The following is a 52,542-nucleotide window of genomic DNA, read 5'->3' on the forward strand; positions in this document are numbered from 1 at the left end:
ACAGAGATTCCGGTGGTCCGGACTCAAAAGAGATGTAGCTAAATATGTCATTACCTGCCTGACATGTCAAAGCAGAACACCAGAGACCAGGAGGAGTTCTACAGCCTCTTCCTATACCAGAGTGGAAGTGGGAAGACATATCCATGGACTTCATAACAGGTCTCCCAAGAACCACAAATGGATATGATGCGATATGGGTGATAGTTGACAGATTGACCAAGTCTGCTCATTTTCTAGCCATCAGGGTGTCTCACTCTATAGAGCAGTTGGCACAGCTGTATGTTAAAGAGGTGATCAGACTTCACGGGGTTCCTAAATCTATTGTTTCTGATAGAAATGGGTGCTTCACCTCTCACTTTTGGGAGTATGTTCAGAATGCAATAGGCACCAAAATCAAGTTCAGCACAGCTTTCCATCCACAGACTGATGGACAGACAGAGCGAGTAAACCAGATTCTAGAAGATATGCTCAGAGCTTGTGCACTAGATTTCAAGGGAAGTTGGTGCAAGTACCTGTGCTTAGCTGAATTTGCCTACAACAACAGCTATCAGGCCACCATCAAGATGGCTCCTTACGAGGCGTTGTATGGCAGGAAATGCACCAGGATCACCTGCATTCTCTTGCAAGAGTAGAATAGAAGTGGGAAGACATATACATGGACTTTATAACAGGTCTTCCAAGAACCACGAATGAATATGATGCGACATGGGTAATAGTAGACAGAAGAGTTATGCTGACACACGCCGTAGGCCACTGGAATTTCAAGTAGGAGATTCAGTTTTTCTCAAAGTTGCTCCTATGAAGGGAGTGATGAGATTTGGCAAGAAGGGCAAATTAAGTCCTCGCTATGTAGGACCTTACCTGATTACAGACAGGATTGGGAAGGTAGCTTACAAGCTGGATTTACCACAAGACATGTCAGCAATACACAATGTGTTTCATGTCTCCATGTTAAAGAAGTGTCTCCATGACCCTAGCCAAGTGATTGAGCCTCAGTCAGTGCAGATCTAAGAAGATCTTAGTTTTGAGAGTAGACCTACACAGATAGTGGACAGAGCAGTCAAGAGACTAAGAAGCAAAGAAGTACCACTAGTGAAGGTCGTCTGGCAGAACCAGAAGCACGAGGAAGTCACTTGGGAGCGGGAGGATAGTATGAGACAGAAGTATCCAGAGCTATTCTAAGTTCGAGGACGAACTTTTTATAAGGTATGGGGGATTGTAACGATCTAATTTTCCTATTTCAAGTTCTAAAAGTCCATAAAAATATTTGGAAATACCTTTAAAATATTCTAAAGATTTTTAGAAATTTTTAGAGTATTTTTACGTAATTTTTGGAGTTCGTTTAGTATTTTTACCAAGAGAAAGAAGTTAAAAAAAAAAAGAAAAGAAATATGTTGAAGCTAGGTTTTGAACCCACAACCTCGACCCGAGCCGAACCTCAGCCGAAACCAGCCCAACCAGCTGAGCTACACGATTTTTGTTAACTTTATATGAAGCGAAATATATATATGCAGTAGCTGGAACGTTTGAAATAAATTGAAGAAAAAGGGGCGCGACTGAGAATCGAAGCACAGACCTCTGGCTTCGAGCAAAGCCCAACGGACCAACTGGGCTAGCGATCGTTGCTAATTAAATAGTCAGCGGCAAATATATAAGCTATAGTTGGAACCAAAAATAACTCAAGTTATAAGGAGAGGACTTAAGTTATTTCCCGTGACCTAATTCCTTCTCATCTCTTCTCCTCTCACGCACGCGCGGCGCGGCGAGGCGATTTTCTGCTCTCGGCGGAAGAAAGGGCGACGGAGCTAGGTTTCCTCCCTCCGGCGCCGGCTAAGGGTTTTTCCGGCCGGTCTTCACCGTGCGTGATCACCTCGACGAGGAGAACTCGAAGACGCGAAGAAGAGGCCGAGATCATGAGTTTCTCCGAAGCCCTAGAAGTTGTCTCTTACGGTTGTAAGTGCAAGAACAAGAGGTGAGTTGCTTCTCACCTGCAGTAGGAGTTGTTCCGAGCTTTGATTTGTTTTCCTTGCTTTCGGATTTGTTTGAAGTTTCCTTGTGTTTACTGCCGTGTACTTCAAAGAGGGGAAACTAATGGTATGAATTAGGCATGTTTGTTCTTTTTGATATAGGGCAACTGATCTGGAACAAGGGAAGAGCTGTGGTTTTGGGTTGCTTGTAGTGGTTGCTGCCATGACCATTAAATCCGAATTTGTTAGGTTGATTATGGTATCATCTTATTGTTGAGTAATTTGGATTTGGGTTTGTGCCATGCAATGGGTGTGGATAACTCTAATTTGGGAGTTCTGTTGGATTTTTAATGGCTTGGTTTCCTTGCTTTAATTTTGTACAGCATTAGGATGAATAGAAAGGTAAAAGAAGTAAGTGTTTCTTGTTTTCTGTTGCTGTTGCTGGACATCAGATCTGTTTAGAAGGGAATCACGATTCCTACTGGGTTTCAGGAATTTGGAAGGATAGTAAGGTTGTTAAGAGTTTAATAGGAGTCTTTCTTTTAATCGCTAGAGAAATTATAGGTTTCACTTGCTATTGGTATTGCTGGATTTAATTTAGTTGCCTTTCCTATTACCAAGTGCAGAACCAGCAGTTTTCCTGGCCAAAACAGGGCACGAACAGCTATATATATAAAGTGTAGTTTGTGACATGATTAGTAAGATTAGATGTGCTTTCTTTTCCTTTGTTTTACAGCATGTATAGGAAGCTCAAAGTTGCATTCTTTTGCTCTATTTTACAGCATGTTTAGAAAGTCCAAGTTAGCTTTCTTTTGCTCTATTTTACAGCATGTTTAGAAAGTCCAAGTTGCTTTCTTTTGCTCTATTTTATAGCATGATTAGTAAGTTCAAAGTTGCTTTCTTTTGCTCTATTTTATAGCATGATTAGTAAGCTCAAAGTTGTTTTCATTTGCTATTTTAATAAGCATGAACAGCGATGTATTCCAGTGGAAAAATAAGAATCCTATTAAATACTTTTAGAAGTATTAACAAGTAAAAGAAAGAAAAAGAAAAGAAAGAGAAAGGCCAAGGCCTTAAGTAAATTCCAAAGTCCAGACTTTAGGGATTTTTGCACACAAGGTGTCTATTAAAATGTCAAGGCATTTAAAGAAGAAGTAATTAAGATTATAAGTATTTTACTTTTTAATGGCATGTACTGGACACAAGGTCCAAGGGATGGGCTCCAAGTTGCCCCTAGACACAAGGCCTAGAAGTACCTTAGTAGTTTCGGGATTAGCTACCTCGACTCTTATTAAGGATGCGCGCAAATTGGTAAAATACCAAAGTGGTACAATGCCGGGCCCAAGAGAAGTTGATTATTATTTTGAAGTATAAAAGTAAAAGTTTTTGGAAACAAATGAAACAAACATCAAATATGTTTAGAATTAGAAAGTTTAGCTTCTTGTTATTTGAAGCATGCAGTATCAGTTTTCATTTGCTTCCTTATGAGTTTATTTGAGCATGACTATATGTCTTATCATTTAGTTGATTTCTTGCTATTAGATTATTTAGCATGATTAGCTTTATTTGCTTTTCAGCATGCAGTTATAGTTTTATTCTTGTATAGCATGAGTAGCTTTACATGTTAGCTTTTCAGTTAATATGATTTCTATGCTATTTATGAGCATGATTACATGTTTAGTATTTCAGTTAATCTGATTTATTTACTAGTAGATGAGCATGAGTAGCTTTCTTCTAAGCATTCAGTTTTAGCATGTTTTTCGTTATATACATGCATATCGAGTTTTTGTGAGTAGGCAAGCACTTACTAAGCTTTTAGCTTATAGATACTACTTTCCTCCTACTGCAGATAAAGGAAAAGCTAAAGTATGAAAGGAAGGCGACAAGGTGGTGGTGATGAAGGTGTGTGATGGCTGGACTATGCAGAGATCATGAGTTTTCTAAGGAAACTGTCAAGACTCCTTCTTTGGAGTTTTCTTTCAGTTATTAAATTGATAGAGATTGTTTTAGTAGTTTCCCTTTGTCTATGTTAAGTTTATTCCGCATTGTAGTTGAGTTATTTCATATTGTTGGAGTTCTTTTGTTTACTATTGCTAGGATAGTTTATTTTTAGTTATATATAAACTGCGTGGTGATGTTATTGCTTTGTATATGTATGTACTTATGATTATTGTCATCGGTACAGGGGAGACTCTGCCGAAATTTTTCGATAGGGATTCCTCGTAGTTAAGTAGCGTACCGGTTAAGTAGAGTTAGTAGTTAAGTAACGGTCATCCTTAGAGTGTAGTAGCAGTAAGAAGGGTGGTCGTTACAACTTTCTTCTTCCTTGCAAGTTTCGGCCATCAAAACTTCTCCTAGGATGAAGAGGTTCGGCCACCACCACCATGCTCCAAGGGATGCTAGAAACAAAGCTTTCTTTCTCTCCTTCTTCTTCTTCTTCTCTAAACTTGATCCGGCCACCATATGAATCTCCACAAGAAGGATGAGGTTCGGCCATCAAAGAGAAGAGAGGAGGAGAGGATGGCCGGCCACACCAAGGAAGAAAAAGAGGGAGAAAATAGAATAGAGTTCTTGTCATGAAGACACCTCTACCCCCTCTTTTATAATCCTTGGTCTTGACAAATAAGAAAATTTTAATAAAAACTTCCTTAATTCCTTTGCCATGAAAAATAAATTTAATTGATATAAAATCAATTTCTCTTTTATTAATCAGCATGGCCGGCCACAATAATCTAAGCAAAAGAAATTTAATTCAATCAAGAATTAAAACCTTCCTAATTTGTTTCCGGAAATTTTAAAAATTTCTCCAATAATTTTATCCCTTCATGATTGGTTTATAAAAAGGAAATTTAATAAATTAAAATATTTCTTTTAAACATGTGGATAAAAAGAAAGTTATCTCTAAAAATTAAAATCTCTTTTAATCTACAAATAAGGAAAGATATCAAATCTTTTCTTAATCTCTTGTAGAAACTTATAAAAGAGAATATTTAATTTTTAAACTACATGGTTAAAAAAAAATTTCTTAAAATTTAAAATCCACCTTTTAATCAACAAATAAGGAAAGATTTCAAATTTTAAACTCTCTTTTAAACATGTAGATGATTTACAAATAAGGAAAGTTTTTACCAAAAATTAAAACCATCCTTTTAATCTACAAATAAGGAAAGAGATTAATCTCTTCTCTTAATCTTTTGTAGAAAGCTATAAAAGGAAATTTTAAATTTTAAACTCTCTTCATGATATCCACATAAGAAATAATTTTAATAAAAATCCTTTTTAATATTTTAGTGGCCGGCCACCAACTTGGCTCATCCACTTGGTCTTGGCCGGCCCTAGCTTGGGTTCCAAGTTAGCTTGGCCGGCCCCATTGGATGGGTAAGAAGGTGGGTATGTGGTGGGTATAAATCTCTATATACAAGAGGCTACGATAGGGACCGAGAGGAGGAATTGGTTTTGGTCTCCCGATAAAATTAAGCATCCCGTGTTCGCCCCGAACACACAACTTAATTTTATCAATAATAATTCATTCCACTAGAGAACTATTATTGAACTACCGCACCAATCCTAAATTACATTTTGGGCTCCTTCTTATTATGAGTGTGTCAGTCTCCCTGTGTTTAAGATGTCGAATGCCCACTAATTAAGTGAGTTACTGACAACTCATTTAATTAATATCTTAGTCCAAGAGTAGTACCACTCAACCTTATCGTCATGTCGGACAAAGTCCACCTGCAGGGTTTAACATGACAATCCTTATGAGCTCCTCTTGGGGACATTCTCAACCTAGATTACTAGGACACAGTTTCCTTCTATAATCAACAACACACACTATAAGTGATAACATTTCCCAACTTATCGGGCTTATTGATTTATCGAACTAAATCTCACCCATTGATAAATTAAAGAAATAAATATCAAATATATGTGCATGTTATTATATTAGGATTAAGAGCACACACTTCCATAATAACTGAGGTCTTTGTTCCTTTATAAAGTCAGTATAAAAGAAACGACCTCTTATGGTCCTACTCAATACACTCAAAGTGTACTAGTGTAATTATATAGTTAAGATAAACTAATACCTAATTACACTATGATCTTTCAATGGTTTGTTCCTTTCCATCTTGGTCGTGAGCTACTGTTTATAATTTATAAGGTACTTAATAGCATGATCTTCTGTGTGTGACACCACACACCATGTTATCTATAATATAAATTAATTGAACAACTACATTTATCATAAATGTAGACATTTGACCAATGTGATTCTTATTTCTAGATAAATGTTTATACCAAAAGCTAGGCTTTTAGTATACATCCTAACAATAAAAATATCCTCTTTTATTAACTTAACGAATAGGGTTGGGTCAATTTGACCTTGATTGAACCCTTTGGATATTAGGTAAGAAGTTAGCCTTTCATACCATGCCCTAGGTGCTTGCTTAAGTCCATATAAAACTTTCTTTAATTTAAATACATAGTTAGGATGTTCTAGACTTTCAAACTCAGGTGGTTGTCCTACATAGACTTCTTCTTTTATTAATCCATTTAGGAAAGCAAATTTAATATCCATTTGATACAATCTAAACCTTTTATGGGCTGCATAACTCAGTAACATTCTAATGGACTCTAATCTAGCTACTGGGGCATAAGTTTCATCATAGTCAAGTCCTTCTACTTGACTAAACCCTTTCGCAACTAGCTTAGCTTTATTTCTAGTAATTTCCCCAGTTTCACATAGTTTATTTCTACATATCCATTTTGTTTCTATTACTTTTTAAATTTTGGGTGGTGGTACTAAATCCTAAACTTCATTTCGCTCAAATTGAGCTAGTTCTTCCTGCATAGCTATGACCTAGTCTGGGTCAAGTAAGGATTTGGCTACGGTTTTAGGTTCAATTTTTGAAATTAAAGAAATTTGACTTAGGTTTCTAAAAGATGAGCTAGTCTGAACCCTTAGGTCTGGATCACCAATTATCTAGTCAATTGGATGATTTGGGTTGACTCTTATGGTTCTAAGATATTGATTTTCTTGAGTTCTTTCTTCCTCTTCATGATTTAAGTCTTGATTGGTTTCTTCTTGATTACTATTACTTTGAGTGAACTCAATTGGCTGAAGTTGGGTTTGATCTAAGTTTGGTTTGGATTCCTCAAATTTTACATTGGTGGTTTCTTTAATTCTTAATGTAACCTTATTATATATTCTGTATCCCTTACTGTTGAGTGAGTATCCCACAAAAAATGTCATTTTCTACTATAGAAATAAATTTTCCTAAATGTTCCTTAGTGTTCAAGATGAAGGCTGGGCACCCAAATACTTTATATTGGGTTGTTTATTATAATAAACTTCGAAAAATATTTTATTATGTACTTTATTTAGGGTTATTCTATTTTACACGTAGCAGGCTGTACTAACAGCTTCTGCCCAAAAATATTTGGGAAGATTATATTCATTTAACATAGTTTTAGAGGCTTTAAGTAAAGTTCTATTTTTTCTTTCTACAATCCCATTTTGTTGAGGAGTTTTAGGGCACGAAAATTCGTGATGATAGTCATTTTCAAGACAAAATTTATTAAAATTATGATTTTTAAATTCTCCTCCATTATCACTTCTAATTCACTTAATTTTAAGATCTTTTTCGTTTTCAACTTGTTTACAAAAGTTTATAAAAGTTTCAAAGGTTTCATCCTTATTTTTTAAGAATTTTACCCAAGTGAACCTAGAGTAGTCATCTATTATTACTAGACAATATAAACTATCGTTTATTGATTTGACCCCATAGGAGACAAATAGGTCTAGATGTAAAGGTTCTAGTATTGAATTAGTTTGAGATTGATTAATTGGTTTGTGGGTGGATTTTGTTTGTTTGTCTTGTTGACAAGCATTATATATGGTTGAGTCTAAGTTAGGTAATTTTGGTAAGCCTCTAACTAATCCATTTAATTTGCTTATATTTCTGAAATTTGTGTATGACATTCTTCTATGCCATAACCAAGTTTCTTCTTTTTGTGTTAAATAACACTTAATTGAAGAAGTGTTTAAGTTAATTGCATAGATGTTGTCTTTTCTAAACCCTTTTTGACTGATTGTAGGATTATCTAGGTGTTTGATTAAGCATTCTGTAGATAAGAACCTAACCTTATACCTAGTGTCACACAATTGACTGATACTTAGGAGGTTATACTTGAAATTTTCAACAAGTAAGACATTTGTAATAATGAAGTCAAATTTTAGCTCAATGTTACATATACCAATTACCTTGAGTTTGCCATTGTTTCCAAATACAACTGTTCCTATGCTTTTGTAAGTAAGTTGGGTGAATTTGGTGTGATCTCCAATCATATGTTTGGAGCAACCACTGTCCAAAATTCACTTGATTTCCTACAATAGGTAGGAACTCGAATTAGTCTACGTTCAGGCTGACAAAATTTTAAATTATTATTATTATTAACCCCCTTTTTTTTTTTTTTGTTAGTGTTAAAAATAAACTTTTAAGTTAGTTTAAAATAAATCTTTAAAGTTTTTAAAACAAAAATTTTTAAAGTTTTTAAAAGAATTTTTAAAAGTTTTTAAAAAGTTCTTAAAGTTTTTAAAAGTTTTTAAAAGAAATTTTAAAAGAATTTTTAAAATAATTTTTAAAGTTTTAAAAAGAGTTTTTAAAATAATTTTTAAAGTTTTTAACGAAATTTTTAAAAGTTTTAAAATAATTTTTAAAGTTTTTAAAAGAATTTTAAAAGTTTTTAAAATAATTTTTAAAAGTTTTTAAAAGAATTTTTAAAATAATTTTTAAAATAATTTTTAAAGTATTTAAAAGAATTTTTAAAAGTTTTTAAAATAATTTTTAAAAGTTTTTAAAAGAATTTTTAAAATAATTTTTAAAGTATTTAAAATAATTTTTAAAGTTTTAAAAATAATTTTTAAAAGTTTTTTAAAGAATTTTTAAAGTAATTTTTAAAGTATTTAAAAAAAATTTTAAAGTTTTTAAAGAAATTTTTAAAATAATTTTTAAAGTTTTTAAAGGAATTTATAAAAGATTTTTTAAAATAATTTTTTAAAGTTTTTAAAATAATTTTTAAAGTTTTTATAAGAATTTTTAAAAAAATTTCAAATTTTTTTTTAAAGTTTTAAAAAGAATTTTTAATTTAATTTAATTTAAATTTAAATTTAAATTTAAATTTTTATTTATTTTAATTTAATTTAATTTTGATTTTATTTAATTTAATTTTAGTTTAATTTAATTTAATTTAATTTAATTTAAATTTTAATTTAATCTTTAGTCATCTCACCCAATCTAATTTTCAATTAGGGAATCTTATAATTTTGTGAGATGAATTAGATTCAGTTTTAGGGATTGGTTTAACTTTGTGTCATATTCAGATTTAGTTTTGGGCTCAACAAATAGGCATTCTTTGGATAAACTTCTGGGTTATGGTGAGTCACTTGGACATCATTAGAGTAACCATGCCTTCGAGATTTTCCAAATAGTCCTATCACTGAACTTAATACAAAACCTTGGTCTAACTGGTTAGAATCCATAAAGGGTAGCTTCGGTCAGTTCGACTTGGCCAAAATACATCAAGCCGAAGTCATATCTTCCTAGACATGCATAGACTAAGCTTCCCTAACGTACTATCTGTTGGGGTTGCAAGGTTGCAAACATAGTCCCACATTGAAAACACATGAGAAAGATCATGGGTTTATAAGAGAAAAGATATCTCCATTGGCATGAGGCCTTTTGGGTAGAGCCCAAGAGCAAAATCATTAGGGCTTAGGCCTAAAGTGAACAATATCATACCATTGTGGAGATCTCTAAATTCTTTTCGATCCTACAATTGGTATAAGAGCTCGGACTGCCAGAAGGTTTAACCGCCGACTGTGCACAGGAGCTATGGTTTGATTGAGCCATGTGGGTACAATATTGACCTCGAACAAAGAAAGTGTGGGCTCCTATGTTCGGATTAAGAGGACCAAACACCAGGCAGGAAGTCCTAGTTGCGACTAGGCAAGGAAGTCCTAGTAGGTCGGGTGGATCGAGTGGCAGGAAGACTTGGTGGGTCGAGGATCGGACGTGGGAAGCATGTGGTCCTTTGTTTGAGGGGGGGGGGGGGATTGTTGGGCTTGCAAGGTTGCAAACATAGTCCCATATTGAAAACACATGGGAAAGATCATGAGTTTATAAGAGAAAAGATATCTCCATTGGCATGAGGCCTTTTGGGTAGAGCCCAAGAGCAAAATCATTAGGGCTTAGGCCCAAAGTGAACAATATCATACCATTGTGAAGATATCTAAATTCTTTTCGATTCTACACTATCATCCAACACTTCACCAGCACCATCCGTCAAGTTAAACTTGGTCCCTTTCTAATTAGTCCTAATTTCCCTGCCGGGTAGTTTAGTTTGGGTTATCCCGTCGGGTAGGTTAGTTCTGGAGGTGTCAGCTATTCTGGAGCCTCCCCCTGAATTATTGGCCTTTATTTAATTTTTTATTCTTGGTTTATGTCTGTTCTTTTTGTAGTTATAATTTACTTGATGATATTCTAAGTTATGGTGTGGCTTAAAATATTTAGATTTTGGATTTGTTGGTCTATGTGTTGTATTTTATTTTTTGATTTGATTTATTTGATTTTATATAATGTACTTTTTCTTTTGGTATGTAGTATTGGTTAAGTTCTACTTGTGTGGTTAAGCACGCTTTTGGAACCCAAACTTTACTTGACTTTTTGTGTTGAGTTATTAACGATTTAAATATTTTATTCGAACTTGACTTGTAGCCAAGTACGGTTTGTTGTAAATTGTTTTTTGATTATTTAATATTAGATCTAAATTCTTAGATCTAGTTGTAAATTTTTCTAACATTTCTTTTAATTTGTTAATTTATATTTTTAGTGATAAATTTTTCTCCTCAAGTGTTGGGTCTTGAGTTGGATTTGAATTTTTGATTTGTTCCTCGAGATTTTGATTCTTTTCAAGGAGCAATTTGTTTCCTTTTTCTAATTTAATTAATTTACTATTCAAACATGCAATAATTTTAAAAATTTTCTATTTAAATTAAAATTTACCTCGTCGGGACCTTCGGAAACGAGTATGTACTCGTGGCTCGATTCAGGTTCGGACCCGTCTTCCAACTCTTCGTCCGATTCTTCTTCGAGGGCCATCAGCGCGAGGTGGCTCTGGTACTTCTGATCTTCGGCCTCCGATTCGTCCGAGGAGGAGTCATCCCAAGTCATTTTGAGAGCCTTCTTCTTGGATGCCTTTGTCTTGTCGCTCTTCAGTTTCGGGCACTCATTCTTATAGTGGCCCTTTTTGTTGCATCCGAAATAGGTCATGTTCCTCGGTTTATTTGGAGAGTTGATCTTTTGCAGGTCCTTATTGCTGAAGCTCTTCTTTCTCCTGGTGAACATTTTCCTTACCAGGTTCACCAGGTCTTCTTCATCTTTAGTCTCCTGATCAGACTCTTCTTCGGGTTCAGGCTTGTTTTTAGATCTCTCCTTGGAGGAACCTGCAAATAAAGCTACACCTTTCTCGGTCCCGACGTTAGTTTGCACATGCAATTATAATTCACAAAAAAACTCGTCTAATTTTAATTTTGATAAATTTTTAGAGATTTTGTAGGCATCCACGAAAGATGCCCACAAATTATTACGTGGAAAAGCGTTCAAGGCATACCTTATTAAGTCCCGGTTCTCCATTTGATGTCCTATTGCATGGAGTCCGTTGAGGATGTCCTTGATCCTCGCATGAAGCTGACTCGCCATTTCTCCTTCCTACATTTTAATGTTAAATAACTTATTTAATAACAAATCGTGTTTCGTTACCTTGGCGTTGCTCGTTCCTTCGTGCAGTTCGATCAATTTGTCCCATAGTTCTTTCGTATTCTGGTGTGGTCCGACCCGGTTCAATTCTTCTTTCGTCAACCCGCATTGTAGAGTGTTGAGAGCTTTGTAGTCCGTTGATGCTTTTTTTTTCATGTTCGGAGTCCACTGTTCCGGGTCCAGTGGAATTCTGGAGTTGTCAATTGGTGCTCTGTAGCCTTTTGTGACGCTGAACCATTGGTCGAAGTCCGTCTTCAGGTAGACCTCCATCCGCTTCTTCCAGTACGAAAAGTCATCCCCATTGAACAGGGGAGGACGTACTGTGCTGAAACCTTCAATTTAAGACATCCTGCACACAAAAAAATAGACAAAAGAAGGTCCCAAGACTAGGTCTTGGATTAGTAGTGCGGGATAAGATAGAAATAATTTAAGAACTGAATTGGTGTTGCACCAATTCAGATTGATTGCGACGAAAGAAAAAGTTTCCAAAACGATAATAGTACCAGTTTGAAAATTTTCGAAAATCTAAAAATCGAAAAAAAAAGAAAAAAAAAACACAATTAGTTTCACCCCCTGTCTGATTGGTGGTTGCACCAAATCAGAACGGTACATTCTCTGATACTACTTGTTGGATCATAAGTGTTCGATAGAGGGGGGGTGAATATCGATTAAAAAAAATTATCCAGAATACGCAGCGAAAAGAGTAAAGCAAGAAGAAATGACACAAGTAATTTTTTTCTTGGTTCGGAGTCTGTGTCGACTCCTACTCCAAGACTCGTACGCAAGGGTACTTTCGATGGACAATTCACTAGCAATTCGAAATAAGTGTATACAACTTAAAGTACATGAAAAGCTAAGAAAAAGAACAATACTGACAAGAAAAAAGAAGAATGAAAAGAGCAGAGTGTTTGTCAGACTATCTTTGCAGCGTCGCAGAAGCACCAGAGATCGAATCGTGAGTTGTTGTTGGAGCTTTGGCCTTGACCCTCCTTATATAGGGGGTTCAGGGCGCCTAGAAGCTCCAGGGTGCCCTGAACATGACGTAACCGAGCCAACCAGGGCACTTCACGTGGCGAGGTGATGCTGAGGATAAATTTTTGACTCCGGGCGCCCGAACCCTCTTTTTCCAGCAGATTTCTTCCTGCAGGAAAATGTTACTCCGGAGGCAAATATAAGATATATATCCTGCAACACAGAGTATTAGCACAGTTTAAAATTAAACAGAATGTTAATTAGATTCCGTCTCTCCGAGACCGGAATCTAGTCAAGATCTCGACTTAGAGCTCCGAAATGGTTCTAAGTCAGATCGGCGCTTAAGTTCCCTTCCCGGGAACGCGTCCTCACAGTCACTCCCCTCCATTGACTTACCTTCACTTACCTGCCAGACGTCCGGTTAGCCCTTCGATCGTCTGGGCTTCGTGTCAACTATCCGGTCAGCCCGTCGACCTAGCTGGACTTCGTGCGCTAAAACGTCCGGTCAGCCCGTTGACCCGTTTGGACTTCATGCCAGCTATCCAGTCGGCCCGCCGACCTAGCTGGACTTCGTGCCAGACATCAGATCAGCCCGTCGACCGATCTGGGCTTCTCCTGCACATTCGGTCAGAGTATTAGAAAACAACGAAACTAACTTAACATATTTTGTCATTCATCAAAACTTGAGTTAGACGGTTAGTGCTAACCGCACCAACAGTTCCGAGGCAGGGGGTCTTGTAAGATCTCTTATGAGTGTTAGGACCAAAAGTAGCTAGAGGGGGGGGGTGAATAGCTCGTCGCGTTCGCTCGGTGCGCTTTGTTGCTTGGCGTTGCTTGTTTCTTCTTGGATGTGCAGCGGAAAATACAGAAACAAATACAACCACGCTAACACTAGGATTTTACTTGGTATCCACCTCCAAAGGAGGTGACTAATCCAAGGATCCACACCACGCACACACCCTCCACTAAATAAACTCTCCTTTATGGTAACTACCAAAGGCGGAGAAGCCCTACAAGACTCAATACAAGAAGAGAGGGAAAGAGTACAAGAAATAGAAGCTTACAAGCTTACAATGAGTGCAAACCCTAACCCTAGTTTCTTCCTCTTGCAATGGATCCGCCTCTTGACTTGGAAAACCTCCAAGATCCTTCAAGAACTGGCGATCACGTGCTTGTAGAGAGCTGTGGAGAAGCTGGCGAAGAGCTGAAGTGAATCGGAGAAGTGATACCGAAGGAATCGAGCGCCTGCGGCCTTTATCGACGCCAACGGTCGGATCCCGATCGATTCAAATGTTCTGAATCGATCGGGGAGGCTTTGGATCGATCCACGGATCGATCCAGAGCGCCTCTGTGCTCTGGAAATAGCGTCTGGATCGATCCACGGATCGATCCAGCGCTTGTTGCGCGAATCGGCATCGATTCGATGGGACGATCTGGATCGATCCACTGATCGATCCAAGCCTGGATCGATCCACCGATCGATCCAGAGCCTGGATCGATCCACGGATCGATCCAGCACTTGGTTTTGCCCAAAACCAAGTCCCAAACCTCCCTAACCAACATCCGGTCAACCTTGACCTGTTGGTACATCATCACTCCCTTGACCTGCCAGGACTCCCCACCAAGTGTCCGGTCAATCCCTTTGACCCACTTGGACTTTTACTCGTCGTGCCAAGTATCCGGTCACTCCCTTTGACCTACTTGGACTTCCACCAGATGTCCGATCATCCTTGATCCATCTGGATTTCCCCTGCCTGGCTTCACTCACTGGGACTTTCACCTAGCTTCACTCACTAGGGTTTTCCATTCGCCTAGCTTCACTCACTAGGACTTTCACCTGGCTTCACTCACCAGGATTTCCTTCTGCCTAGCTTCACTCACTAGGACTTTCACCTGGCTTCACTCACCAGGATTTCCTTCTGCCTAGCTTCACTCACTAGGACTTTCACCTGGCTTCACTCACCAGGATTTCCTTCTGCCTAGCTTCACTCACTAGGACTTTCACCTGGCTTCACTCACCAGGATTTCCTTCTGCCTAACTTGCCAGTTAGGACTTCCCAGTCAAGTATCCAGTCAACCTTGACCTACTTGACTCTTCTTCAAACAATATCTTATTGTCAAACATCTAAACCCTAACCAAGACTCAGCTTGGTTAACCAGGTCACCCTTGACCTGAGGGATATTGCACCAACAATCTCCCCCTTTTTGATGTTTGACAATACCACACTAACACTTACAATACCACATGTAAGTTAGGCTAATCCCATAGCCTCATTCTTCATGCCACTAGGTAATGAAAGCATAAGTTAAGCTCTTCATTCTCCCCCTAAGAGGGCAAACTCCCTCTAGGTAATGAAAGCCTAACTTACTCCCTTTCACAAGCCCTTTCATTCTCCCCCTATTGGCACACATCAATCCCTTATTGATAAACCACATCGACCCATATTTGGACACATCAACCTATGCTCCAATTTTGGGCACACTTCAACAACTCCATTTGTTGAAGACTCTCCCCCTGAAGAGTTACTCATCGTTCTTCACAACATCACTCGTTGTGATCAACACGATACTGAAGGTCCCATACCCTTCATTATCCTTACCCCTACATTCTCCCCCAATGTAGGTAAATGCCCATCCTTGAGCATTATCCTTTGAAACCTCTGAACAAATGAGGATATCCACTCCCCATTTTCAACCCATGCTCAACCTTGAGCATATTCTTAACAGAAGGTTAACCACCTTCCAAGGTTCATGAAAAATAGTTTTTCATGTCTTTAAAGAGTACCTCCCCCTAAAGACATGGTGGTAACTTCTGTCATTGCACCAACAATGACTTGGAATCCCTAAAACTTTAGGAAACCCAAATTTAGAAGTTTTTGAGGTTCAAATATTCAAAATTTGAAACAAACCTCAACCTAAACTTCAATGAAGTCTTCCTTTACCATTCCATCCTTGTTTTCAACACGAAAACACCCTTTTTATGTATACAAATGTATTTTAAGGGTTTGGAATGGTTACCTAGACTAAAATAGGTTCAAAGTGCTGAAATCAGGCTTTCCCAGCCAAAATCAGCAACTTGGATCGATTGGAGTTGGGTTCCAATCGATTGAACCTTTCTGAATCGATCCACTGATCGATTCAGACTACCTGGATCGATCGGCTGATCGATCCAAAGAGCTTCTGCTCGCGGGAATTGCCGTTTGAATCGATCCATGGATCGATTCAGGAACTCCAATCGATCCATGGATCGATCGGAGCTCTGATAGTTGCTGAAATTCCATTTCAGTCAACTTCAGAAACCCCTAGAAAATTCTACAAAAATCCAAAAATTATGAATTTTCGTGTAGACATTGTTTAGGGCATATATTATCAAGGAAAAATAGTTTTCTATGAAAATACATCATATTTTCAAAGATTGACATAAACTTGAAAACTTGCAAAAACTTTAGTGTTTTCTTCAAGTTTGTGTCTAACTATTCAATGGTGATTACTATCAAAAGATAGCCTTCACCAAGGTTTTCCAAAAACATTTTAAAAACATTTTCAAAACCAATATCCCATCATGTTCCTTGGGCATAATGCACATGACTTGTACATTAGCTTTCCCAATGATGGGAAAACACATAACTATGTGTTTTGATGAACCTAAAACTCAAAAGAATACACTAAATCAGCATTTTGAGTTTTGTTCATCTTCCTAACATCTCACTTGTATCTAATGTGCACTAAAACACATACATGTCATCTTATAGTCCTTGTGAGATGTAAGATTTTGGTTTTGCCCTATTCTAGGGATCATGCATATCTATCTAGGCATTTCAAAGATATTAGACATCCACCTAGGATGTCACTTGTTAATAAGTGTTGTTAAATGCCATTTATCCTTAACTACAAGAAAATAAACTAATGCATGATAATGCTATGGCATACATCAAAAGGAGATAATTTTCAAAAGAAAATATCCTATAACTACATGATGTATGAATGTCATGACATGGTATTTTTGGATTTTTCATAATAAAACATGAATGCAAAAATAGACATGATGTCATGGCATATGATGGGCAAACAATCATGGCAAGATTTAGCATAAATAAAATACACCTAGATTAACTATCTAAGTATCCTTAAAACCTTAGCTAAACTTACAACTTAAACCTAGATTGCCCTTAAGTGCGTCAAGAAAACGCCAAAACCTAAATTGGCATTTCTAATTCCCTTGATTAATTTATGCCAATTGAAATTAAGCATATCCTCAAATGTTGGCATATTTCATTTTTCCACAAGAGTAGCACTTTAACATAAGGCTTGGATTGCCTTAAATTTTCTAAGAACATACCAAAATCCCAACTTGGTAGTTCTTATGAGTTTCCTAATATGTGTCATTTAAGATTAAAATCAATTTTTCACCACTAGGCACATTTTACTCTTTCAAGGAGTAAATAATAATTCCATTCCATTTTCAAAGGTTAACAATAACCTTGAAAATGCTCCTTGAGTGTCAATTTCTTCAAAGTTGGGTTAACTACCCTTCTTCTTAGAGTTGACACTCTCTAACCCATCTATGGGGTAGAGAAGATGCTCCTAGGAACCCAAAACTTATTGGTGCTCCTTGGATGCTCTAGGTATTCACTAGGGATAACTTCCCTAGATACCTTCCTAGTGACCTTGTTTGGCTTCTTAGAAGCCTTGGTCACTTTTTCTAGGTCAACCCTAGGGATAGCCTCCCTTGTGACCTTGTTAGTGACTTTCTTAGACTTCTTAGAAGTCTTAGTCACTTTGGTTGCAAAAATACTCTTAGGGATGACTTCCCTAGTATTCTTGACTTGACCACTAAACCTAGGGTTTGTTCCATAACTATATGGAACCCTATGATAACTAGGCACATCCTTCTTAGCCTTTGGTTTGTATCCCAAACCTCTATGGCTATTTGATGGCTTTGACTTTCCTAGCCCTAGGTTTTGCTCATTTTGCCCTTTTAGGATATTTTCCATCCTTTTTAGGGTCTTTTCCATTTTATCAAGTCTTGATCTCAAGACTTGATTTTCTATCATTAAATCCTTAGAATTTGACTTTCCATTAAGTCCATGAGCATTTTGGTTTCTAGGCTTGTATCTAAAATCCTTAGAGTTATTGCCTAGATTTTTACCTACATTCCTAACCTTAGGTGTAGTAGTTTTGGCATGTAGGGCCACATGCTTTTCCTTAAAGCCCTCATGCTTCCTATTCTTATGGTAAATCGCATTAAAATGATAAAAATTAGAACTATCATGCTTTTTACCATAATGTAAAGGAGTAGGCTCAATAAATGTTACCTTCTTCTTTACCTTGGAGGCTCCCCCTTGACTAGTGCCTCCTTGAGCCTTGACCTTCTTCTTCCCCTTGGGGCATTGACTACGATAATGCCCCTTTTGATTGCAAGAGAAGCATATAATATGCTCCTTGCTCTTCTTTGTGTTGGGGATGGTCTCCTTGGGCTTCACCTTGCCCTTTTGTGCCACTTGGCCCTTCTTCTTGGCTAATTTAGGGCACTTGCTCTTGTAGTGCCCATGTTCCCTACATTCAAAGCATATAACATGATTTTTATTATTAATTGAAATATTTATACCTTTGCTTGTAGGGGTGACATCTTTTCCTTTGGATCCGGAGGTAGAAGCTTCCTCTTGATCCAAACTTGATACTCCTCTATTTGATTTTGCTTGACTTGTGGAGGTGGACGCTTCTTCATCCTCTTCTTCTCTTGACCCGGATGTGGAGGATTCTCCTTCTTCTTGATCCGGTGTCAATGAAGATTGCTCCCCCTCAATCCTAGAGGTGGAGGCTTCTCCTTCTTCTTCATCCTCTTGTACATGAAACAAGGAATATACTACTTCCTTGCTCTTTTGATTGCACTCCTTTGAGGATGAAGCTTCCTCTTGGATTTCTTCTTCGGAAGTTGAGCATCTCTCAACTTCGGAGTCCTCCTCTTGATCTTGATCCATTGAGTCGCCCTCTTTGGATTCCTCTTGATTCGGTACAGTGGAGGGGATCTCATGGATTAATGCCAACTTGCTCCAAAGCTCCTTGGCATCCTTGAATTCTCCAACTTGAGCCAAAATATTGCTTGGCAATAAGTTGACCAAAAGCTTGGTCACTTTATCGTTTGCCTTGCTCCTTTGAACTTGCTCTTGACCCCATTTGCTTTTCTTGAGAGGCTTGCCCTTGGAGTTTGTTGGAGCTTCAAAGCCTTCCGTAAGAGCAAACCATTGCTCTATCTCCATCATAAGAAAGTTTTCGATTCTTGATCTCCAAGAATCAAAACTTGTGGAAGTGTATGGTGGAGCCACCCTTGTGTCAAATCCAAGTCCATCTTGGAATTGCATCTTGAAGTTGAGCTTGATGAAGTCTTGAACTTGAAGAATTTGCTCCAACTTCTTCACCCTCTAGCTTTTCTTGATATGCTTGACCCTTCCGGCGATGATTCCGGTGAAGAGCGGCCTCGCTCTGATACCACTTGTTAGGACCAAAAGTAGCTAGAGGGGGGGGTGAATAGCTCGTCGCGTTCGCTCGGTGCGCTTTGTTGCTTGGCGTTGCTTGTTTCTTCTTGGATGTGCAGCGGAAAATACAGAAACAAATACAACCACGCTAACACTAGGATTTTACTTGGTATCCACCTCCAAAGGAGGTGACTAATCCAAGGATCCACACCACGCACACACCCTCCACTAAATAAACTCTCCTTTATGGTAACTACCAAAGGCGGAGAAGCCCTACAAGACTCAATACAAGAAGAGAGGGAAAGAGTACAAGAAATAGAAGCTTACAAGCTTACAATGAGTGCAAACCCTAACCCTAGTTTCTTCCTCTTGCAATGGATCCGCCTCTTGACTTGGAAAACCTCCAAGATCCTTCAAGAACTGGCGATCACGTGCTTGTAGAGAGCTGTGGAGAAGCTGGCGAAGAGCTGAAGTGAATCGGAGAAGTGATACCGAAGGAATCGAGCGCCTGCGGCCTTTATCGACGCCAACGGTCGGATCCCGATCGATTCAAATGTTCTGAATCGATCGGGGAGGCTTTGGATCGATCCACGGATCGATCCAGAGCGCCTCTGTGCTCTGGAAATAGCGTCTGGATCGATCCACGGATCGATCCAGCGCTTGTCGCGCGAAGCAGCATCGTCCCGATCGATCGGGACCTCTGGATCGATCCACGGAAGAATCTGGATCGATCCACTGATCGATCCACATCGATCGATCCACGGATCGATCCACGGATCGATCCAGCACTTGGTTTTTGCCCAAAACCAAGTCCCAAACCTCCTAACCAACATCCGGTCAACCTTGACCTGTTGGTACATTATGCCTCGCATCCGGTCACTCCTTGACCTGCCAGACTCCCCACCAAGTGTCCGGTCAACCTTTGACCCACTTTACTCCTTATGCCAAGTATCCGGTCACTCCCATTGACCTACTTGGACTTCCCAACACCGGATGTCCGATCATCCTTGATCCATCTGGATTTCCTCCTGCCTGGCTTCACTCACTGGGACTTTCACCTAGCTTCACTCACTAGGGTTTCCATCCGCCTAGCTTCACTCACTAGGACTTTCACCTGGCTTCACTCACCAGGATTTCCATCTGCCTAGCTTCACTCACTAGGACTTTCACCTGGCTTCACTCACCAGGATTTCCTTCTGCCTAGCTTCACTCACTAGGACTTTCACCTGGCTTCACTCACCAGGATTTCCTTCTGCCTAGCTTCACTCACTAGGACTTTCACCTGGCTTCACTCACCAGGATTTCCTTCTGCCTAACTTGCCAGTTAGGACTTCCCAGTCAAGTATCCAGTCAACCTTGACCTACTTGACTCTTCTTCAAACAATATCTTATTGTCAAACATCTAAACCCTAACCAAGACTCAGCTTGGTTAACCAGGTCACCCTTGACCTGAGGGATATTGCACCAACAATGAGAACTGTCTATTTATCCGTTCGGGGGATGCAGCGCTCCGAGGCGCTTTTCCTTTTCGCGCGTCCCAAACAGGCTCTTTGTCAGAAGATGACCCCCACTCCTGATGCGCTTGGGCTATCTCCGAGGGGGTCTGGAACAGAGCCTGATGGAAGGGGATTAGTGTGGGTGGTGCTTCCCCTTGGGTGTCGGTCGGCCTTCGGTTCTGCCCCCATATAGAGAGTTGCTTTGCTCGGTCTTCTTGCCCCGCTCGCCGATCGGCGGTCGAGGTTGCCGATTGCGGTGCTGGCCGATTCGTTATTGCTTGTTGTTGTTGCTGCTCCATCATTTTTGCTGCCCGTGCTTGCATAAGCATCTCCAACTCCTCTTACGTGAGTGTCACGGTGGTTAGCTGTCCAGCGTCTTCCATTTCCTCAGCTCAGATTCAGATGACGATCCCACAAACGACGCCAAATATGATCCTGTCCGAAAGTCGAGGTGGTGGATGTTGGGGGCGTGGCTATTATGCTGACCTCCGAGGGACTTCGCTCCTGCCTACAACACAAGCAGCGTCAGTGCCGAGCCAGGGAAGGGGTCCCCGACGAAGGTCCTCCGACGCTCAAGTCAGTCTCCGACAAAGCAAGAAGCAAAGGGAACTGTAGAGATCGCGAGAAAAGCATACCTCCGCTGATGCCTGAACCCCTTTATATAGGGCTCTTGTAGCGTGTGTGCATGCTTCTCAAAGCGGACACGCTATTCTAAACTTTCTCTTAAGGGATATGTCAGTAAAGTGTCCCTGACACAGTACCTTAACGAGCCGAGCATATCTTTGAAATGACAGTGGAAGCTTCCGTCGTACGATCCTTTGTCTGACCATGCCGCCCGTCGGCGACACTAACTCTCAAAAGGATGTCGGTGAATATCCTACTGTATCTGTTGCTTGGCCGAACGGAATGACCGCTCGGCTAAGAGTCCCCTGTAGTGTCGTCCGTTGCAGGCCGAGCGGGATGACTGCTCGGCCGGGAGCCCACTGTCGCACCGAGCGGGAGAGCCGCTCGGCCAATTGGCCTTGATCCATATTGTCCGCCATTGCGCCGAGCGGAAGAGCCGCTCGGCTAGGCTTCTGTGAGTCCATTGAGCGTTGGTTTGACTACTCCATGTCAGGGATGGCGGGTCGACGCTTAACTCCCGGTCGGGCTATGTCCCATCCGACCGGCTAAGACCCTCCGTCCGTCGACTATCTTAACTCTGACCTTCGTTGACCTCCACCGTGATAGTAAAACGGGGCTCTTTCTTATCATCGCATCACATACGTTTTTTTATTGCTCATTACAGGATTAATTGTTAATTGTTAATTAAAATTGGCCGTCTTGCACAAGCTGCCTACTGTTCCCCTTAGTATTTAAAATCTTCAACGAGGAGAAAAACAAAGGTCGTTTGTTTTTCTATGTTTTAAAAATTGTAATTTAGACCTTTTCTTCATTGTTTGATACGATGGAATATTACAATAATCACCGGTCAATGTCTTTTAATGATCAAAAAAATATAAGCAATGTTTTTAAATATTAAATTCATTTAAGTGGGGATTGAATATTTGATTGATTTTATGCTTAATAGTTTAAATTTGGCCGTCCGAGATTACTTATAATTGTGAATTTCCCTCTTATTTTATTGATTTTAATCTGTTTAGGCATCCAATGGGAGCTTCATTCCAAAGTGGCATACTGGAAGGAACTCCCTCAATTTACACAAGGAGCTGCTCCTTCATTTTTTAAAATTTTTTTTTTATTAAAATAATTTTTTTAGTTTTTGTTTATGGGGATTTACATTTAATAAAAAATTAATTATATATAATGTAAAATATATATAAAAGATGAGAAATATATATAATGAAAAAAATATGAGATTTAAAATATTTATTGAGAATTTTTTTTATAGTAAATTGGTGTGAAATTTTTTATTTTGATGGGCACTTATATAGTATTGAAGTAGCTGTAGAGAGCCACCTAAATTTGAATCTAAATCTATATTAAAAATAGGATAAAAAAATAGTCCGATGCACGAAGGTTCCCGTCATACAAGGTTCCGGAAAAAGGATTCATTGTACATAGTCTTATCTTATTTTTTGTAAAAGATTATCTTCAAGATTCGAATCCGTGATTTTTTGATCCTATAACAATAATTTTATCATTACATCAAAACTCTCCTTCTATATTAAAAATAGGATAAAAATTTTAAAAATATTTTAAATTATTTAAATCGTCATATGGTGTGAATCATAGTTGTACAAAAAAAAAAATTCCCCAAAAAAGCGGATAGTGGAGATTCCCTTACACACGGATCAATTCTTCTAGCTAGATGAACACGCTTTGCCGTTTTTATGCATCATCCAATTCCTCTCTTTTGATCACAACTACTTCTTCCTCCTCCTCTGTAATCTTAATGATTTGCAATGATGCGTAGATCGAGCACTTTGATGATCTCCATTGTTGTAATTTGTTTATTAGCCGCTGTTCCTTCGTCAAGCTCTCTGTTCTTCAACTTCTCCAACTTCTATAACGTCGGCAATGGATCCGATATCCTCCTCCAAGGCGACGCCCTAAACAGCAACAACTTTATCGAACTCACCAAGAACACCGGCAGTGAGCTAAACACCGACAGCGTGGGGAGAGCGAGCTACTACAAGGAGCTCCTCCTCTTATGGGACGCGCAAACCGGCCAACTCACGGATTTTACAACCCGCTTCGTCTTCAGCATCGCCGAGCTGATCAACCCAGCTATCATGGAACCCGGCGACGGCCTGGCTTTCTTCCTGTCGGCGCCGCCGTACTTGGTCCCTGTCGATTCCAACGGCAGGGGCCTCGGCCTCTTCAGCAACGTTGTTCCTCCTCCTCCAACTCCTCCACACTCCACGGTGGCGGTGGAGTTCGATACTTTTCAGAACAAAGAGTACGGCGATCCACCTTACAGACATGTCGGGATCGACGTCAATTCGTTGAACTCGACCAAGACAGCGGCGTGGAGCAACGATTCTGTTGCCGATATGGTCGCGTGGGTCATTTACAATGGCACCAGTCATAATTTAAGTGTGTTCCTCTCGTCCGAGGATGATCGAGAGCTCAGTGATGCTGTTTTGGTACTCAGCGATACCATCGACTTGAGAAAAGTCCTGCCGGAAGAAGTAGTCATTGGCTTCTCGGCGGCAACCGGTGGTTCGGGAGTTGAAACGCACACTATTCATTCATGGTCGTTGGATTCGACTTTGCAGCCAAGAAAGAAGGGCAAGACTGCGTTGCTCACCTGTTTCGTCGTTGGCGGAGCAATACTAGTCTTCTTGGTGGCAGCTTCGGGCGCGCTATGGTTCTTTAAACGTAGGCAGAGGACGAACGGAAAAGATGAAGAAGATGACTGGATGTTCGATGAAGCAATGGATGATGAGTTCGAAAGAGAGAGAGGACCGAAGAGATTCGCATACCCGGAACTCGTCCGCGCCACCAGAGACTTCTCCGACGAAGGGAAGCTCGGCGAAGGAGGCTTCGGGTCGGTCTACAGGGGCGTGCTGAAAGATCCCAAGCTCGAGGTTGCCATCAAAAAGGTCTCCAAGGGCTCGAAACAGGGGAGGAAGGAGTACATGTCGGAGGTCAAGATCATAAGCCGGCTTCGCCACCGCAACCTGGTGCAGCTCGTAGGCTGGTGCCACGACCGCCAAGAACTCCTCCTGGTCTACGAGCTGGTGCCCAACGGCAGCCTCGATTCCTACCTCCATGGCGGCGCCGCGAAGACGTTGGACTGGGGAGTGCGGCACAGGGTCGCGCTGGGCTTGGCGTCGGCTCTGTTCTATCTCCACGAGGAGTGGGAGCAGTGCGTGGTGCACCGAGACGTCAAGCCGAGCAACGTCATGTTGGACTCGACGTTCAGTGCCAAACTCGGGGACTTCGGGCTCGCCAGGCTCCTTGACCACCACGGCGGGCCGCAAACGATGACGGTTTTGGCCGGCACGATAGGCTACATGGCGCCGGAGTACTTCTATACCGGCAAGGCAAGTAAGGAATCCGATGTCTACAGCTTCGGGATCGTGGCGTTGGAGATAGCATGCGGTAGAAGACCATTAATGGTGGAGGAGAGCGGCACGGTGGAACTGGCTCGATGTGTGTGGGAGCTCTACGGGAGGAAGATGATTCTCGAGGCGGCGGATGAGAATCTAAAGGGCGAATTTGATAAAAAACAAATGGAGTGCTTGATGGTCGTGGGGTTATGGTGTGCTCATCCTGATCCAAAGCTACGGCCGTCGATGAAACAGGCCATTAACGTGCTCAACTTTGATTCTCCTTGGCCGGAGCTCCCTCCGGCGATGCCGGTGCCTACTTACGGCCCGGCTCCGTTATCTGAGTTGACTACTACGAGGCACGAGCACGAGTTCTGAGTCAACTGGAACAGCCTCTGCTTCTGTTTCTGCTTCGGGGGATTTGTGAATTGTGACATGATAGGTGTTTGACTTTTTTTGCGGAAAAATTATTGTAGGCGTAAATAGTAAATTTGCAAACTTTAAGGTGATTTTAAAAAGAAATAAAACTATGTGGGGTAAAACTGAATTCTCCCTTGGGGTTTAGGGAGGGAAAGGTTGGAGGATTGCAGGAAGGGGAAGAAGAGGATGCCATTGCCACTCGATGCGTGATCGATCTAGGGAGAAGCAAGGATGCCAATCGCGCGTCCGGAGCCCCAGAACGCGCGCGTGATCGCTCACGTCGACATGGACTGCTTCTACGTCCAAGGTCTCTCATCGTCTCCTACTCTTTGAAAAACCCTAACCTGATGCAAAAGGCTCCAATTTTCTTGCCCTCTTTGAAATCTTCCGTCTTATCTCGGAATAGGAGTTAGACTTTCACACGACGTCAATCGACCATACGCGCTCACAGTTTTGTGGGGAAAAAAACGGTTTTTAATGGGAGATATGAGAATGGATTTCTGCTTTCTATTTTTTCAACCGTGAATTCTGGATTTACTATCCGAAACGAAGTTTGTGTCTTTGCTCGTCCTGTGTATGTTACTCCGCTAACCTGATAGATTCCTACCAAATTATTAAGTGAAGATAATTTGTAGTATGATAACAATGTGAATTGTTGGCTATAGCTCTAGTTAACAATCTCAATTAACATAATAAGAAAAATGATTGCCAGAATGCTAAGCTTGGCTTGTGTTATTCATTCATTTATTATTATTATTGTTTTATGTTTTTAACTAATTATCTTTTGTTTGAGCAAATTTTCCTAGTGATCGCGTCAGTATGCTTTATCTCTGTTTCAGTTTTATCTCCATGTAAATTCCTAACGGATCCTCTGTTACTAAATTTCTGTAGTAGCTATACCTTTCTATATATCCATAATTAATTATCTTGCATAAAACGAGGATTTCTAATAGGGGTTGTAAGTAAACCAAGTGGCAAACAACCCCCTCGGTGCCTGGCTCAAGAAACATTTTTTTTTCTTCATTTAGGATGACACAATTTAACTTGAACACCTTTTTACCGTTGAATTTATTAACCAAACATGAAATGATTAAGTACAACTTTTTTAAGTCCATGAAGAATCATCAACACTGAACAAAGCATGTTAAGAAGTTGCCAAACATTTCTCTGCGAACAAATGAAATGTATATTTACGGTTTTCTTGTTAAGCAATATTGATTTTTACACATTACACATATCATCTGTAATATATATATACCCCCTCTAAAAGTAAATATTTGTCCAGTTTGAATTGAGCATCTAGCATTAATACATATCAATCAAACACAAACTATTTTATGCAAACTTTTAAACATAATTTTACTTTTTTGTATTTGATTCTATAAATTCATGAAAAAAGTGACATTTTACTTGAAAATGTGTTTACACAAACATATAATGAAGGTTTTATTTATTTATTTATTTATTTGCCAAATAATGAAACATAAAAAAAAAAAATTGAACACATTTTGCTGTTGTAGTGGAACAACGCAAAAATCCTGAATTGAAGGGTTTGCCTGCTGCTGTAGTACAGTATAACTCATGGAAAGGTGGTGCCCTGATTGCAGTTGGTTATGAAGCTCGAAGATTTGGTGTGAAGCGGTTAGTTTACTTTCTTTTCTAATTTATTCTCTATTTACTTAGAAGTTCTAAATATCACTGGTCTCAGTTCTATGCGTGGAGATGAGGCCAAAATGGTATGCCCAAATATCCAATTAATTCAAGTTCCTGTTGCACGTGGTAAAGCTGATTTAAATCTGTACAGAGATGCTGGCTCTGAGGTTTGTTCACCACATGATAGACTTAATCTTGTTATATGTAGTATTGATAAATGAGTAAAAAAATCCTGCACTTCTTTGCGGTTAACCAAAGTTGATGTTGGAGGGGATTCTGAACCTGTAGGTTGTTTCCATACTTTCGACCAAAGGGCGATGTGAGCGAGCGTCAATTGATGAAGTTTATCTGGATCTTACTGATGCTGCTGAAACGATGCTATCAGAAACACCACCGGAGATGCTAGACACAATTAATGAAGAGACTCTGAGGTCACACGTATTAGGTTTTAATGTTGTAAGATACTACATACTAGTGTACCTTTTTTTCCCCTCTATTTTTATCATAGATTCTGGGGCTACCAATTTTATTCTATGATATTTGAGATAAAAATTAGTTTCTTAAAGTACAGATGTAACATGCCGACCAATTCATATGCATCCAATATCACTTCTGTGCAAAACAAGAATATTTGAGTGCCCCTTAGTCCTCAGCACATATTGCTGACTTTTTATCAAAGACATGACTCATGTGTTCATATTGTGCTTGCGTGTGTCCTTATGTATCAGTCCCGGATTTTTGTCTGTACTATACTTAGGTTAACATTTTTTATTACGATTTGGTAGGACAAAAAAAAACATATTTTATTTTTCTACTTTTTAAAACGATCATCTGACCTGAAAGTGATATAGACCTTTTGTGTTGTTCAGGACGGTGATGAAAGGGAAAAGAATGTCAAAGAGTGGCTCTGTCGAAGTGAAGCTGACCGTCAGGACAAACTATTAGCTTGTGGTTGTATTATTGTGGCACAGCTTCGTACTGAAGTTTTGAATGAAACAACATTCACATGTTCTGCTGGCATTGCACACAACAAGGTGGTCATAGGAGAATAGAATGAGATCCGGGTGTTCTTTATCTGCACTTTTGTATCTCTACCCAACATAATTTCTGGCATAAAATCACTTGTTGATATATTCCTTTGAAGCCTCCAGTTTGGATGTAACATCAAGTTACATCTTGGTGTTTTCAACTCAAGTTAGAAGCATAATAACCATTATATTTTCTAACTTATGAACTTATGGACAATCCTTATTGCAGATGTTAGCAAAACTTGCTAGTCCTATGCATAAGCCTGCACAACAGACTGTTGTACCATCCTCTTCAGTTAAGGATCTACTAGCATCCTTGCCGGTGAAGAAAATGTAATGATCTTATGTATAAGTAGTTATGATCTCACTTTCGAAACTTCTTTCCAATGTTAGTGTTCTCATATTCAGATTTTCAGATTCTCTGACAACTTCTGCTTTGTTAATGTTGTAGCAGTTGCTGTTGTTTCTTGTTCAGTAATGCTTCACTGAAATGATACTATATCTCAGGAAACAACTTGGTGGAAAGCTTGGAAGCTCCCTACAAATAGATCTTGGAGTGAAGACTGTTGGTGATTTGCTACAGTTTAGTCAGGAGAAGTTGCAAGAGCACTATGGTATTAATACAGGGTACAATAGCAACCACTATTCACTTTTAATTTATTGTAACCATGGTTTTAACTTTTAAATACTGTCATGTATCACCTGAAACTGAGTGGCCAAGATGCAGAGTACCTCGAGCAGGCCTTCTTTGGTTCCTGAACACTGACAAAACTGCAAGCTTTGTTTAGCTAACCAACCATACTTGACACCATAACTATATGTCAGACCTTGATTCTAACATGATGGCTACTTCTGGCTTTTATGTTCCGTTCCATTTGGAAGAATGGACACACTGCATTCCTGCATGTCTGGGTATCCTGATTTGCGAAAATTCTAAGCCATTCTTCAACTGCTGTTCACTTTCCTACTGATATTTCCAACTATTTACATAACTACGTCCCTTACTTTCGTATCTTGGCCATCATGCTATTTATCCCTCTCTTACTTTCATACTTTGGTCATCATACTATTTATCATCTTTTCCAAAATTATGTTTGCATAATCTAGCAAACTTCTTTCTAACTACCATGTCCTTTAAATCACAGCACATGGTTGTGGAACATCTCGAGAGGTATTAGTGGAGATGCTGTTGAGGACCGCCTTCTGCCTAAAAGCCATGGTTGCGGAAAGACATTTCCAGGTCCACAAGCATTGAAGACTATTGCTTCTGTATGTATCTTCTTGGATCTTTTGAAATGCCATTTGTTAACTGTATGTATTCAATCCACTAGAAGTTTGACTTAGTTTGTTGTATAGTGCCATAATCCATATGTTTCAAGTTTCGACTATCCAGGGCCCCTTCCTGATTGAAACAATATGGCTGTAGGAAATTTTTTCAGTTTATGATTTCCTAGTCTACCAGGGATGAGAAGAAATTTTTACTCATTGAGGTAGGATTTGTTGCAAGTCATTCTCCATTTAGCTGCTTACTTAAGAATGTTATTTGAATTTATCACAAGGTTTTACATCTCTCCATACATGGGAATATATCGATCCAGTACTCCTTTCAACACATGCAAAGACATGTTTCATTTTTTAATCATAAATATGCTAATTTTGATTCATATTCAAATTTATGATCATGGATTCAAGGTCTCATTTTACGATCTTAGAATTTTGCCAGACCTTTTCTGATATGTATCTTATGTCTACTACTCCCGAAGCTATGACTAATACCAAATAGTTGGGATCCATGATATCTCTTAGTTGCATTTAATTGTAGTTTTGCAATTATGCATTTTTATATATGTTTGTGATGCTGTGCTACCCAGTTTTGTCCTTAATGAATAATGAGTATGAAGTTTCACTTTCTTCACTGTGAATTGTTTGTCAGCAACCTCATAAGGATGGCCTTTTGGAACGAGCACATCCTTCTTGTTTCTTCCATTTTTTCAATCTTCTTTTAGTTTTTTTCAACCTGTCTTATTATAACATAACAAACTATTGTCTTAATTTATTCAAGCAATCTCTATATCATTCTACTTGCATCTATAAAGAATGGTGTAATATGAATCTGATTTACCACACTTCCTTGTCTGGTTTGCTATTTAACATTTTATTTTTGTTGCAGTGCTTGATATTCCAGATAGGTTTTAGCTGTTTCTAACTTCCCCTTTCTTTTTTCAATCTTGAACCGACTTAGGTTGAGAACTGGGTCAATCAATTGTGTGAAGAACTAAATGAGCGTATACAGTCTGACTTGGATCAGAACAAACGTGTTGCACATACATTGACCTTACATGCCAGAGCATTTAAGGTACATTATTGAATCATTTACTTGATTGTCCTTGTACATTGTATTTTGCACAATAAGCATCTATACTTGCTTCTCTGAAAACAGTTCTCTAGATATGCTATATGTTGTATGCTTCATAGGAAAATGACATGGAACCCCAAAGGAAATTTCCTTCAAAATCTTGTCCCTTGCGTTATGGAGCTTCAAAACTCAAAGAAGATGCTATGCGATTATTTGATTCTGGTCTTCGTGATTTTTTGGGTTCCCAACACATTGGATGGGGAGTAACGTCGCTTTCTATTGCAGCAAGCAAAATAACTGATGTGCCGCAAGTAAGATGTCAGCTTCTATATGCATTTCATGTAGAACTGCTGAACTGGTGCAGTTGATTCTCATATGAACACATTTTCATTCATTTTTCTTCATTTTCACTTCAGATTTCCCTTCTTTTGTTAACAGATCTAGGTTTGATGATGGGTTTTGAAATGCGTTATCTCTAGTTGAATTTTTATTTATTTATTACAATCTTCGGTTAGGTTGAGGAAACTGATTAAATTTTGGATCCAAATTATATTCAACATAAAACCTATGAATATTATCCATTAATTGTTTGGATTTTATCTGCTATAAGGTAATATGTTTTTCTTGTTTGCACACAAAAAAGGAATAATATGTTGATGACTATTCTCGATATTTTGTTAAGGAAATTAGTAATGTCGAAGTAGATCTGAAACAAATGGAAACTGAAAAGATGAGATAAAAAGTATATCTCTTTATTGAAAAGTGAGGCATATTTATATACGATCTAATTTTAGAAAATTATAATTAGGCTAATTGACAAATTAGCCTAATTAACATATATCTATTAACTAATTTGTATCAATACTATAGTAACTAATATATACAGTTATGGTAACTAATATATATATATATATATATATAATGCTCCCCCTCAAGTTGGAGTATAAATATTAATCATACCCAACTTGTTACAAAAATAATCAACCTGAACCCCATTTAAAGCTTTTGTGAATATGTCCCCAAGTTGTTCTCCAACCTTCACATATCCGGTAGAAATCAAGCTTTGTTGAATTTTCTCACGAACAAAATGACAATCAATTTCAATGTACCTGGTTCGCTCATGAAACACAGGATTCGATACAATATGAAGAGCAGCTTGGTTATCATACCACAATTTAGCTAGCACTGAAATTTTAAGTCCTACTTCAGTCAAGAGTTGATATATCCGTATTATCTCGCACACAGACTGTGCCATGACCCTATATTCTGACTCTGCAATGGATCATGACACAACGTTTTGCTTTTTACTTCTCCATGAGACTAAATTTCCCCCGACAAAGTTACAATAACCTGAAATAAACCATTTTAGAACCTGCCCCATCTACATCTAAAAAACATTTAATATGAGTGTGCTCATGATATTTATATACGATACCCTGTCCGAGTGCTCCCTTCAAATAACACAAAATTTCCTCTAACGCTATCTAATGATGAACGGTTGGAGATGACATAAACTGACTAACAACACTGACTCAATATGTAATATCTGGACGAGTCACGGTATGATAATTTATCTGCCCAACCAACCTTCGATATTTCTGAGGATGTTTAAATAGTTTTCCATCTCCTTTGAGACACATGTTCTGAGTCATTGGAGTACTACAAGGGTTTGCCCCCAATTTTCCTGTTTCAGTTAGTAAGTCAAGGATGTATTTTCTCTGAAATAGAAATATACCTTTTTTACTCTTTATAACTTCAACACCCAAGAAATACTTTAGTACCCCCAAGTCTTTCGTATGAAATTGAGTATGAATAAAAGATTGAAGAGATAAGATTCCCGTAGTATCATTTCCAGTGATAACAATATCATCTACATATACAACTAATAGAATGATACCAGCTCTTGACTGCTCGTAGAACATAGAATGATCAGACTTGCTTTTCATCATACCAAATTTTTCAATAATTTGGCTAAATTTTCCAAACCAAGCACGAGGAATCTGTTTCAAACCATACAAAGATTTTCGAAGACAACAAACTCGCCCTGACTCCTCCTGAGCAACAAAACCAGGAGGTTGCTCCATATACACATTCTCCTGAAGATCACCATGACGAAAAACATTCTTAATATCAAGTTGATGCAGCCATTGCAATAAACAATCGAACATATGTTAACTTTGCAACAGGAGAAAAAGTATCAGAATAGTCCACCCCATAAATCTAAGCATAGCCTTTATCGACAAGACGTGCTTTTAATCTAGCAACTGACCCATTCAGATTTACTTTAACTGTGAATACCCATTTGTATCCAATAGCCCGTTTCTCTAAAGGTAGATCAATCAAGTCCCAAGTGCTATTATCATCTAAAGCATTCATCTCCTCTATCATTGCTTCTTTCCAACTAGGATTAGATATGACCTCACGCACATTCTTAGGAATAGAGACAGAATCAAGTGAAGCAATAAAAGAACAAGAGGAAGATGACAAGCCGTTATAAGAAACAAAAGAAGTGGTAGGATAAGTACACTGTTGTTTACCTTTGCATAATGCAATAGGAAGATCATCGTTCGGGACTAGATCTGATGACGAAGTCGTAGGTGTAGGACATAAATCTAGAGGGTGACGCCTGGAGTAGACTTGAATAATAGAAGGCTTGACAGGAGCCGATTCCGAGACAGGTGTGGAGGGTGCGATAGAATACACCAACAAATCCTCCTCCTTTTGATGAGTCAGAATCGGTGAGGATGGAAAATAAGGTGTGTCTTCCATGAAGGTAATATCAATTGAGGTAAGATATTTGTTAATACTGAGACAATAACACCTATAATATATATACATATAATAGAAACCAATCCATATGATCAGCTCAAGTCAAAGTAGAAATATTTTACTAGTCAACTCAACTAGAAAAATGTTTTTTTTTTTTTTGCTTATATAGGGAATTTTTTAATCATAAACCATGTGTACTAGTTCACCCCTCCACCTTTGTTTGGGGTTAGGATCGACATTCACAATGTTTCGTGTCACTAGTGCAGCTTCAAAGATGAAGTCTAACAGTGCATACTAGATTTAGGTGATCATAACTTGTAGTAACGGACATGCATAGTAGGATTCAGAAAGCTTCTTCATGTTTCTTAGGGAACAAGGTCAATTCTGAAGTTTCTCCAAGGCAAAGATTGCTCCTCCATGATATCAGATGATCCTAATGGGTCTCCTAAACAAGATCTTGTCTTGTCTTCTGCAGGTCATGTTCAATCTCTAATGTCATACTCTTCTCTTGCTTTTCTTCTCGCCATCATGCTCATGATGTGTGGTGTGTACAGATGTGGATCTACAACGCAAAGATTTTGAAATGGTGAACCATGACATTAGACCAAGGGACCTTGCTTCTGAAGCTACTAGAAGTGATATCAACAACAAACTTCTAGATCAGACACAAAAGAGAACCATTACAGCTGTCAGAAAGATAAAAGATGTGGTATATCTACTGTCAGTCATTCATGTTTCTCATCACTCTTCTTAAGTGGATGATTTCTTCAAATAGACTCCTCCTAACTGTGCGGCATGACTTAGAAAGAACTTAGTATTCTCACCTAGAAATTTGGTATCCTACTGGCTCAAGTATACCACATCATAAAACTTTGCAGCATGAGTTAGGAAGAAAAAAGTATTCTCACCTAGAAATTTAGTAGCCTACTCACTTGGCATATACAATTACAGTGGTCAGAAAGATAAAGATGAGATGTGTTTGCTGTCATACCCATTTGTGTTTATCAGCATTGTTCTTAAACGAATGATTTCTTCAAGGAGACACTTATACCATTGCTGTGTGTGATTGCATAGGAGTCTTGACACTTTTTGCAGGTTGCATTGTTCTTATGAGTTTTGCCTGACAATTTGATTCCTCAACCTGCCTGTTGGATTGCCAGGGAAAATCCTCTATCTTAAAGTTCTTCCAAGGCAGTAATTCCTCTTTTCCTACGACCAGCCAAGCCGGTGAAACATCCAATCATGATACAGCATTGTCGCCATCATTTTCTGGTAAGGCGACGGTTTCTAAACTGATACTGTTTTTCTGATTATTGCATCATTTTGAATGCTTTTACTTTTGTAAGTCCTATAAACACTCATAGTCCGAGCAAATGACAGAGAAAGGAGCATCCACAGAGGTTAGCATGAACAAAGATGATCGGCACAGCCAGATTCAGAATGGTTATGATTCATGGGGTTTTAATGTGGAAGATATCGATCCGTCTGTCTTAGACGAGTTACCTATTGAGATCCAGAGAGAAGTCAGAGAATGGATTCGGCCACTGAAGCGTACAAATACATCTAGAAAGGGTTCTAGCATTGTTCACTATTTTTCTCCAGTAAAAAAGGAATAAACATGTTTTGAGTATTCAGAAATCAGAACTGAAAATCAGCCAAAGTGCTTGCTGAAGTTATTTGAATTTAAACCGAAACTGATTCCGGGCGACTATGCGAGGAATGCCTTGGGATGAGAGTTAGGGTTTGAAAATCAACACCATGCCTAGGAAGTATCTTGGAACGAATATAATGTAGAGTTTTACAACCTTTAAATTGTAGATAACACTTTCAAGTTAGATCGAGCTTGTATCCTTGCATTGTTATCATGGTTGTACAATTGCTTGCACTTATATTTAGTGTTCATTTTTCGAAATTGTTTCTCCCTCGAGGTTTTCGATATTGTGTATGATTCCGCAGGCAATTCATTAAAGTATACAAGATCTTGCAAAAGCAATCAATTTGTAGAAATAAATATTCAATTTCTCATGAATTTGATGAGTTGGTTATGACTTTGGTTGGTTGCAAACTGGATTTGCCTAGGGCCATCCACATGATAAGCAGGAATACTTACCATTTTACTGCAAGTTGTCTTTAGAGAAAATTTTATTTATTATATTTCTATTTAAGCTAACCATCAAGTAAGAAAATAATCGTTATTCCTACCAAAAAATAATTTTAACAAATAAAAAAGTTTAAGGATTATTTTATAAGTTATTTTTTAAAAAATACATATTAATTGGAAGTAAACAAAATTAATTTTCAAATATTGTAGTGTTTTTTTTGTTAATTAAGGCGTTTTCCTTCTAATTACTCTAAATATTTGGCTATTTTTTCCTCTAATTACAAAATTTTCATGATATGCACCGAAAATAAACCGACCTATCCGGTTCGATTCCGGCGACCCGCCTAATGCCCAGCCAGTGCCTCCTCGCCCCTATCTCCCACGTCTTCTTCTCGCCCTCCGCCGTCGCCTCCGCCGCCTCCGCCTCTGCCTCCGCGATCCGCCGCGCCTCCTCACCCCGCGAAGCCATCTGCCTCTTTAAGCTCCGCATCCTCCGCCGCCATCCTCACGAGGACCGCTTCGACACCCACGCCGCCGTCTTCGCCCTCAAGGCCTGTTCCCATGATCCCGCTCTCCTCCCCCACCTCCACGCCTACCTGCTCAAGACCAACCTGTCCTCCCACGTCTACGTCGCCTCCGCCCTCCTCCATTCCTATTCCCTCGCCTCCTCCCCCTACTCCGCTCGCATACTGTTCGACGAGATGCCCCACCGAAACCTCGTCACCGAGAACACCATGCTCTGCTGTCTCGCCCGCTCCGGAGATCTCTCCTCCACTCGCGCTCACTTCAATGGCATGCCCGAGAAGGATATCGCCACTTGGTCCACCATGATCGGCGCCTACATGGACAGGGGCCTGACTGCCATAGGCCTTACCCTCTTCCGCGACATGATGAATGACACCCAATTGAAGCTTGATCCCCTCATGCTCGTCACGATGCTCACCGCTTGCTCCCGCTCCGGCTCACTGCCGCTAATCGGAAAATCCATCCATGCTTACCTTGTGAGGAAGGGGATGGGCATCAATGATCAGCTTGGTACTGCCCTCGTTGACATGTATGCCAAGTCGGGCTGCTTGAGGAAAGCATTTTACGTGTTTGAGAGAATTCCCGAGAGGAATGTGATGCATTGGACTGTAATGATTTGTGGATTGGCCATGCATGGCCATGGCAAGGATGCAGTGGCATTCTTTGAGAAGATGATTGGACTAGGTGTTCGACCCAACGAGATCACATTCACAGGGGTTCTCAATGCATGTTGCCATGCTGGATTGATTGAGGAGGGCCAGAGGTACTATGTCAGCATGGTTAAAGAATTCGGATATGAGCCGGGAATTCAGCACTACGGATGCATGGTCGACCTTTATGCCAAGGCTGGGAGACTAGAGGAAGCATATAAGATCATTGAGAACATGAAAGTAGAACCCAACATTGTCATATGGACTAGCTTCTTGGCAGCTTGTATGAAACATAAGAATTTTGAGATTGCTGAGAAGGGGTTGGAGAAGGTGTTATGCATGGCAATTCCTGATGAGGATGGTGGGGTGTATACTCTTATATCGGATTTGTATGCTCTGGGGGGCAAGTGGAATGATGTGGTGCGAGTGAGGAGGCTGATGGATGAAATGTTTGTCAAAAAGAACAGAGGTTCTAGTTTCCTCGAAAGCAAGGGAAGTAGAACCTTGAATTGCTTGAGCGAACTGATTACTTATTCTTAGAAGAGAAAGAGGAGATCAATTGATGCAGCATTACATAGCATTCATTTTGAGGATTGCGTTTCTAATAGAACTGCTAAGTTAATAGCTTGGGAGTCATGGAATAAAAGCATGATCTACATTGAGAATATGGTAATGCTTCGCCTGCGCAGATGTTTGGGGAGCACCTGCTGCGAAAGTTGAGCTGTCTAACTATGAAGAGATGCAGCAGCATCAACCATGGACGTTTGTTTCATGTATGTTCCATTGATTTGGCTTGCCTTTCTTTGCTGTCAAAGGAAATAACTGAAGCAAGTTTGTTCTTTCTTTCCTTGATTTTGTACTCTCTTTTAGCTGTGACTGACACATTTTGTTGGAAAAACACTTTGAAACCTGAATAAGTTAACAAGGATTCATTGTTAATCATTGTAGTAAAAAAAACTAATTATGTTTACCTCATGTGTCCCTCACAATTCATCTTCAGGTTATGTGAAGGGAGATAAATTATGAGATTTTTTTATAGCTGACCACTAAGCGATTAGAGAATGAGAGTATTTTTTTTCTGAGAGCATGTGTTTGCATTCATTGTTGATCATACTCTTTAGGTATGTCGTGTGCCTTCAAGATAAGATGATAGTAAAGAGGTAATTCATTGTTCTGGCAAAAGCTGATGCGTTCACCCCAAGTATCTCTTCAGTCCCAAGATATTTAGAAGAGAGATAGATCACGATAATTGAGCGACGTCTCTTTAAATGGAAGAAATTTTATTCTCTAGAGTAGCGATTGAAATGTTGTTTCATGTCGTGTGACACTGACGATTTTTATCATTTCATTGGGGAAGCGAAACTAACACCCTAAGCGCGGTTGTTTCGAGTGCGCACCTCGAGTAGTAGGTCGTCCTGAATGTGTCGTTGGAGGCATCATCGGTCGTTTTCGATGCCACCAGAGGCGTCGCTGGATGCTTTCAGTGCCGTCGGAGGTGTCGTCGGACGCCTCCGGTGTCGCCAGAGGAGTCGGGAGCCGGAGGAGGCATCGCGATGTGACATTTCTGATGGAGGCAGTAGCGTAGTCGGATTCCGGCGCTACTGAAAGTGTTGTTAGACGTTTTCGGTGCCGCTAGAGGCATCATCAACATGTGTCGGACGTGTCATGTGTAAAATTAATATTGTAATTTAAATAATTCAAACAATTCCCACAAGTGTGATATTTTGAAATGACTTTCATAAATTGTAATAAATTATCTCAATAGAATATAAAAAATATATATATAATTTTTTTAAAAAAAATAGTAAATTTTATTAAATGATATTCTGAATTTATTTTTACTATTTAAAATTTTTAAAAAATTTAAAATTTTTTATAAAAATTTTAATATAAAAGCACGATATAATATAATATTAAAATTCTATTCCGATCTGAAATTGACATCTAGATGTTGCTCATAGTTTTAAACCTTGCTCGAAAGAAATATTTTTTGGAATTCAATTCCTATACACGTGGTGACAATTATCACCGAGTACGTAGTGCCAATGGGGGCAGGTAAGACCATACAAGTCATCCGAGTTGGTATGTGGTGGGATGCTTGTCACATGAGGTCGCGGGGTCGAAACTCAAGGTAGTCGGGGTGTAAATTCTCGATCCCTGTGCAACTCACCCCACCTGTCACATGCTCGTTCAGGATATTGTGATTTATCTTTCTCGTGATGATCTTAGGTCGGTGCGGCGGGCCTTTTGTCACAGTGGGGGCAGGTAAATTCATTGTATATCCTACAGGATGTATGTATGTGATAAATATTTATATCTATAAATTATTTTTAAATATTTAGAATTAAGTCATTATAATTTAACCTGATCACCACCGTCCATCTGGAATCCCACCGCTTTTGGATGATCACATTGCCATTTTACTTTTGTCTTTTCTATCCAGACTCGCTTTCCTGTCTCTCGCGACCATTTGCTGCCTCGTTTTCCCTTTCGGAGGTCCATCCGATGATGACGAACGACGCCACCGCGGCCGCCGCTTCCTCCAAACGCTCCAAGAAGGACTTCGATGGCGAGGTATCCCTTCCCCGTTTCGTTCCTCCGCCGTTAATTTCTCGTGCGCAATCAATTTTTTGTTCCGTTTCGCGATTAACCCTCGATTTGAATCAGCGTCGGAGCAAGAGGAAGGCGAAGGCGAAGGCCAAGTCTGGAAAGCGTCGCCGTCTGCGCGACGAATCAGATTCATCTCCCTCCTCCGGGACCGACGAGGATCCCCGGCCCCGGCGCACGCGGGCGAAGAAGTCGGAGAGGCGCAAGAGGGCGCCAAGGAATGCTAGCACTAAGTCGAAGAGGAGCAAGAAGAGGGTGTCCCGAAAGAAGCGGTACCGCAGCCTTAGCCCCTCGAGCGGTTACTCCAGCCGTAGTTGCTCCACCTGCCGCAGCAGTTCGTCCGGCAGCAGTAGCGTCTCGAGGAGCCCTCCCCCCAAGGCCCGGCTGAAGGAGAGAAGTAGGTCTCGAGGAAGAGGGAGGGATGGGGAGTCAGAGAGAGGTAGAAGTCGGCGGCGGAGGAGGACGACCAGCAATGATGGCATTCAGAAGAGTAGGAATCGGTCACGGAGTTTCTCTACTTGTGCAGGAAGTAGGAATAGCGGTCCCAGCGGCAGCCAAAGTAGCAAGAAGTATGAGGAGATGGAAGGGCAGATGCAACTTCGATCAAAGTCGCCTGTGGAAGATGGAAGAGAGGTGGTGGAAGTCAGTGGGAATGATGTGGTCAGTGATGGAATTATCCAAGCTTATGATGATTTTGATAGGTATGATGGGCGCAGGTCAGACAATGATCAAGAATTCCATGGGAGACATGAAAGGGATGATTGGGCTTATGCAATCGACAACCAATTGGTAGGCGGTACTGTCGCCGAGAAGCCAACAGTTGATAATGCTGGTGTTGGGAAAGATGATTTTGCGCCGAAGAAGAGTGAGGACAACTCAGGCACGGAGTCCGTCAATTTGGAATCCCAGTTAAGACAAAAGGCATTGGAAAACTTTAAGAAGTTCCAACGTAGCCTTTCAGGAAACACTAGATCTCCTGGTCATCAGGAAGATGAACCCAAGCAAAGTCAATGTCTCAATGAAGCTCAAACTGATTTGGCAAACACGAGAATTCTTGAATGGCAACAAAGCATCATCAAAGGAGAAGTCTGGCCATCTAAATGTAGAGTTAGATCCGTTGTCAAACTCCCTGATGAGGAAGATACTTCAGGGCTTGCACTTAGGCAACCATATTCCAATGAAAATTCTGGAGAAGTAAATAATTCAGGCCTTGACATCAACGAAGGCCAGAAAAATGTGGTGCAGTTGAAGAGAATAATTGAGACCTCAAATGAAGCTTCTTTGGTGCAATTGAAGAAAATAAAAGAAACCTCAAATGAAGCTTCTCTAAATACATCACCAATGAAAGAGAAACAAGAGAAGAACATAAATGCATCATCTTTGAATAGCATCACAAAAGATGCTGACATGAATCAGTCGAGTGGGCAACCAACCTTGTTATTATCTTCTCAGCAGAACTTTGATAGTGGAAATGAGAACAAAGAGGACACTGGGTCTCAGTTCCAACAAAAGACATTCTCTAGAATGCATGAGGGAGAAGTGGTTGAGGTAGGTTTTGCGCTCTTTGTACTGATTTTAAACTTGGAAATTCATATAGAGGTGCAAGATGCCTTGTGACCTGACTTTTTTTTTTCTCTCTTTGATAGGTGAGTTACAAGGTTTACATACCCAAAAGAGCCCCTGCATTGGCACGCAGACAGCTAGAACGATGAAGTGTGCATAGTACGTTCCAGTTTTATTTAAATCGTTATGTTATTTTTCACTATTGAGTTGTTTTTTTTCCTTAGATATCTTTTCATTCTTGCTTAGTATCTGGTGTGAGGTGCCTTGATTTGCAAATTACTGTTGCAGAAGTAATCAATCTACAGTCAGGTTCTTACATTGTTTAAAAATAATAGGGTTCTTGTATTGTTGTGCTTCGGTATTAGTAGGAAGTAACATCGGGCAGGATAGCGATTATTCTGTGGGCTGATAACAAAGGGGGTTTGAGGAGAAGACAAGAAAAGATAATCGATATCCTCTAGGCTTTTTCAAAAAAAGGAAATTTTATTTAATATTCGAGGTTGATCCTTCTTACAATAATGTTTATATAGACTCTAGACTCTAGACTCTAAGACTTAAAGAAAGAAAAAGAAATCCTAATATATAGACCTCAATTCCTATCTTGTAAAGAAAAGAAAGAAATTATACCATAAAAGAGAAAAGACTCATAACAGACTCACAATCCTAAAATCCCTAAACAAACTAAAAATCTAAAAACTATAAAAGATAGAAATTATCAAAAATACTTAAAATTACCAAAAAAAACCCACCTAAAAATTACAAAAAAGAGAATAATTTACTAAAAATAATAAAAAAATCCAACGAATCCTCCTGCATTAGTCGCTTCGGGTTGAAAGAACTTATTCTCAAGTTCAGAGGAGTGTCAAGTGGTAGCTTAGGAGGAAGTTCATTTGACATTAAATCGATAAAAAAATACTAGTAGTTGCTGGACTTTCGCCTTATTTGGATTATCTGCACGATCACCTTTTACCAATGACTGCCAAATGTCAAATTGCTCTGCTTGTAGCATGTTCATAATACTTTTACTATTTTTGTTGATTACATATGCGGTCTCTCATAGTGAATTAATGTAGCTCCATTTCACAATTTCTTCACCGTCACAAGGTGTCAAAACTTCTCCAAGATTCTCCCTAAAATGGAACGTTAGATTCCATGGCCTTTCCTGTCAAATTCGAGTCATTGCCGGACTGCTGCTCGGTTAGAACCTTCAGAGAATGCCAGAGGCATGGATTTGCCTTGGCCTTGGATTTCTTGGCTAGTGAGAGCCCAAGACTAGTGATCTTCTCATGCAGAAATCCCTCTAAGGGTTCTTCACTTTCACCAAGACGTTAAGAGAAGTCACCACGGTAGATCTTCTTCGAGTGGTGGACTAACTTGACGTAGTTGGTGTTGTGGTGGCGCGAGATGGCTTTGCTCCACTACTGCTCACCATCCTCGTGTTTGGTTGTCACCATGACTCGTTTAACAACAAGATTCGTAGAATAGAACCCCTCCTCTCTCCACTCCGCCGCAGCTTGCTCCATGATCTCGGCCTCACTCTGAACCTGAAAAAGAGGATCATCTCCATCGCCTCGAATACCTTGTATCATCCAGCACCCCGTTCCAAGTGCCACTCATGAAAGTAGTTAGTATTGTACGACAGTCGATGGTGCGACCCATGCATCTGCCTCGACACCAACACGCTTACTTCCTGCAGCGCTGCCACCGCCTTCGACACCCACCTTGCCTTCTCGTGCGCTCGCGCGTGGAATTGCTAGCTCAATATCACGCACCTAGTGCATGTTCCCACGAACGTGTGCGCCGCCACGCCGACCTCCATGCCTTCAAGCAAAGCCTCGATCGGTAGCACAAAAAAAGTCACGACCTGGGCAAGCGCGTGTAGGTTATTAGCAAGCCACCCTCGGCACCCACCTTGCCTTTCATGCCCCCACGCGTGGAACTGCCAGCTCAACATCACACACCTAGTGCACGTTCCCACGAACGCGTGCGCTGCCACGCCGACCTCCATGTCGTTGAGCAAGGCCTCGATCGGCAGCACCAAAAAAGTCACGGCCTGAGCAAGCGCGTGTAGGTTATTGGCACACTCACGACGGGTGATCATCCAGGACCATCGGTGGTGCCCCTAGAAGGCCTCGATCTGGAAGCCAAACACAGACGTGGAGGGCCACCGTAGTTATCGACGACCTAGTGAAAGACGCTGGAGGCAAGATCTGCGAGAACGTAGCCAGCGTACACGGTGAGGGGCTCGAAGACCGAGCCGGAGTCTACAGCGGCGACTGTGGACTTGGCCAAACAGGTTAGAACGAATGCAAAGTGAAGGCAACCCACGCACGGTGTGACCACGTAGAGTGGAGGGGCGTCAATGGAGACGTTGGTAGGTTTCATGGGAGTGTTGTCAATGTGGTGAGGGGAGACGGTTGAGGGCTGGGTGGCGACGATGACATTGCAAGGGTGGTTGTTAGCTTCATCAATAGAAAAACCATGTTGTTGTTGAGAAAGAGTATAAGCAATGGCTCTTTCCCTCATGGAAGCTCCTCGTCACCTCATGTGTAGCTTTGCTCTAACTTCCTCGATTGTTCCTAGATTGTCGCACCATCTAGATTTAGACAACGGGCTTCGAGCATTTTATGTACGGTCTGACTGTCGGTGGACATGCACACGGTTAGCCCAGACGTGAGCCTAAACGCGGAGGAGGGCCTGCATGCACCTCAGTGTCACAACGGCCTGCTTCCGCACCTGTTGCCCTCGAACTATGGCTTGTAGTCGAATGATCCCCCAAAGAGTCTGTCGCGCTCACAGAGCCAAGAAGGCGTGGAAGGTAGTCTAGATGTGCCACTCCTGGCGGACCGCCCCTGAAGTCCTTGGGCGAAGCACAGACAATTGCGGCGACAGTGGCGGTGAAGGCGGCAACATTGAGTGAAGATGTGTCAGACACCCCGAGGCGGCCGAATGGTGGTTGCTCCCCTTGATCCCCGACTCGGAGAGGTGATCCCAGGAGGCGCTCCTCCATAGCTTCTTCCATTTCCTGCTACTTCCGTTGCCACCGCCATCACCACTCTTTCCCTTCATCTTGTTTGAACGAACTACTTCGTCACTAGAGCGGTTGCTTCTTGGATCAAATGCATCGACCTCGTCGGCGGAGGTGCCAATCAGGAGCTTCATGGCCTCGAGAGAAGTCGCGGAACCACAAGCAGTGGCGTAGTGGAGGGCAGTGGTGTCGTTGGAGAAAGTGGGCTTCTGGTCTTTGTTTATCGCTTCATGTGGGGTTTATTCCCTTTTCTTTAGTCTTCGAATCCGTCGAGGCTATCGTCCTCCATGGTGAATCCTAATCGCCCCTAGAACAAAGTTTGAGTGTAACTAGAGGGAAGAAATTGACTCTTCATCTTCTTTCTCATCTTTTCTCAATCCATGATCTTGGCCTTGTCTTATCGGTCTCGTGAGTGTCGCAAGTACTCCCACCATGACGATGCTAGACCTCTGAATTTGAAGGCAACCAATTTCACCTTCATTCGATCCGGAATTTGCATATAGTTGAAGAATCGCTCCACTTGTTGATCCAATCAATAATGACATATTAGAAAATTTGGGTAGATCAACTCAAAATAGACCTATGTTAATCCTCTCGACCACGTACCTCATGATCTTCAAGATTTTGTCTCGTCGCCGCCACATGCTTGGATAAATCTGCGACTTGCCTCTATAAATCCTCGAACTTGCCTGTTGTTACGATCGCGATCATGATCACAACGATCTTCTATTAGATTCGATTCTCGACTTCCTCAATCACAACCAGTAAGCTTTGATACCAACTGACGTCGGGCAAGATAGCGATTATCCTATAGGCTGATGAGAAGGGGGATTTGAGGAGAAGGCAAAAAGATATAACCGCTGACCTTTAGATTTTTCTGAAAAAAGAAAATTTTATTTAATATTCGAAGATTATTCCTTTTAATAGATGTTTATATAGACTTTAGACCCTAAGATCCAAAGAAAAGAAAGAAATTCTAATATATAGATCTCAATTCTTATTTTATAAAGAAAGAAAAGAAATTTTACCAGAAAAGGAAAGAGATTCATAATAGACTCGTAATCCTAAAATCCCTAAACAGACTAAAAATATAAAAAATAGTAAGTACAAAATAACAAAAAAAATTGGTTAACAATTTGAAATATAAAATCATTTTTAGAAAAAAAAGTTAGAATAGACAGATACAATAATTAATGAACATAGTATACATACAAGGAAAATAAATTGAGTTGGATAAAAGGTAACAAATCATTCATGCATACCTATGACTTAAAGAATTGTTCTTAGAGGAGATCTAAATGGATTACGTAAGGGGAACATTTGGTTAAGTATAGTCCAATATCGTTTCTTCTTTATATTAAATGCCTAGGACTATGTGTGAAAAGTTATCTAATCCCACAGAATAGTGATCAACTAATCAATAGCATGTGATGGTGCTAGATATATATCTTATGCTAAAAGTCTGGTTTTACTAGGACTAGATGGTGTAATTCTAAATATAACAATGTGAGCAGCGTTACTGAATGCACGAGCGGATTCAATGCCAGTGGACATACCCATTAACTCCATAACAAATAACAATGCTAGACTCAAATTTTGGCTGAGCTCGCTTAAACTCACAAATTCAACCTAATTCACAAAGACTTACAATTTGATTCTCTAGCTCCTGAATTCTGTGAGATGTCGGGAGTCAAATAGTTCTTCATGCAGTCTTGTCATTGTTCATTTTCCCTGAATAGTATTCCTTTAATTTGCTTCTGAGCAAAAATCACAATGGCCTTTAGCTTCCAATTCATTTTAACAGATGTTCCTAAGTTTCTAATTTTGATTATTATAAAAGGGTGATTTAAAGATCCATTACTCTTCTTTTTACCTTGATTTATTGCAAAGTGAATTTTCACTTTTAACTAATCTAAAGTTAAAAAAAATAAACTCATTCTGATTTCTTAAAATTTCTCAAGTAATTATAGAACTATATAAGAGAATATCTGCACCTCAATTGAGAGAGGACAATTGTAATTCGCTATTTAAATTCTAAACTAACAAAAGTAAACCAACTCCACGTGAGTTAAGAGTTTGGATTTAGGATTTTTTTTTTTCTTGCTCTTCATACTGGCAAAAGTAAATAAAGAAGCATAGTGAGCATGTTAATTATAATGGACCTCTTGACGAGTTTGAAGATAAAGGCCATCATTCTGATTTAAAAATTGTCCTAATTTACTTATCCAGACACTTTCCCATGGTAAAACTGAACTGCAATTTCCTTTTGTTTTTTAAATTTTTATTGTTTAAACAGATGATCTTCAGGGAGATCGAAGTTCTACAAACTGTGGGTGATCGTGATTGCACCGGGATTGTTAGATAGAGGAATTAGAAGAGTATGTATATCTCAATCAGGCATGGTGTATTTGTAAGTTGATGTTCCATCTACATGATTCTGTTGTTGTTAGGTTGTGTTTCAAGTCCAAGTTCAGATGAGGAATTTTAGCTTCTTCAAGATAATTTGGGACTAATATGAAGTTATTAATCCACCAGTCTCGATGAAAAATAATGAGTAATGTTGTATTCTAAATTTTATTGTCATTACTTTCTCCCCCATGTACTAGATTGCTTTTGTAGGATGCCAATTTGGTTTAAGAACTCAGGTTTATCAAGAGATTGATTTAGACTGGACTGGTAAGGTGCTATTGAACAAACTGTTGTATGACTGATTGCGTAGGAGGAGAATATCATCAACTCAGCCTTGTCGCTCTGCAAGCCCTTTAGCTTGTTGCAGGGAGATAGCCAATGCTGTGGCTGAGTCAATCGATCCCATAACTAGAGATTGGTGCAATTTTAGATTGATGTAGGAAGAAGGGAAGAAGACTAGTTCACAGCAGCTGCCCGGCCGCAAGATTGTGGCAGCCGTCTCTGGGCACAAGCTCGCGGCATAGATGTGGTGGTCACTAACCGTGAGCTCGTTGCAAGCTCATGAGCCCATCGGCCACTTGGCCATGAGTTAGTAGCCATTCTATGAGTCCATCGACTAGTCTGGCCATGAGCTGGCTGCTAATTGCAATTTTATAGCCCACCATACTCATGAGTATTGTAAATCATCATTTTCTATCTTTCCATTCATATAGGTAAATTAAGTCATTGTTTCCCTATTATTTTTTCCTACGGTGAATCCTTTCTCTAAAAATGATCAAATCACTCATTTGGAATTGACCGAGCATAAAAGCAAAGCTGGTCTGCATGGGTGTTTGTTTTTATAAATTTTGAGATCAATTTTTAATGGGTATAAAATGTATTTTGTTGGATGTTTCATCTCTTCCATGTAAAATGTCGTCGCATAAAATGTCTATTTATAAGAAGGCTCCTGTGAATTGTTAATCATCGTAGAGATAAGCAAGAGCACAGGGGGAGGGAACGGACAGAGAATATGGAAGATGGAAGAGAGAGGCTCGCATGGGAGTGGAGCAAACAGACTAGAAAATGATTCCGCCCGTATTATTTTTCCCACGACAATATCTCTGTTTTTTTTTAAAAAAATTAGTATACTACTTGTTACTAACCACCGAGAAAAGTTATCCCAGGTAAACACTTTAAAAATCAATCAATTAATTAAAATTTGAACTCTAATCAGGATTAGGGCTGTAATCGTCATGTGCAAGTGAGATTCAAACTGTGGACCTTAAATACATCAAACAACATGCACTAGTCACAAACTCCTTTTAACTTATTTTCTATTTTAAAAATAATAATAATTTTAATTATTAAAATATTAAATTAACATGACTTAACAAGGCTGATGAATCCTCGAGTTAGTATTAACTGAGCTCGAGTTCGGCTTGAATGTTAAATGAGCCGACTCGAGCTCGATCAAATTTGAACTCGAGTTGAATTTTGACTGAGTCGTTCGTAAGCGGTTCATGAGCGACTCGACTCATTTACATCCCTAATTAAAATAAATATTTTAAAAAGCAACTTCTAAATATACATAAATTATATTCTAAATTTATTCGAATTAAAAAGAAATCCTGCAAAATCTAAACATCTGAATTATCAAATAAATAAATACATACATAAAAATAAAAAAGAGAAACTTTTCTCTTTGAGAACATAAGTGTAAAACTAAGGGAGGTCAGTGGCTACGTTCCACGTGCTATACCATGCAAACCATCATGTTTTAGGCATATTTGTACATGGATAAAACCAAAAGGGAAAAAAATGACCATTATCATGTGTACTCTAATTTAATCATCTACGTCCAATTTATTACACGCAATCCTTCACCATATATCACAGAAAAAACAGGGGGCAGCAATAAGGGGGCAACAACTTTATGTTAGTTTAAAGCATTAAAAATATAGAAAATAAAAATGGTAAACTATAAAAATTTACAATACTTTTAGAGAAGAAATATAAGAAGGAAGATATTACAGTATAATTTATCGTATGTAAGAAGACTGATCACGAATGAATCGATTTTTTTTTTAAAATTCATAAATTAAATTTGAATCCGATGGTAACGGACGAATCAAAACTTATATTCTTTATAGCAACCCCTTCTCTCTCTTTTGTGCATACATATGAACCTTACACAGAGAGCACATACACGGGACGAACTCTTTCTTTTTGACCTTGCACAGACTTCGCACGTAGCTTCTCTCCCTTTTATTTTTTCTTAGACCTTGGACATAACTTTTATAGGAGGAAGATAACTCTTCCTCTTCCTCTATTAATGGAGGAATTTGAATGGGCTAGAAGATGAAGGGGATGAGGTGTTCTATCATCTTCTTAACTCTAGCATCTCCCGCTTATCTAAATCAATCCAAAAAGGTCATCTAGTCACAAAAATCATGTAAGAACATTCATTTCATACTTTAGGGAAAATGGTTTATACGACAACAAGCACATTGAGTAATTATTACTAAGAAAGTTATTACACTTAACTTAACTGTTCTATATAACGAATCTGAGACATTAATATCTTACCTTTACCCCAGATTAATCATTTACATTATTGTGAATATCTTTAATTCCTCATAACGATAATTATATCAAGAGCATGCTCCATATTCAATATTCATAATCATTTCTATACATAATAGAAATGGGTCGACTAGTGAATAATATCAAAGATGTAAATTTATCTTAATCTTCCTTCTTAGCTCGAATCTATTCCTTCTAATCAACCACTTTCCTAATTATGTTTCATATACCGAATCACCCATAACCAATAGGAAACATGCTAAAGTAGCAAACACTGATAAGAACTTCTAGAAGACAGCTAAATGGTCATTTAGGGTAAGATCAAGATTAACTTATAATCTCAATGGTCTTACATAATAGAGAAGCAGAGATTCATTTTTCTACTATCCTTATTTTTGTCATAACACACGTGGTATGAATTACATGCTATGATATTTTTCTCTTTACTAAAAAGAGCGTATATTTTTCTCAAAATTTAGCATCATACAAATTTGATCTAAACATACCTATGTCTAATCCTGAATTCAACATATAAATTCTAATTTGGTCTTAAGCAGATTCAGTAAATGGTAGATTCATTTACTCTGATCATTATATAAATGATCTTATCTTGACATGATTATCAAGGCGATTTTAACTTATGAGTATGTCTCTATTCACAGCTACATAAGTTGTCCCATAAGTAACGATCTTATTTCTATTTATACTTAACAAATAGAGATGATTGTCCATGTAAGTGGATCAATCTCAATCTACCAACATGCTTATCGAGACTTTATTCAAATGTAACAAAGACATATACACTGAATAGATAATGACATTTTACAACGTGTTATATTTTACGAAGTCATAAAGACTTCATATCTTTGAAATGACTCTTTAGTCAATGATTTAGTAAAAGGTTTTGTAAGTATATTATATGTAGTAATGTACTCAAGAACTATCTATTTCTTGTCAACAATATTTCTTACAAAATTATACCTAATTTCTATGTGCTTGCCTTTGCTATGATATTTAGGATCTTTAGGAAAAATTATAGCAGCTTGATTGTCACAAAACATTGTAACAAAATTCTCACTGTCCTCAACAATCTTTAGATGCTTCAGAAACCTTCTCAACCAGATAAATTCTTCCACATCCGCTACGTAAGTCACACATCTTCCATTGTCGACAAGGCTACACAAGCTCAGTCATATAGCTTCTATTGTCGACAAGACTACATAAGCCAAGTCACACAACTTTCATTGTCAACAAGGCTACATAAGCCTGCTTCTTGCTATTCCATGAGATGGTGTCACCATTTAGTAAGAAGTCAGATATGGATTTTCTGTCATCAAGGTCTCTCGCCCAATTTGCATCTATGTAACCCTTCAAGCTCATCTTAGATCCTCAAAAATAGATATAACAATTTGTTGCCCCTTTAGGATATTTGAATATCTTTTCATCGCTTTCTAGTATTTTGATTTTATGTTTGACTGGAAACGACTAATTAAACTAACATCATATCTTATATTAGAACTAGTACACAACATAGTATATATCAAACTACCAATAGCACTGTCATATGATTTTTTTCTTCATTTCAGCTATTTTTCAGGTGTCTTAGGATACAATGTCGCGATCCAACATATTGAAGTGTTGTAGCATCTTAGTCATATAAGCCTCTTGAGACAAATCTAAAACCTTTTTGATTTATCTCTATTGATCTTTACCCCTAAGATGTACTCAACTTCTCCCTTATCTATTATGTCAAATTATGATAAAAGTCATGATTTGACTTCTATCACTTATTCCCAATAGTCCTTCGACTCGGAGGAAGATCGACTAAATCTCAAACTTGATTCTTTTTTATTGACTCAATTTCCTCATCCATTGCAACTTTCTATTTTTTTCCTCTAAATGAGCATCTTAATGCTTCCTCAACCATTCGAGATTCATTGTTGTCAACTGAGAGTATTATTAATGTCTCATTCTCAATATCAAACCATTTCCAAGGTTTAATCTTATGAACACTTCTTCATAAATTGGGTTGTTGAGAAGTCAACTTGTGACTTGGCAAATTACTCCCATTAGGTTGACTAAATTCAAGCATCTCTAGTGATTCCTGATTTGTTGATAAAGGAATATTATCCTCTTTCTCTATTTCAAATAAAGGAATTGCCTTATCAACTTCACCACTTGTTGGAAACTCAGTTTCAAGAAAAGTATCATCTCTTGACTCTATTTCAGAGATGGTTCTATGTTGTTGCTCACCAATGAAGACATAACCCTTAGAAGTTTTAGAATACCTCATAAATATACACTTCATACCCCTGGGTCCTAATTTTCTATATTTATGAATTTTATCATGAACATAAGCAGTTGACCCCCCAAGGTTTCAGATTACTCAAATTTGATTTTCTACCTGCCCAACATTCATATGGAGTAAATGAGACAAATTTAGAAGGCACTCGGTTAAGTATATAGGTTGCAGCTAATAACAAATCTTTCCACTAGAAATTGACAAATTAGCTTGAGCCATCGTAGACCTAACCATATATGAAAGAGTTTAATTTCTTCTTTCAGCAACCTCATTTTATTATGGAGTTCCAAAGACAGTGAGTTGTCTAATAATCCCTTTTATCATTACATATTATCTTGAACTGATCATACAAATATTCACTTCCATAGTTCCATAGTCAATGCATAAGGTTTTAATCTTATGTTCCAATTGATTCTCAATTTCGTTCAAATAATGATTAAAGCAATCTAATGCTTCAGATTTATGAGAAATCAAATACACATGACCAAAATATGTGAAGTCATCAATAAATGTAATGAATTAAGAACTTTCATTTCTAGCCTTCACATTCATTATACTACAAATATATGAATGAATTAATTACAATGATGATTTTGCTCTAATAGCCTTACCAAATGGTTTCTTAGTTGCTTTTCCAACAAGACAATGTTCACATATAGATAAGTTAAATTTAGCATGAGCGTCAAGCAGACCCTCTTTAGCTAATATATCATTCGTTCTTGTCCTATATGTTCTAATCTATCATGTCAAACTTCATCATTTACATTAGCATTGCTAGTAAAACCAATGTTTGAAAAACAATCATTTTTGTAGTAATCAATATTCGATGCTAAATCAAGAACTATGAAACCATTCAAACATAACCATATCCTATTAACATAGAGTTAATTCTTAATTCCACACAATGACTATAAAAATTTATACAATAACCCAAATCAAGAAGACTAGTAACGAAAACCAGATTTTGTCAAATCTCAAGAGCATACAGGACATTATGTAGAAACAAAGTACGTCAACCACGTAGGTTAAGTTTGCAAGTATCAACTCCTTGACTTCAATTTTTGTATTATTTTCCACATACATCCATTTATTGTCAGCTGGTGCTCAACGATACATCACGTATGTAGTTTAATCATGAGCTATATAATTTGTTGCATCACGTATGTAGTTTAATCATGAGCTATATAATTTGTTGCTCCTGAATCTATAATCCACAAAGGATAAGAATCAACTAATAAAACTATACTAGCAACACATTGCTCATGAAACTTCTTGATTGGGTCTTGCCCAGCAGCAGGACCAGCTTCTTTTCCCTTTCTCTTTCCTTTCTTAAACCATCTTTTCTTATTCTTAAATCAATAACTTTCAGCTACAAAAGCTTGATCAGATATCCTTGAGGATTCTGTTGTCTCCGCCTCCAGTTCAGCATGACATGAAACATCAGTGAAAATCTTGATACTTTCACTGTGTGTAAGGTTCTAATTTATTGTCTCCCAAGAATCAGGAAGGGAACGAAATATTACTTGAACCTGTTGTTCATCAGTCAACTCATGACCAACAATCTTAATCTCTTGAATCATATTAGTTATTTCCCTCATATGCTGGACCATGGTAATATTCGAGTGCTTTTTGTAGCCGGCAAACTTGATTGTCAGCTGACTGAGTTTGCTTAAACTTACTCCATTATACTTCTCTAAGGCAACTCATACTACATGAACAAATGGTAATGACTCATACTCAAATAGCAGGTCGTCTACCATTAAACTAATCAATATTTCCTTAACAGTAGACATCAAGGTTACGTTCGTGCTATGTTGTAGAATCATCAGCAAGTTCTTCCAT

At 39.0% G+C, this 52,542-nt stretch overlaps 4 protein-coding genes across 4 annotated transcripts; all 4 read left to right on the forward strand.

The window, feature by feature from the left end:
* The first annotated feature begins 23,026 nt into the window (after positions 1–23,026).
* LOC122023989 (L-type lectin-domain containing receptor kinase IX.1-like) lies at positions 23,027–25,176 on the forward strand. Its single transcript, XM_042582467.1, has one exon. The coding sequence runs from the start codon at positions 23,132–23,134 to the stop codon at positions 25,100–25,102; it is 1,971 nt and encodes a 656-aa protein (XP_042438401.1). The 5' UTR covers positions 23,027–23,131; the 3' UTR covers positions 25,103–25,176.
* A 92-nt stretch (positions 25,177–25,268) lies between these two features.
* Positions 25,269–34,815, forward strand: LOC122023990 (DNA polymerase eta-like). The gene is made up of 14 exons (XM_042582468.1): positions 25,269–25,451; positions 26,665–26,785; positions 26,853–26,964; positions 27,086–27,253; positions 27,667–27,831; positions 28,055–28,158; positions 28,333–28,452; positions 28,971–29,094; positions 30,068–30,181; positions 30,301–30,492; positions 33,320–33,425; positions 33,505–33,659; positions 34,111–34,222; positions 34,331–34,815. The coding sequence occupies exons 1-14, from the start codon at positions 25,376–25,378 to the stop codon at positions 34,564–34,566; spliced, it is 1,905 nt and encodes a 634-aa protein (XP_042438402.1). The 5' UTR covers positions 25,269–25,375; the 3' UTR covers positions 34,567–34,815.
* Positions 34,816–35,346: 531 nt separating this feature from the next.
* Positions 35,347–37,073, forward strand: LOC122022524 (pentatricopeptide repeat-containing protein ELI1, chloroplastic-like). The gene has a single exon (XM_042580547.1). It carries the CDS (start codon positions 35,399–35,401, stop codon positions 36,764–36,766), a length of 1,368 nt encoding a protein of 455 aa, XP_042436481.1. The 5' UTR covers positions 35,347–35,398; the 3' UTR covers positions 36,767–37,073.
* On the forward strand, positions 36,792–46,078 carry LOC122022523 (pre-mRNA-splicing factor CWC22 homolog). Its single transcript, XM_042580546.1, has 5 exons — positions 36,792–36,999; positions 38,670–38,800; positions 38,894–40,381; positions 40,480–40,555; positions 45,721–46,078. Exons 1-4 carry the CDS (start codon positions 36,966–36,968, stop codon positions 40,543–40,545), a joined length of 1,719 nt encoding a protein of 572 aa, XP_042436480.1. The 5' UTR covers positions 36,792–36,965; the 3' UTR covers positions 40,546–40,555; positions 45,721–46,078.
* Positions 46,079–52,542: the final 6,464 nt, after the last annotated feature.

The sequence above is a fragment of the Zingiber officinale genome, chromosome 9B (assembly GCF_018446385.1).
Source record: "Zingiber officinale cultivar Zhangliang chromosome 9B, Zo_v1.1, whole genome shotgun sequence".
NCBI classification, from domain to species: Eukaryota; Viridiplantae; Streptophyta; class Magnoliopsida; order Zingiberales; family Zingiberaceae; genus Zingiber; species Zingiber officinale.

What these genes read in the sequence shown, in the direction of transcription:
- LOC122023989 (XM_042582467.1), top strand. Translation starts at nt 23,132, where the DNA reads ATGATGCGTAGATCGAGCACTTTGATGATCTCCATTGTTGTAATTTGT.
- LOC122023990 (XM_042582468.1), top strand. Translation starts at nt 25,376, where the DNA reads ATGCCAATCGCGCGTCCGGAGCCCCAGAACGCGCGCGTGATCGCTCAC. An exon ending in ACAGAGATGCTGGCTCTGAG is followed by an intron (nt 26,965 to 27,085) that starts GTTTGTTCACCA and finishes CTGAACCTGTAG; the next exon opens with GTTGTTTCCATACTTTCGAC. An exon ending in AAATAACTGATGTGCCGCAA is followed by an intron (nt 30,493 to 33,319) that starts GTAAGATGTCAG and finishes CATGTTTCTTAG; the next exon opens with GGAACAAGGTCAATTCTGAA.
- LOC122022524 (XM_042580547.1), top strand. Translation starts at nt 35,399, where the DNA reads ATGCCCAGCCAGTGCCTCCTCGCCCCTATCTCCCACGTCTTCTTCTCG.
- LOC122022523 (XM_042580546.1), top strand. Translation starts at nt 36,966, where the DNA reads ATGCAGCAGCATCAACCATGGACGTTTGTTTCAT. An exon ending in AGAAGGACTTCGATGGCGAG is followed by an intron (nt 38,801 to 38,893) that starts GTATCCCTTCCC and finishes GATTTGAATCAG; the next exon opens with CGTCGGAGCAAGAGGAAGGC. An exon ending in ATGAGGGAGAAGTGGTTGAG is followed by an intron (nt 40,382 to 40,479) that starts GTAGGTTTTGCG and finishes TCTCTTTGATAG; the next exon opens with GTGAGTTACAAGGTTTACAT.